Below are 71,365 nucleotides of genomic sequence, written 5' to 3' on the forward strand. Positions count from 1 at the left end.
TGTAAACTGGTCCACGACCAACTGCTTTTCTTCATTTTAGGATGTCTTTGAATTCTGCTTTGCAAAGATGCCAGACGAGCCTCCGGCACCACCGAGCTCATCGTCCTCCTCGTCCTCGTCCTCTTCCTCATCTGAGAGTGAGCCCAGCAGTGAGAGTGAGGAGAGCGAGAGCAGCCCGAGCTCTGACTCTGAGGAGGAGAGGGCCAACCGGCTGGCGGAGCTGCAAGAGCAGGTTTGTACTTGACTCTAGGCCAGAGCAGGAAAACCGGAAGTCATAAAGTTTTAATTTGGCAAGACCCTTATTATGAACCTGTCTGTCTCTCTTCAGCTGAAAGCCGTGCACGAGCAGCTCACTGCACTCTCCCAGGGCCCCATCGTCAAACCTAAGAAAAAGAAAGACAAGAAAGACAAGAAGAAAAAGAAGAAGACTGTAGAAAAGGAGAAGCATCGGAGGATAGAGGAGGAAGAGCTGCCGCCGGTAAGGCCTCCAAAAACACCCAAAATTACCAAAACCCCAAAATCGAAGAGCAAAAGCGCTGTGGCCGTACCTGTTATACCGATCAAGAAGGCCCCGAGCAAGAAAAACAACAAGAGCAAGTGAGTACTGACACCGAGTGGACAAAGTTGGAACTGATAGCAAATGTTGCAAGTTGGATCAGGTTTTCTCAGGAGCTTTGTTCATGAGGAAACTGAAGAGAGACTGAATCCAGATTGAAATAGTCATCCCTGTTCAAAATTTGCACTTATTTAAAAGGATATTATATAATGTTATATTGGCATTTTTGGATTCTCGTCTTATAACCGACTCTCTATCTTTCTCCACCTCTCCTGACGTCCACTAGAGCCAAGAAGAGCCGCATGATGTTTAACTTGCCTCAGCCGGTCCATGAACCCATAGTGAGTCACTTTGACTCTGACGAGGAGGAGGAGACGGCGCCCATGTCGTATGATGAGAAGCGTCAACTCAGCCTGGACATCAACAAGCTGCCTGGCGAGAAGCTGGGCCGCGTGGTTTACATCATCCAGTCCCGAGAGCCTTCACTCAGAGACACCAACCCCGAGGAGATCGAGATCGACTTCGAGACGCTGAAGCCCTCAACGCTGCGGGAGCTGGAGAGATATGTCATGACGTGTCTGAGGAAGAAACCTCGAAAGCCATATGGTGAGTAGCACAAGCGCCGATATCATATGTTTCGCCTTTTTGATTATAATGTTTAGATGCTGGCGTGTGTTAAAGTGCACTTAGGTTGATGTAAAATACAGATTCTTTGAAAATGTAACACACATTTTAAGCCTTGGCGTTGGAGCTGTACATCTTTGAAAATGTGCGCTCGTCTTATTGATACTATACTTTTCTATTTGCATGTAGCAAGTAAACAGAACATGGCTGGCAAGTCCCGGGAAGAGCTCACTCTGGAGAAGCAGCAGGAGCTGGAGAGAAGGTTGATGGACGTCAGCGGGCAGCTGAACTCTGGAAAGAAACCTCCCAAGAGCAAACGTGAGTGATGCAGCTCATTAGAACACAAACCTCCACCAAGACACAACAGTCAAACTGCTCTGAGCTGCTCACACTCACAGATATCAGGCCTCTGCATGTGTCTACGTGCAGCATGTTTTCAATGTGCTGATATTATATGTTGACCTAACAAATCTTTATCTGATGATTATTTTCATTTGAAATGGCAGTAGACTCTTGAGTGTTCATCACATGTTCTTGACCGTTTGTGTGATTCTTTCCCCAGCAGAGAAACCTGCGACAGACACCAACACCCAGCCGGCACGCCTCAGCGCCAGCAGCTCGTCCTCGGACTCCTCTTCATCATCCTCTTCCTCCTCATCCTCAGACACAAGCGAATCCGACTCCGGCTGAGAAGCGGCAGGTGTTCCACGTCACAGGGGTCACGTGAAGGACCCTTAATGTCTCGATTACAAACCGAGTGGACTGAGCTGTAGTAGATCCACCGATGATGGAGCCGCAGGGCGGTTCGGACGGAACCGGCAGGAGACAGAACTGGTCCAACTCCTCAACGAGTGTCCAACCTAGACGGAGAGGGGCGGGGCTCTCACTGCGCTCGGCTCATTCATCCAGACCTGGACAGCAAACTTTGAGGGTTGATGAATGGATGGATCGTAGGAGACTCTTAGAAACGTCCTGCCGCTCTCTGGAGAACCGGCCTCGTCGTGCAGAGGGAGAAATGTCCTGCGAACAAAGGAGAAGAGCGGTGGATGCTTTGGAGGGATAAAGGTGCTAGAGCCAGAATCTGTCTTATTTCTGGCGATAATTTTCCTTCTTACCGAGCTCCCTGTCCTAATGCTGTATAGACGAGATGTACAGTTATATAAAAATCTATTTTTCTTTTATAAAGAAGCATTTTAATGAGCTAATTTATTCCCTCATTCTGGGAAAGATGTTCTGGCGTGGGGCGGAGTTGTGGTTTGTTTAGTTTTTTGGGGGGTTAACAAAGAGGGGAAGTGTGTGTGTGTGAGAGAGAGAGAGAATGAGTCATGTATGTGTTTGCATGCACATGCGTGAGTGTGTGACCCGGCACCACGAGTGCAGCCTTGTGAAATCCCTCGTAGTTTTGACGCAGGCGTTGAAAACCGGTCTGCACGCAGAAGCACCTTGGTTCAGCAGAAAACAGAATGCATGCAATACAGAGGAGCTGGCAACACCTGCATACTTATGTACTACTTTACTGCATCCTAGTGTACTCATGTTCTCGTTTAAAGGGTTGGCCACTGTACAGAAATGTGACATAACGCATCAGTTTGTATGTTAATATTTCTGTTCTCATGTTGGCTGTTTTTTTTTTCATCCCCTTTTTCAATTTCTCTGTAAACGTTTTGCTTTTTCTCTCTCTGTGACCAATCTGCTAATAAATGGTGAGGACGTGTCTTGTCCACTCACCCGTTCCGAAATAACATCCTGGTTCTTCTGATTTCTTCTGCAGTTTGATTTTGCCAAGACTTCAGTTCCAACAAGTAGGAGGAAAAAGCTTTTACTTTTATGTTTTTTTGATATTTTAATCATTAGTTTAAGCGTTAAGGTTCTGGATTGATTTTCATGAGCCGCCTGTTCTCAATGCTGCGGTGTCGCTAAAGTAAAAGTGCTTCTCAAACAACTCAAAGATCAACGGCAGCTCCTGAATGAGCAGAGTTTCATTAAAGAGTCATTTTACTGATTGGTGTGATTTGAAATCGCAGTAAAAGACGTTTTTTACCAAGATGTGGAGAGATTCCTTTCTTCTCCAGATGATAAACAACATAAAGAAAGTAAAGTTGCTGGCGGAAACATGAAAGTGTGTTCTATTAATTATAGGATCGTAGGTAAAAAAAGTTGTTTTCATGTGAGTAATAAAGATGCACTGTTGGTTTTGGTGGAAATACTAAAAAGTGATTTAGGTTATGGGGTTTTTTCCTTTTCTTTTAACATTGTCTGAATTGAGTTTAGATGATTGTGTTTGATTATTTATTTGAACAGATTCGTTTTTCTTTTCATAATTCTGAAAGTTATCAAAAGCTTTTAAGTTAAAGTCTGAAATGTGAAACAAGTCAGTTAAACTTTGGGGATTGTAGAAGTGTAAATATTTTACAGTCTCATATCTATAAGCATGTTTTTCTTTCCTCTTCAGTAACTTAGTTCAGAGTTTTTTCTTTGGTTTCTCTTCTGAGACTAGAATACTCCAGTTGTCAGTTTCATTCTTTTGCAGTTTGTCAGCAAGCTTTGTGTCTCTGTCATTTCATCTGAACATCTGTACAGAAATAAACTGAGACGTTTGTCTTTACACCGACTGCCAAGACATTTTATTCAAGTTTATAACAGGGAAGAGTGAGTTTGAAGAAACATCGAAGAAAAAGATAATTTTTTATTCTTCAGCACTGATAATATTTCTGCTATAAATGAGGAGTCTGTCAGGGCCATGAAACTTGTCTATGCTGCTTTTTTAGTGTCAACATTTATAGTTTTGACAGAATTTTGTATCCTTGATTTGACTTCAGTGGAGAGAGTTTAGTTTAACTTAGTCAATTTTACAATATTATTATTTAATTTAAATTGTATATACTTATATCCATCAAATGAAAGACAAAAAGAAAACAGAAGCTTAATGACGATGAAGAAATGTAACAAATAATTTGTGATGAATTAATCTCCCTCTTGTGGACAAAGTGCGTCACTACAACTAAACGGTACAGAAACTAGTCTTATTTTTTAGTGCTTCCCGGGAGTAGTTGTATTCTGTTGTTTTAACTTGATCAATGATGTGCAATTCATTCACTGTAAATATCCTCACGCTGCATATATTTCTTATCTATTTACTCTGTTTATAGCTGTTTAATTACATTCATATATTTCTATATATATATTTTATATTCCTTACACTTAAGTATTGCATGTTACTTACTACTATTTAAGATTATCTTATTTTATTTTATTATGAACCTTTAATCTGTTGTGACCAGTTTTTAAGTATTTTTTGTCACTTTAAAGTTATTCGCTATTCAGACGGACAATAGTTTTATTTTGTAAAGTGCTCACCGGAACAGTGGTATTCTGTTATTTCAACTTGATCAATAAAATCTCCCTCTGGTGGTCACAGTGCGTCACTACAACTGCACTGTTCAGACATGAGTGTAAATTCGTCGGTGGGTCTTTCTGCCCTCTAGCGGCGACAATGAGGAATTACACTACTAGTGTCAAGTTAGATATACTTCAATAAAGAAAATATTTCCGATAAGTGATTTCAGAACAAAAGAGGAACGACAGACGAAAGTGAGATGACGGTGTGTGATTCTCGGTAAACGGAGCCTCAGTAAACTGGAGATGATTCGTGAGAGTTAATTTCCACAGTTTAGATCCAGCAGCTTCATGTTTATAAACTTTTAACGATTCGTGATTCATTAACGGAACCGGAAATGAAACCAAACACTCGGTGTTTTGGTGCCCTCAAGTGGACAACCCTGAAACTACAACAACACGAGAGGACTCCATCATGGCGGCCGCTGTGAGGTGTGAGACTCTTGTCGAGGCTGACTCTGGTGATTCATTAACAGAACTAGAAATAAAACCATTCACTGGGTGTTTTGACTTTTGGTTTCAGGAAGTTAAATTGTCCTGATTCATTATCCTTATATTTTAAATGAGATCATTTTAACTTAACGAGACGAATCAAGGCTGAAAAACTGAAAGTTAAGTGAAGTAAAAGCCGCAGACTTCTGATCTTTTTAACTTTTAATAAAAAACCTTTCTTTAATTTAAACTAATAGCATCCAATGAAAGACAAAATATTACACTCAAACTGTTTTATACACTGAAAGTAAAATTAAAATACTTTTCAGAAATAACACCCCAAATAAAACGGTTTTTATTGTGTGTTAATCACAGTAAAGGTGCAGTGAATAGACCAAAACCTGTATTGAGAATAATCTTTACTGTGAGTTAAACATTATCCTGATGATAATTTGCTCTAAAAATAATAAATAAATAATAAAAAAATCTGTTTAAGCAAATTATATCTCGGCTGTGCAATATTCACTTTGCTGTATTCATCTGTCTGTGCAATATAAACGGTTCATGTGCAATTCATTCACGGAAAATATCCTCATACTGCATATATTTCTTCTTTATTTGCTGTGTTTATAATAGTTTAATTACATTCATATATTTCTATATATATTTTTATATTCCTTACACTTAAGTATTGCATGTTACTTATAACTTGCTGATGTCTTTTTGAATCTTGCTGCTGTAAAACAGCAAATTTCCCCATTGTGAGACTAATAATGATTAACTTATCTTATTTTCTTATGCACCTTTAATCTGTTGTTATCTGACTCGTTAAAATGTACTGGTTGATAAACCTTTAAACCTTTAAAAAGTATACATGAGTATTTTCAACTTGGGTGAAGTATTTATGACTGTGTGTGCCGGAAGAAGTTGTATTCTGTTATTTGAACTTGATCAATAATCTCCCTCTGGTGGTCATAGTGCGTCACTACAATTGAACTGTTCAGACACTTGTTTTATTTTTTAAAGTGTTTACCGGAAGTAGTTGTATTCTGTTATTTGAACTTGATCAATAATCGTCCTCTGGTGGTCATAGTGCGTCACTACAGCTACTGTTCAGACATGAGTTTAAATGTGACGTTGGGGCTTTCTGCCCTCTAGCGGCGACAATGAGGAACTACACGACCAGTGTCAAGTTAGATATACTGCAGGAAAATATTTCCGATAAGTGATTTCAGAACAAAAGAGGAACGACAGATGGAAGTGAGATGACGCTGAGTGAATATCGGTAAACGGAGCCTCAGTAAACTGGAGATGATTCGTGACGGTTCATTTCCACAGTTTAGATCCAGCAGCTTCATGTTTAAAAACTTTAAACGACTCGTGATTCGTTAACGGAACCGGAAATGAAACCAAACACTCGGTGTTTTGGTGCCCTCAAGTGGACAACCCTGAAACTACAACAACACGACAGGACTCCATCATGGCGGCCGCTGTGAGACTCGTGTCGAGGCTGACTCTGGTCACCGGTACATTTAGACTTTAACACACTTTCTAATGTTTTTAGACGAATATACAGAGAACATGTGTCGATGTCCTGACGTGTTTTCAATCTTTTTATTTACATCAACTTGACCAGTTCAACCGAGTTTAAATGAGCCTGAGGTTTTGTTGTGGAACTTTGCTGCAGTTGGTTTAGTTTTAGTTTGTGAACTTTCTTACAGGAAGTTAAATCTTCCTGATTCATTATCATTATATTTTATATAAGTTCAGTTTTAACTTAACGAGACGAATCAAGGCTGAAAAACGGAAAGTTAACTGAAGTAAAAGCCGCAGATTTCTGATCTTTGTAACTTTTAATAAAAAACCTTTCTTTAATTTAAACTAATAGCATCCAATGAAAGACAAAAAGAAAACAGAGGTTTAATGAACATGAAGAAATCAGAAATATAACATAAGTATTACACTTCAATCTGTTTTATACACTGAAAGTAAAATTAAAATACTTTTCAGAAGTAACACCACAAATAAAATGTTTTTAATTGTGTGTTAATCACAGTAAAGGTGCAGTGAATAGCACAAAACCTGTCATGAGAATAATCTTTACTGTGAGTTTTATAGAAAGCTTAACATTATCCTGATGATAATTTTCTCTAAAACTAATAAATAAATAATAAAAAAATCTGTTTAAGTAAATTAAATCTCAGCTGTGCAATACTCACTTTGCTGTATTCATCTGTCTGTGCAATATAAACGGTTCATGTGCAATTCATTCACTGAAAATATCCTCACACTGCATATATTTCTTTTTTATTTGCTCTGTTTATAATAGTTTAATTACATTCATATATTTCTATATATATTTTTATATTCCTTACACTTAAGTATTGCATGCAGGGCCGGGTCTAGACAGGCATGTATGAGGGGGCAGCCACAAATCTTGAGGGGGCATTGTGCTTTATTATATTATTATTATTATAAATTGGGATTTAGTTTGAGGGGGCACAACATTTATTTGAGGGGGCCAGGCCTCCTCTTGCCCCTGCCTAGACCCGGCCCTGATTGCATGTTACTTATAACTTGCTGATGTCTTTTTGAATCTTGCTGCTGTAAAACAGCAAATTTCCCCATTGTGAGACTAATAATGATTAACTTATCTTATTTTCTTATGCACCTTTAATCTGTTGTTATCTGACTCGTTAAAATGTACTAGTTGATAAACCTTTAAACCTTTAAAAAGTATAAATTAGTATTTTCAACTTGGGTGAAGTATTTATGACTGTGTGAACCGGAAGAAGTTGTATTGTGTTATTTGAACTTGATCAATAGTCTCCCTCTGGTGGTCACAGTGCGTCACTACAACTGAACTGTTCAGACACTTGTTTTATTTTTTAAAGTGTTTACCGGAAGTAGTTGTATTCTGTTATTTGAACTTGATCAATAATCGCCCTCTGGTGGTCATAGTGCGTCACTACAGCTACTGTTCAGACATGAGTTTAAAAGTGACGGTGGGGCTTTCTGCCCTCTAGCGGCGACAATGAGGAACTACACGACCAGTGTCAAGTTAGATATACTGCAGGAAAATATTTCCGATAAGGGATTTCAGAACAAAAGAGGAACGACAGACGGAAGTGAGATGACAGTGTGTGATTCTTGGTAAACGGAGCCTCAGTAAACTGGAGATGAGTCGTGACGGTTCATTTCCACAGTTTAGATCCAGCAGCTTCATGTTTATAAACTTTAAACGACTCGTGATTCGTTAACGGACCCGGAAATTAAACCTATCACTCGGTGTTTTGGTGCCCTCAAGTGGACAACCCTGATACTACAACAACACGACAGGACTCCATCATGGCGGCCGCTGTGAGACTCGTGTCGAGGCTGACTCTGGTCACCGGTACATTTAGACTTTAACACACTTTCTAATGTTTTTAGACGAATATACAGAGAACACGTGTCGATGTCCTGTTTCTGTTTGAATGACGTGTTTTCAATCTTTTTATTTACCAACTTGACCAGTTCAACCGAGTTTAAATGACCTCTGAGGTTTTGTTGTGGAACTTTGCTGCAGTTGGTTTAGTTTTAGTTTGTGAACTTTCTTTCAGGAAGTTAAATTGTCCTGATTCATTATCATTATATTTTATATGAGATCAGTTTAAACTTAACGACACGAATCAAGGCTGGAAAACTGGAAATGAAGGGAAGTAAAAACAGCAGAATTAACCTTAATAATAATCAAAGCTGCAACTTGTCCTAACAAAGTACTTTTTTAAATAGCTGTTTGTACTGTGGTTTTATTTGGTTTGTCGTTTTAGCTGATATAATAATGTATGAAGATTATAATTATAGTAATAATTCTCTCAAATCACTTTTTAAAACGGTAGCCTACCGTTACAATGAGGACAAATTAAAAACAAGAAAACCAAACTTTAAAGATAACACACAAAGTCGTACATTGTGATTTAATACGAAAGACGGAAAATGATTTAAATACAAAATGAAAAGTCAAAGACAACAGATCAGTCTCATAAAGATGATGTAGAAATATTCTCTGAGAAATCAAGGAAAATGTCGATGAAACGCCTCAAATCTCATCATGTTAAAGAACGTGCTGTGCTCCTCTCACCCAGGCGGAGGCAGCGGGATCGGACGCGCGGTGTGCCAGCGCTTGGCGTCTGAAGGCGCCTCCGTGGTGGTCGCTGACATCAGTGAGGAGTCGGCCAATGAGACGCTGGGCAGCCTGCAGAGAGACCTCAGAGGGCAAGGTCACATGGCGTCTGTGGTGGACGTCTCGTCGAAAGAGAGCGTGACCAAGCTGATCACTAGTATACAGGTGTGTGTGTGTGTGTGTGTGTGTGTGTGTGTGTGTGTGTGTGTGTGTGTGTGTGTGTGTGTGTGTGTGTGTGTGTGTGTGTGTGTGTGTGTGTGTGTGTGTGTGTGTGTGTGTGTGTGTGTGTGTGTGTGTGTGTGTGTGTGTGTAACATTTTCACAGAAGCACATGACATCTCGCTTGATTTCCTTCTTTCTCTCTGTCCTGCTCTTGCTCTGCAGACTCGTTTCTTCCAGCCTCCCTCGGTGTGTGTGAACGCAGCCGGCATCACCCAGGACGACTTCCTGCTCAACATGACGGAGGAGCAGTTCGACAAAGTCATCCAGGTCAACCTGAAGGTGCGTTTCTGTGACTGCTCTGTGATCCATCGAGGACGAGAACAGGCTCGACAACAAAAGTGTTTGATTCTGTAAAGTCAGAGGATTCAGAGAAAATGATTAAAAGCTGTTTCCTGACAGAACCGGTTGAAGTGACCTTTGCTCTCCCGTCTCTCAGGGTTCCTTCCTGGTCACGCAGGCCGTGGCTCAGGCCCTGGTGGCCTGTGGAGCAACCAAAGGATCCTTGGTGACTGTCGGCAGCATCGTGGGGAAGGTGAGACTCCAGCAGGCCTCATCCTCACCTTCTCACATCTCAATAATCATCTGAAACTTAGAGGCTTTTGTGCAGAAAAGCTGAAATATAAACTGACATTTTTCAAACTGTCAAAAGATGAAGTTTGTTGTGTTTTGTATTTTCCTTTTTAGGTGGGAAACATTGGACAGGCAAATTATGCCGCCTCTAAATCCGGAGTGGAAGGTTTAACCAGAACTGCAGCCAAAGAGCTGAGCAGGTGAGAAGACGACAGGTCGACTCACACGCAGCAGACGGGCTCATTTCAACCTGCTCTCTCGTCTGCAGGTTCGGGATCCGGTGTAACTGTGTGCTGCCGGGGTTCATATCCACGCCCATGACGGATAAGGTTCCGGAGAGAGTTATCACCAAGGTACACGATACACACAGGGTCAGAACTACCTCATCTACCAGAGAAAACTCAGTGTTATACAGTTAAACAGTTAAATAGCTCTAAAGTTATAATAAGGTTTAACTGTTTTAAATTCACAGTAGAAAACAGTAGAATGTCCCTGAGCTCAAACCTTTTAAAGTCTGACAAATCTACAAATTCGTCATATGGACTTTGCTCTAAACGATTGTTCATATAAACTCTTGATTCTCGACTGAATCCACATTGTCTCAGCTCCACGCTGGTGCTGGATTCAGCTGAGTCGCTCTAATTGTTACTGAAGAGCTCCTGAAGAGAATCACACACGTCTGAGTCTGTGTGAAGTCTCTGTTCTCTGTGACTCTGCAGTGACGTCCTGTGTTTCAGATGAAGTCTCTGGTGCCGATGGGACGAATGGGAGAACCTGCAGGTCGGTGAAGTTCTGCTCGTTGATTCCTTTCATCTCTTTGTTAAGATGTTTAAAATCAGTTTCCATTGAACAACACTTTTAACACGAGTTTTATCTTCAGTATGTTTTATTATGAGTTTCTGTCCCGGCTTGTATTTGGTGTGAAGGTGTTTATGTGTCGGTGCTAGTGACATCTAGTGGTGACACCTGGCAATGACACCTATGCTTTTGTTCTCCAATTATTTACCACCAGGAATCCTTTCAAGAATAAAAACTAACTAAATATACATCGTACAAGATATTTACGGTTCTATGGTCCCAACGAACTTTAAAACCAGGATTTAAAAAAAGATGAACCAGCTCAAATAATTTCTTAGTGGACATAAAACCCTTTGAAGTATAAGTGGAAGGTTATAAATTCCTCCCTCTTCACTCCATGATGCTCCTCCTCTTCCTCTTCCTCCACCTCCGTCCTCTCCGCTGAGTAAAGAAAAACCTTGTGGATTGTCCCTGTTGATCTGAAATGCTCCGTTTCCGTCCTCACTCGTCTTTGCTCTCCTGTCTCCAGAGGTCGCTGATGTTTGTGCGTTTCTCGCCTCCGACGACTCCCGTTACATCACGGGCGCGAGCATCGAAGTCACAGGTGAGTGTCCGAGCTGCTCCTGTAGAAACACACGAGCACTTTGCATCTCTCTTGAGTAGAAGTTACACATATGTCGACTTTTTATTCAAGCGACAAACGCTTAAATATGCAAATAATGTTCAACACATTTTTAAAAGTTAGGTGATAAAACTCAACTCATGTCTGTCTCTGTGTCAGGTGGACTTTTCATTGGCTGAATCAAACGTCCGTCACGCTGCTGAAGACCAATGGGAGGAGAGCTCCTTCGTAGTTCATTTAATTATTAAAGGGAAGAGATTCTGCTGTTTGTGGCTCTTTGATCACCGTTGACTGTGTTTTACAAATCATGCACTTAAGTGTAAAGATTGTTTTTGTGATAATAAATACCTGATGTTTGTGTAGAGGAAGTCGTGTTGTGTTTTTAATTTGAATCTGTAAAGTTAATCACCGTCTCCGGCTCAGAGAAACTGATCAGAAATCCCCTGGAGGAGAAGCTGAAAGTGGCCACAAGAGGTCGCTGTTGTAATGGCTGGTGTGAAGCCAGTAGAAACACTGATCTCACAACCAAACCACGATTCAATGAAAACACTGCAAATAAAAATAAAAGTTGGAAATCTGCAAATGTAAAGACATTTTTTTGGTGTTGAGTTACTGTTGTAAACTATCATGTGGATAAAATAAATAATCCTGAAAAAGATTTTAGGTAAAATCGTCTAAAATCACCTCAAAACAAAGATTTGATTCGTGAGCATCTCTACAGTGACACAGCTGGAGGCTAACATGCTAACCACACGCTAACAGTGTCTTTTATAAGTTTGGCACAAACAGTTTTTTTATAATAGAGGAACAACAGAAAAATTAATAGCTAACGATTAAACAATAAAATAAAATCCTGGATCCACATCCTGTCCAAAGGAGAAACAGCGCAGCCTTGTGGCCATCTGCAGTAAGACAACATTCTGACGAGAAGAAAAACAAGAGTCAAGCAGCTCTTTTTAAAAAGATTATATATTACAGAAACAGGAATTTTGAAAAAAAATTACTTACACACATTTCAAAATAATACTTTTTCCCTTTTCAGCACCATTTTCATTTAATGTTGTTTGTCCTCAACACAATAAAAACAAAAAAGAGTCGAGGTCGTTCTCTCCGGAGAATCTTGAGGACAGATTTCTTTATTTTTAAGCTTTGGCCAACCCCCCCCCCCCCCCCCCATTTCCCTGTTATACTTCATAAACAAACACATTAAAAAACCAAATAAATCCAGACCCTTAGTATGATATCGCCCCTCAGCCACTTTATTCTTAAAAACAATAATCTGATTCAGGTTTAATCCCGCGGTGCTGACAGAGTTGCCCCCCCCCCCCCCCCCCCCCCTCCCTCTCACAACCTTTCTCCTTCTCGCTGTGGTCTCACACAGAAACTTCAGGATCAATTAATTAATTAAGGACTAATCAAACTGTATCTGCCTATTAAAGCTCGGCGAAGCAAGAACCTGAACCCGAAGCCAAGAAACAAACAAAGGTCAAGTAGCAACGACAAGGAAGTGTGACAGAACTGGAGAGTCACCATTTAATCATTACAGTGGAAGCAAAATTGAACAGCACAGTACAGTTGATGAAAACACTAAAAAAGGGATATTACAATAAAATATGGCCACAGATTGTTTGGTTGTACACATTGAGTTTGGACAGGGCGAGAACAGAAGCACCGTGACTCCGGCTGCAGCGAGTTCCACATGTTGCATCACTTGACCTCACTTGACCTTCAAGCGTCAGCTACAGGAAATAAATACAAATGAAATATACCAGATTTGACTGGAATATCTGGAGGTTCTTGTTTCTTTTTTAAATCTCAAAGCACCCTGTTTGTTTTAAATAAATACAATAGAATATCACTATTTCTGTACAAATGGAATGTAATGCACATTTTCCCCAGTAAGAAGCTTCATGAAATCTTAAAAGAGACTAAAGAGGATGGAGGACTCGTAGTGAATTCTCAAACTTTGGTATAATTAGCTCCTTGCCACACAGTTTCTTTCAGTAAAGCTTGTATTTTATTCACTGCTGCAGGTAAATAAAAGAGAGAAGGAGGGAACGTTCAAATCCCGGTGACATGTTTTAACCCTGATGATGTTCTGTGCTGCAAAAGTGAGAAAATGTCCTTGGATGTTAAAACAATCATCAAAATGTCCAGACGGTGAAGAATCAGCTCATTGAAGAAGACAACACTAACAGGCAAGTACAACAGCGTCAAGTTTATAAAAACGATGGCTTTAAAATTCACTGATCTTTAGGTATCGACACATCTGAACACGGATGTAAACAAATTCAGTTCCTGCTGCTCTCAGGGCCGAGGACAGAGGTTAATTCAGTTGACCTCAAAGCATCACGGCAGAAAGATTCCTCTTCACTCGAATCATCTGTGAATCACATTTATAATCAAACTGAATAGAAAACAGCAACAGATTCACTCGGTGGCAGTTTAAACAAAGACAGAAGCAGCTGGTTCCCTCTTTTCACTCTGAGTGGAAACTGGTGGATTTAATTCTTTGGTTCATTTTGTGGTGAGAGCGTAAAAGCTGAGAGTCACAATGTGAGCAGCGTGATTGACAGGTCACTGCAGGACGAGACGGCCGGAGACCTTGTCCCGTCAGAGGGTTTCAGATCTGATGCTTGCTTCACGAGCAGAAGGTTCCGGTTTGCAAAGGCAAAGAAGTTGATTTCGAAAAAAACTTTCAATTCTCAGCATGAACAGAATAAACGACAAAACCAGGAACCAGGAAAACAAAGAGAGCGACCGTCAAACCCGCTGCTCGCAGGGTGGATGTGTTTGTACAAAAATCAAAATGATGTCTAAACGTGACCCTTTTTGTGGCAGGGGGGGGAGGAGGAGGGGGGAGGTAGAGCAGGTGAGGTGAGTGGGGGGGCGAAAAAAAAAAGAGAGAGACAGCGGGAAGGAGAGACGAGTGAGAGGGCGATCGGAGACGAGGTGCCGACCCCCGGCGCTGCTGGGAAAGAAAACACTGTTTTACTCTCTCCGGGTTTTTCTTCCTTCTCGCGGACGTGAGGATCATCTCCTCTTCACAAGTTTTTTATTTTATTTCTCTCCTCTTTACTTTTTACTTTGACGTCCATTATTTGTTGGGAGGATGTTGATCTCCCCAGGCACGTACGTGAGTGTGTCTCACAACAGCATCTGTGTGTGTGTGTGTGTGTGTGTGTCTGTGTCTGTGTGTGTTTCATATCATTTACAAGTTAATTTACAAATTACTGGGCGTGTGTGTTTTTATATATAACTGTGTCTCTAAGTGCATGTGTGTGTGTGTGTGTGTGTTTGTGTGTGTGTATGTGTGCTTTTAGCCTTGGAAACAAACAGGTCCCACTTCAAATCCAAACTGCTGGTTGCTCTCCCCAAAGTCTGACACCTTGATGTCCAGCAGAGGGAGATGCTCCACCTGAGGTGTGTTGACCTCCAGGACTGTCCTGTCGAAGCCCTTACGATACTGCAGGGGGCGACAAAGAGACGAGACACACGTCAGAATCAGAATGTGAACAGAGGATTTTACTTTGACTTTTTAGTTTGGTTTATGTCACATGAAGGAGGCTCGGTTAATGACCTATACTGCAGCCAGCCACCAGGGGGAGGTAGAGGTTTTGGCTTCACTTTTAGTGTGTAAGTTTGTGTGTGTGTGTGTGTGTGTGTGTGTGTGTGAGAACTCACAGAGCAGCCGTCGACCAAGGCTTTGATGTAGGGGTTGGTCTCGTAGCTCAGCTCCTCCTCGTTGGCGCCCTTCAGGTGCAGCGCCCGGTCGTAGCTGTTGCCGGCGCTCTGGTCGGCCCAGGCCACGGAGCGGTGGCAGTGGTAGGTGACGTTCTGACGGGCCTGGACACTCAGGAGACGCAGGAAGCCCAGCTGGACCACGCCCACGCCCTCGCCGTTAGAGTCCACGTAGGAGAACTGCGAGGAAAGAGCGGGAGGAAGAATATGCAGAATAAACATAAAGTGAGAAAATATTTAAGTGCAATGGATTTAAAATAAAATCAAAGTGTCGGGGGCTCTAACCTTAGCACCAGTGGAGAACTGACTGAACCAGGATCCTGGAGTCTCCTTGTCCCACGAGCTCATCTTCACCTGCAAACACAAATGTCCAAGTCACATGGGTTTAGTTTGATATGTGGAGTTTTGCACCAATAACTAAAAACAACTTGTTTGAGAAAAGGCATTTTATAAAAGCCTGGATCATTTTCTGAACCAACATCTCATCAGGTTATGATCTCGGCCAAGGAGGTTATGTTTTCACCCCAGGGCGAGGGATGGGATGTGGAAACGAATCAGATTTGATAAAAAAAACAGCACATTTAAGGGACTGGTATCTGTGTGTGTGTGTGATGAGCTCTAATGAGTGAAATCCTCATCGTCAAAGTGTGAAATCAGAAGCTGCAACACAATTCAGTTATCCAGGTCTAACCCTGAAACGTTAGATTTAATAGATCTATTTTGCTGCTGATGTTGGACTGACCGTGTTGATGGTCCTGCTGGGATACAGACACGTCTCTGCTCCGTTGGTGAAATTACAGAAGACCTTGAAGGAGTCTCTGGAGCAGCCCTGGTTGGGGTCGATCCAGTACTCGCCTGCAGAGGGAGACAGAGACAAAGCAAGGTGGGAACATTAGGTTTTATTGAAATGTTTAATATCCCCTTTTTATGTATTGGTTCTTTCAGTTGATGTTCTTGGTTGTTGTCTGTAATTTGCATGAATCAATGAAGGGATCATCCTCATCGTCATGACGGTAGATGTCTGAGTTGAGTCTGTTACCGTCTCTGAGGTCTGGCTGGCTGAGGTGCAGGTCCTGGCAGGTGCGGGCGGGGCTGTCCTGGGTGCCCAGAGGGAAACGCATGGTCTCGATCTCCTGGCGAAGTGAGTTGAGCGAGCCGAAGATCTCCTCCATGCCTTCACTGCCCATCAGGAACTCGGTGCCAGCGGTGTCAGACGCAGGCATGTCAGGGTCGGACTCGGGGAGCAGCTGGCTGGCGTCGATGGAGCGCTTGGACTTGGGACTCCTCTGGATGGGCAGCGGCTGGATGACCTCGCCTGGTGGGCCCTGGCAAGCAAGTTTACAATGGAATCATCAATGAGGTGCAAGAGTGAGCGAAGAGGAATTCAAATGATAGATCCTGACAAAACAGAGAATCACTCACAGGAGCTCCAGTAGGTCCCTGTACACCCTTTTCTCCCTTTGGACCAGCTCCTCCCTGGAAGAAAAGCATTATGGCATCAAATCAAAGTCGATGAATTATTCATGAACAATGTCAATCACATTGTGGCTTTTGAAATATACTCACAGAAGAACCCTTAGCTCCCTTGATACCTTGAGGACCCTGGAAAAGATACAAGGCTTTAGTTGTATTTCAATGGTGATCATCCTCCATTGTTTTAACATTTTAAATATTTAGTATAAAGCTGAAAAACATGATGGGATCCAGAGGAAGAGGGAAGTGGGGCAGTGTGTGGAAGTTAACTCACAGGCAGACCAGGAGGACCAGCAGGGCCGAGGGGTCCGGAGCCTCCGGACATTCCCTAGAACAACATATGAGACATGACATGAAGATACACAGGAATCTCTCCATGAATGTGAGTGACAGCGGACGAGTCTGACATGTGACCGGCTGCAGGACTCACAGTCTCTCCTTTGGTTCCCGAGGATCCCTGAGGCCCGGAGTGACCTCGGTCGCCCTTCTCTCCCTGCTCGCCTGGGGGTCCGATGAGGCCGATGAGACCTGGGTGTCCCTTCTCTCCCTTTGCACCGGGGTCTCCACGCAGACCTGGCAAACCAGGAGGTCCCTGCAGGAGGAGGAGGAGAAGAGAAGGGAGAGAAGAAGAAGATGTGAACATGTGGAGAGAGATGGAGGAGGATTGATAAGGGAGCAGGAGGAATAAGCTGCTGAGTAAAAGAATAAATGAAACATGAAAGGTGATGTTATCTCACCAGGGGTCCTGATGGACCTTTCTGTCCAGCAAGTCCTGGAGATCCTTGTTCCCCCTGAAACACAGATTCATCAATGACGCCATCAATCACACAAGCTGAATATTGTATTATTTATCTGCTGCATTAACAAATAGAAAGATAATTCAAAAGCTTTGTGTTACTCCTCTTCACTCTTGTGTCACATATGTCTGTCACCTAATCTGATTTTGACTCTTGGTTTTATTTTAAGTATTCATGTGTTGATGTGTATTATTATGTCTATAAAGGCACCATGAAATGAAATGCATAATTATTTTACCACTGATCCTGGGAGTCCTCGGAGACCTTCTGTTCCTGGTTTTCCTGCCGGCCCCTGGGGGCCAACAGGGCCGGTTTTCCCTGGTGGACCCACAGCACCTGAGTCTCCCTGTGAAGCACGAGGAGGAGAAACAGGATAACAATGTTTTTGATGAATTATGTAATAAAGTTTTACAATTTGCCACTGACAGAAACATAAACTCAGATTATAGAGAATAAAAGGAGTTTGTACTGTAAAGTAATGGAAATTATTAATTTCTACAATAATCCTCACGATCTGAGTGCAGGGTTCCTGCAGGTTGTGCAGACTTTTTAAGACCAATTTATAAAATGTAAGATTTATGTTATGTGACAGAAATAAATATCAGAGTCCTAAAGTTCCTTTCACTTCCTCATGAATAGAACACGAACATTACCTCTCAGATTACAGAGAAAAAATCAAAGTGTTTCAAACAGACAAGCCGAGTGATCGGAGTGCTTGTGGACGACCAGTTATCAGTTGCATGTTGTTCTTGTTTGTATTTGTATTACTGCGTATTAATATCTGTAGCATTGAGAAAGAACTACAACACATTACAATCCGCCACAATATTTATCTTAAAAAGACAGAAATAGCGTTAAATGAACATTAAGACCAACCTAAATGTGTTCAAGACCTATAATTTGACATCTTCAAGACTTTTCAAGATCTAAAATTCAGATTATTAAATTTTTAGATTCCTTAAGACCCCACAGAAATCATGAAGTATTGGTTGAACAGTCTGCTTTAAGTTTAGAGCTAAAAAAACCTCACCTTGGTTCCCTTATCTCCCTGACGTCCCTCTGGTCCTCTCGTTCCAGCAGGACCCTGTGAAGTGAAGTGAGAAGAATCAGGTCAGAGCATTATGTCGGAACAACAATTATCCAAAACAGGAAATCCGAACTTAAAATAACGTCACTGTCTGCACTTCTGATTGAATACCTCCTGAATAACTGCTGCAGTGATGATGCAAAAACAAATATTTGTCAAATAAAACATTTCCTCTCATTTCACCTGCCAGAGTAAAAAACAACAGGTTTTACGCTGCAACATTCAGCTTGATTTGATCTACTATGCTGCAGAGAACAAGCTAAACTGGAGGATGCATTTAGACGGCCGATGTGACGTTTATGTGGAAGAAGTGTCAGATGAGGACGTGACCTTACCCTCTTTCCCAGGGGGCCGGTAGATCCGTTCTCACCAGGAGGTCCAGGGGAGCCCTGCAGTAAGAGGCAGAGAGAATGAATCAGGCTTTTTTAAATACTTCATTCACATGTCTGCATCACTGTGTCTTTGACTTACAGATTCTCCAGCTTCGCCATCTTCTCCTCTCTCTCCCTTGGCGCCATCTTGACCCTGAAGTAAATCAGAGCAGAGTTAAGGATTTAGAGACGACATGTGCAGCCACAGAAAACATGACTTAGATATGATGAAAAAAACAATACTCACTCTGGGTCCCAGCTCACCAGGTGGTCCGGGATCACCAGGGAAACCAACAGGACCCTGAGGTTAAAGAGAAAGAGATAATTTAAAGAGGAATTCAGATGTTCGTTCTGAAGAGAAGTCAACAGTCATCGATCTGTGAACCGATGTCACTGTGTGTGTGTTTGTTGCTGCTCGTCTCTTGTCTTACCGGGTTGCCTTTGGGTCCGTCGTCTCCAGGTCGTCCTCGTCCTCCAGCAGGTCCAGCAGTTCCAGATTGTCCGGCCTCTCCCTTCTCTCCGCGCTCTCCACGAGGACCCTGCAGCAGGAGGACATGTTATCAGATGCTCCTGAAGGTCAGTGAGGGTTCAGACTCCTGATCTAAAGACACACTCACCTTCTTTCCAGGTTCTCCGCCAATTCCAGGTGGTCCAGACTCACCAGACTCTCCCTGCAGAACAAACAGAGGTTCTATTAGTTCACGAGACAAGTTGATTGAATTCAGTTCTTTTATTTCCATGCTGAAATATCACTTTAATCTCCGAACCTTCTCTCCAATGGCTCCAGGGTTACCCAAACCACCAGGTGGACCTTGAGGACCCTGAAAAACACATATAAAGACATTTTAAACCCAAACAACTTTGGTCATGTCTGTCAGAACAGATATCACCAGAAAAATAGCTATATTACTTTTTGACTTATGTAATCTACAAGTCTAGCTGCATACATTTGACTTGATTCAATCTCAAAAAGAAACCACAGCAATGTTGTGGGATTTCGTACAGAGTTTCACTCGTTTAGTCGCATTTAAAACGTTACCACTCACAGTCGATGTTGCATCAGTGCACAAACAGTTCTACAGAAACACTCACATCAGCACCGCTGGGTCCAGCAGGGCCGCGGGGTCCTGGAGGGCCTGGAGGACCCTGGAAAAACAAACAGGTTTGTGATCTTTTATCATCATTTATGAATTTTATCAGTGTACAAAGGAGTCACTGAACTGGGCGTCATGGTAACAATGTATTTCTGAAACTCACCAGAGGTCCAACGTCTCCCGTCTCTCCCTTCTCACCTGATGGTCCCGGTAATCCCTGCAGGACAAAGGCAACAGTTACACACAGAACCAGTTTGATTTAGCAGCTTAGCACAGGTGCTCAAAAAAGTCATTAAAATATTCAATAGAATAAGAATAAACTTTATTTTTTATGGCACATGTCATTCAGAAGATGCAGCAAAAAGTGTTTCACATAAAAGCAGCATTAAAATGAAAATTAAATATAAACAGCAGGTAAAGACAATATTAAAAGCTGTAGTTTGATTAAACAGAATCAAGATGTTGAGAAGAAACTAAACAACCATGAGGTCAAAACACGTCAGGAGAGGCTGGTGGTAAGAAAATTATGTGTGTAATAATTTAATAAAGATATTTTTACCTGCAGTCCGATGGGTCCTGGGGCTCCTGGGAATCCTCTGGATCCTTCGTCACCTTTGGCTCCAAAAGGCCCCTGCTGGCCCCGGGGTCCCAGCTCTCCATCAGCTCCCTGCAGCACAGAGAGTTAATCAGAAATAAATACATGGTGATGTTGAGTTTGTTGAAACTCAAAGCCAGTGATGACATCTTTGATGTCTGAACTGTCATGTTTGCAGGACTGCTCTGTGAAGTATCTTTACGAGAACATTTCCCTATTTATTAAGGTCTTCATCAGGTTTTTAGTGCCGTACACAACCAGCAACAAACAAGTGGTTCTGCAAACTGTCTGTCAAAGAGTTGAACTCACAGCAGGACCAGGCTGACCGACGGGACCCATGGGCCCAGGGGGACCAGGAGGACCCTGCCAAAGAAAAAAAAAGTGAGCAAACCAGCAACTTCTTTCACAAATTTAATTCAGATTATTTCCAGTGGAAATATGTCTGACAGTTTGATTATTGTTACTCACGTGTTCTCCCTTTCCTCCCTTGGCGCCCTTCTGACCATGCTCTCCGACCTCACCCTGAAACGACAAGGAATCATCCACATCACTGCAGAGTCTGAAACAAAGCACTGATACTGACAGGATGAGCCCCACCGGACCAAAGAACACTTTGAGAGGGATGGCTGCTTCTTCGAGGTTACTGACCTTGTCTCCGTCCTCTCCGGGTACTCCAGGTGTTCCTGCGGGGCCAGGCAGACCCACGGGGCCCTGCACGCCGTCACGACCTGCCGATCCAATAGGTCCTTTCTCGCCCTTAACAGGAGAAAGAGCAGAATTAAGAGTTGATGTTATCTTTTCTTAAGCTGGATTGAGAAAGGGAAAAATCTCCAGAGTACTCACAGGAACTCCCTTCTCTCCGGAGGGTCCAGGTGGCCCCTGAGGGCCTGGTCTGCCAGGAGGTCCGACGGGTCCAGCAGTACCAGCTTGTCCCCTCTCACCAGGAGACCCCTGCAAAGGCACAGCATCACAAAGACAGATGTTGATAATGATTCGTATTACAGAAGTACAGAGTCAAACTGTTACTGTGAAATGATTTGATCATTAAATATTCAAACATTTGAATTTTTAGGCAGAAACCAACACAGATGTTGATGCTGATCCAAGTCGGATATAACTACTTGTGTGTCTGTGTTTTGAGATATTTATGTTTTCACCCCTGTCCGTTTGTTACGATTACGCAAAAACTACAGAACAGATTTCCATGAAACGTGGATGTGACATGGGCCAGAAAGAACTTGTAAAAACAGGCAGATCTAGGAATCACGTAAGAACTCTACTGAGTGATGTTCTAATTTTGAGAATGAATCGTTCATTGGGTTTGAGACGTACAGCAGGTCCAGGAGGTCCGGCAGGTCCTTCACTTCCCTTCAGTCCTCCACCTCCCTGCAAAAAAAGACCAAAATGTGTCAGGCAAAGGTCAAATTATTGATCTTATCTTAAGTATCAGCCTGATAATCGACGCCGTGTTTACTTTTGTTTAGGTCATACTCACAGGGGTTCCAGGAAGTCCTCTCTCACCAGGGAAGCCTCTCAGTCCCGAGGGCCCATCTTTTCCGGGGCCTCCTGGGGGTCCAGAGTCTCCCTTGGTGCCCTCCTTTCCTGAGGGACCAGAAAGTCCCTGCTCTCCAGGTGGACCCGAGGGTCCGGGGTGGCCGCGCTCGCCCATGGGGCCGGTCTCTCCTGATGGACCCTGGGAGGACGGAGAAACAGATGGAGATGGAGAGAAAGAGAGGAGACGAGGATGTTGGCAGAGGAAAGAGGAAACAAAAAGAGGAACAGGTTGTGGTGTTGTTTTGAAAACCAGCTGATTTGTCGTATTACAAACTTGTGAACTGAGTTTTGAAACTCACCTGAGGTCCAACGACTCCAGGAGGCCCAGGTGGACCCATCTTACCTTGGAAACCCTGCAGGAGATAAACTCAGTTAACTGATAATCACTCCTACTGACGAGATAAAGAGAAACAAATGTGAATAACGTGTGTTGCTGCTGACTCATATCTCCTCATCACATGATCATGTTCATCATCAACGTTTTTAGAGATTACTGTGATGTGAAGTCATTGCTTGGATTAGATATAAGGAAAGTGTGTCTGGTGCATATTTATTTCCCCCTGATTTCTCTTCAAACCAACCTGCCTCATTTTCTTATCAAAATGTCTGCAAATGGAAGTAAAAAGTAAAACACAATAAATATACTTTTGTGTTTTATGTGTTAAGAAATTGTAGAGGGAATATATGATGTCAACATTGGACAGAAATCTATCATATGGATTAATTGTATATCCTTCTGCCTTGTACACCTTATGGGATCCTTATTTATCTTTTCTATTATTTTTTCATCTGTTTAAAAGGAAAAATAAATTGTATAAATTGTTTGAACATGTGAATAATTGATCAATAAAAAGACAATAAACCATAAATATTAAAAATAAAGATATTAAACGTACAACTTCTCCTCTCTGCCCAGGGTGTCCAGGCAGTCCATCCTTTCCTGGTGGTCCCTGTGAGGAAACATCAAATATCAATTAATGATGATCTCTACTCTTAGACAGTTTTCCCTATAAACACGAATAATTAACAGCCAAGTGATTCCACATCAAACGGATACAGTCAATAAAATATAACTGGAGTTAGAGGGTTTTCTTACGGGAGGTCCCTTTGGTCCGGGGAAACCGTTGGCTCCCTGGGGCCCGGGCAATCCCTGGTGAGACAACAACACACGATATAATCACAACATGTAATGTCATCAAACAGTCTTATGAACATGTTATATATGATGCCCACAACACAAACAGGAAATGATCCCAGGGAGTGAAAATGAAGAGCTTACCCTCTCTCCGAGAGGACCTGATGGGCCATCGCTTCCTGATGTTCCCTAGGAAATAAAAAATGAACATGATATTTAATAAACAGAACGTATAATAACTAATTTCTACATCTAAAAATATAGAAAATCATTTTCTAAAGATAATAATTTTCTGTGAAATTATCAGATTTTTAAATTAAATTAAATAACGAAAGGTGTGGACAAACCTTTGCTCCTGATTTCCCAGTGGAGCCCCTCGGCCCTCTCTGCCCTCTGGGGCCCTGGTGGTCACAAGCAGAGAAAAGCCTTCGTCAGTCAGGATCAATTCAATGTGTCACTACAGTTTATTAGCTCATCATGGACTGTAAATCAAATGTATGACACACCCCTATTTCCTCCTACTATCCAGAAATTAAGACAAAATATCTCGGATAAGAACACTGATGACATCATTTGGAGCCTGAGCAGTAGAGATCAGCATCTTCACCCTTTTCTGTTAAATAACTAATTATGAACTCAAACACTTGAAGATAAGTGTGATAAGAACGACCTAAAAAGAAAAGAAACCATCGACGGGAAATTATATTTTTGTTGAGTCCACGTCCCAGCTGCTAACATGGAGGAGGCAGGGTTTGGACCTGTGCTGTAGCAAACCACCAGGGGGCGATCAAAGCACTTTGCTTTTTCACACATGTTTTTCTACAGACTTTGAGTCACATCAAATCAGATCAGAAACAAAACGTTCAAAGGTTCAAAGAGTGAAACTTACCGTTGGTCCTCTTTGTCCTCTTGGTCCTGCTTTGCCAGAAAGACCCTGGAAAATACAACAAGATTAATAACAGGCTCAAGACTTCAGTCTAGATGAAGAGTCTGTATCACTGTGAGAACTTTCATGGCTTTAATCAAAAACTGCCGACTCACCCTTGTTCCCTTCTCGCCGTTTGAACCAGGGAAACCTGGGAATCCGAGGGATCCCTAAACAAACCAAATCAACATCAGCACAGTTTTACACCACGACGAGGACGGAGATGCAGACAGTGAATCAACGAGCCGGGGGGGGGTCTCTCTCACCTTAGGTCCTTGTCTTCCAGGATATCCAGGGAGTCCAGGTACACCAAGTTTACCCTGGAGTCACATGATCACATCATTAATAACCTGAATCACACAGATTGTTTCCACAGAAGTTTGTATTAAGAACTGCAAATAATGATGATTATATTCTGTAATATGAGATGATATTTTATTACAATCACATTAAAATACAATGAACACTGAGTTTAAGACAGCCGTGGACATTCTTCATTCAGATATACTTTTGGTACAATCTTAAAATCGGTTTCACCAAATGTGCAAACAACCACAAGAGGGCAGCACGATGACATTTCCTTTCCAAACGAATTATAAAAAAGAGGACTTCCCTTGATTTAAAGGAAATTATACATTTCTTAAGAAAGTAGTGGATATCATGTTAATTTGCAGTTTAAACATCAAGCGAAGCTGCTCAGAACACCAGGATCTGATCTCATGTTGCAAAGAGCCGTTCATGTTATCTCGTCCGTGCTCAACGTGTCGTACCTTCTCTCCAACAAGTCCGAGTGGTCCGAGCTCACCAGGGGGTCCGACGCGACCCTTTGGCCCCTCTGGACCGTCCTCTCCTCTGGGTCCTGGTACTCCGAGCTCTCCCTGTCAGCAGCACACACAACAAAAGCTCAGCCGTCAGAAATAATCAACACAACATAGCAAGAGTAACATCTAAAGATCAATTCATCGTTTCATGAACGAACCAATGAACCAATCGGCTCCTCCATCTTACCCTCTCTCCCTTGGAGCCAAAATCTCCTTTAACTCCAGGGAAACCATCTTCTCCCTAGAATCACAAATAACCGTAACAAAAAATATATAAACATGCAGCAAAAGAAAATATGAACCTTGTTATTGAAAGGAACATTTTTCTACTGTGCATCAATCGTCATTGAAGGGACTTTATTTCCAAAGTGAGAGACGTGTATTTTTGGTAATTTATATTTTTTCATTTTGAAAGGCATCACTTACCTTCTCTCCCTTGTGTCCCTTCAGGCCACGGATTCCCTGTCCTCCCTGCAATCAAAGGATGAAATAATCAGGACAATGGTACTCCAAAGAATTTCTAAGTCTGGTGTTTGCAAAGTCGTTTTGTATTCGCTCTCTGTAAAGATGAACTGCACCAACCTTGATGCCACGAGGGCCGGGATAGCCGATACCACCCTGAGGACCGTTGGGACCCTGGAAAGGACAAAAGAAGACGGAACAGTGAACAACACAATAAGTATTTTGCAAATTAGAAACAACCCAATTTAAGTTAAAGTATGGATATGCATTTGAATATATTTATTTCGGTTATAGTATATTTTCAAATGTAATCATTGAATTGTGTTTGTCAGATGGAGGCGACGTGCTGTGATGGTGTTATGATTGACACCCACATGATTTCCTTTGGTGCCAGCAGGCCCCTCCTTCCCTGGGTGACCCTGAGAAGAGATGACAGAAAGCTTCATAAAGACGTCCTGCGCTGGTGGATTCAACTTAATTCATAGATTTATATTTATTTAAAAGATAAAGGGAGAGACAAACGTACAGGAGGTCCATCAGCACCGGGCATTCCTGGCAGACCTGGTTTTCCTGTGGGACCCTGATGGACAGGAAGACACGGTGAGTGACATCATTCAGTGGACAGAAGAAGCCATGAACGATATCTACTTCAAATGTCTGATATCTGGATAAAGTTTGTTCGCTGATCAGAAATCCAGATGTATCTCAGAAAGCTCTACTGCACATCCAGACGGTGGCTTCTACAAGTATCAACAACAAATGGACGATAATGTCTCTCGTCCACTGAGCATGTTCACATTAACTTCCTGTATCTTTTAAGGACAGAACGAGTTTCTTACTTTCTCTCCTGGAGGTCCGAGGGCTCCCTGAGGTCCTGCCATTCCCTGCAAAAGAAAAAAAAAGAATTAATTAAACATTAAAATCATGAATGGAATAAATCCACATGTTTATTATGACAGTTTCCTTTGTGTGAGCACGTCTTTGCTCTTTGTCACACAGCTCAGTGGTGAAAGAGTCACATGAATTTGATAGTGACGACCATTCCTCTGTCTCACCTGAGTTCCTGAAGTTCCCTGCTGACCTGGAGGTCCTGGTTCTCCTTGGGGACCCTGAAGATCACAGAGAAGGAGACATGAGGAAGAGAGAATCACAGATTTGGTGTCATCATAGCAAGTTATGCTACGAATTCTCTTCCGATTCAAAAGCTTAATAATAAGGTTGAGAGTGTAACTAGAAGTGACACTGACCAAGTTTCCTTTGGGACCGTAGGGCCCGTCGTTTCCTCGCACACCCTGAGAGGAAGAGAGGACGAATAAAGACAACGTCAACAAAGAGAAAACAAAAACACAAGGTTGAAAACCCTGATATCTAAATGTGTATCTTTAGATCTCCTCAAAGAGCAACCCTATTTATACAGATTCATGTCTGTGATGCATGTCACCCTATTTATACAGATTCATGTCTGTGATGCATGTCACATATTGTCTTAATTTTTATACATTTAATGTATTTTATAGTTTCTTTTCCACTTTTTTCTCTTGTACATATGAATTTTGCTTTATTTTCTGCCTGTATTTTTCTACTTACTATCTTCCTAATGCACCAAACACCAGAGCAAATTCCTTGTAGGTTGAAAATCTACTTAGGACTCAATTTGATTCAGATTTTGAAGGTTCACAAATTTTGTGAAAGACAAACATTGAGAGACAAAAGAGCTCTACCACTCTACATGTAAATATAATGTGTGGATGTCAAAAGGATCCTGTGGATTTGGCTGCTTGAGTCCTGGGTGATTCTTGGTGTTTTGAGGCGACTGTTGGAACGTTTCATGATCGTTTTTACATTTCTGGACATCCCCGTCTTTCAGTGTTGTTTCGGGAGGTGCTGTGTGTGTTCAGCGGTTAAACAGCGCTGCCAAAACAACAGTGGAACAATGGAGTTTGAACATTATGGCACTCACAGGAGGTCCAGAGATTCCAGGAGGACCTTTGGGTCCGAGCAAACCACGAGGTCCCTACAAACACACACACACACAAGGACGCGTTAGTGAAGAAACACACACATATTTTCCCAGATGTCAAGATAAGTTGCTTGGAAAAAATAGACAATAAGGAGAAATTTCAAATCAGCAGAGTTGTCATGGAAACACTCACTGGTTCACCTGGGAGACCACTGGGTCCAACTTCTCCGTCATCTCCCTGGAAACCACACACAAACACAACAGGTCAATGGTGGAAAGATGCTGATTATAAAGAGACACCGAGTGACACACGGTGCCGCTGGAGTCAAGTCAGATTCTTTTCTCATAACACGTCATACCCTTTCTCCGTCCTCTCCTTGAGATCCTGCGGGTCCCAGGGATCCGGTGTCACCCTGTGGAGAGGAACGATTTGTGGAGTGAGGGATCAGAAAAGTCTTCACTGCTGCTTACGAACAGATTATTCAAGTATTCACATTCTTATACATGTTCAAAGACAATGTCGTTGCTTTGTTCTGACGGGTCACACTGTCGTCTGTGTATGTGGAGTTGTGATGCTCACCCTGTGTCCTTTGTCACCGGGCAAACCAGGAAGACCATCGAAGCCACGGTCACCCTGAGAGAGACACACACACAAGTGAGGAATTATCACTGTAAAGCAGGAGGTAGAAACACAGCTGATTGCCAGTTGAAGCTGTGACTCTCAGTCAGTTCTTCTCCCAGGAGATGGAACCCACTCACCAGAGTTACAGAGAACAGACGTTCAGGGAGTGAAGGAGGAAACTTTCTCCTTGTTCACACTCACTGAAACATCAGACTCTAATCAAGCAGCTTTAAGGTCAAAATGGTTCAATGTGTTACTTTAATACTGAGAATATGTAGAAGACATCCAAAGACAAATGTATATATTTAAATTCAAGTACAAGTTTGTATGAATTGACACATTTAATTTTTCATGAATGGAGATCTGTCCCATGCAGGACTTTTTTGTCTGTTAATCTGGTGACGTCCATTAGTGAATGACACCAGAGACGTTACCTTGGAACCCGACTCTCCGGGCATTCCTCTGGCACCATCGGCTCCAGCCCGGCCCTGTCAGGACACGAGCAGAGGAACGATATGATCACACGTTAAGTGTTTACTCCTGAGTTAATGACTTCAAATTTATAATCTTTACATTGAAAAAACGAAATAAAGAGACTTGAATGTTTATTTTTTATACTTACTCTTCTTCCTGATTTGCCTTGAGGACCCATCAAACCATTGGGTCCCCTGGGGCCCTGACAAATGAATCAGATAACTGTGTTAAATGTCTTTCATATGGTAATACTGTATATATATCTATATATATGTATATATAAGTTTAATAATAACATACACAATAGTGACATTTGAAAAAGAGGGTTAATAACACACAATTTGGTGTGAAATAATTATTTGAATGATTTGATTGTTGATGTGAAGTGACAGTTCAGGTTGAGTTTTTACCTGAGGACCAGGATCCCCACCCTCTCCCTTCAGGCCAGGACTTCCAGGGTCCCCCTGAAACAGAAACCATCATCATCATCATCATCATCATCATCATCATCATCATCATCATCATCATCATCATCATCATCATCATCATCATCATCATCATCATCATCATCATCATCATCATCATCATCATCATCATCATCATCATCATCATCATCATCATCATCATCATCATCATCATCATCATCATCATCAAAATTCTTCATCCTTAGAAGGTGCATTCAAGAAATAATAACAAAAAACACGTAATAATAAACCATTTACATGATTAAAATCTAAAACCATAAGTCAAAGTGATAGTTCATATGTGACTGGTAACATACCAGGGGTCCGGAGCGTCCAGTGAATCCCATTGGTCCAGATGGTCCTTTCAGAGCCATCTGCAGACAACACGTCACAATCAATGATCATAGAGGCACATGGCTGCTTGAGGAAAATCTCCTTTCACACACAAGTTAAATAATACTTCAGCTCAAATTTGGGAAAATACTCAAGAACACCAAGTCGTAACAACCACTCAGAACTTATTAACCAATTAACATAATTTTACGATCAGCTTTGAATAGTAGCTTTTAATGTGAAGACTCATAAGCCCCTGATACAACTTTTTCACAAACATTTTTAAGATTAACATGCTCGTTTTAGAACATGTATCTGTCTGTTACACCTGATATCGACAGTGGAAAAGTAAAAGTGACGACTGACCCTGGCCTGAGACAAGATGGCCGCTGCCTGAGCCTCCTGGGCGGAAACAGCGGGACCCTTATCTCCTCCACTCTGACCAAAACGGAACTGAACAGAGGAAAGGGAAAAAGTCAAAGGAATATTTGAATTTAATGTATTAACAATAAAATAATCTAATGAACAATTACCTCTACAAAGAGAAAGGACAGATTTTTAAAATGTGCAGCAGGTAGACCTGTGGTCGGCACCAGTGTGGCCAGTTTTCATGATTTAATTTTAAAAAAACAGCAAACCATCAAATCTGAATTTCAAGGTGACTCACAGGCAACATGACAGATGTTCCAGGAGGTCCAGGGACTCCGTCAGCACCAGGCAGACCAGCTCTACCAGGAAGACCCTGGGGAGTGGAGAGAAGGGGCAGCCAACTTGACGGGTGGTGGTGATGGGATGCAGTTCATTTTATTTTTTCAAAGTTCATGTTCAATGACCAACAACGTTTCGGATTTGTCTGTGCACTGAATTTTCAGATAAAGAAACACTCACCCTCTCGCCAGGGTCGCCAAGAGAACCAGGAGGTCCAGAGGAGCCAGGGGGGCCGCTCGGACCCTGAAAGAAGAGGATTAAAAAAGAATTCAGACTTTCAACTCACACTCCAGAAATAATGTCAAAGTTCTGTTAAACTGTAAACAGGCAAATTACTCTAATTCTATAAATAAGAGCGAAGGAAATGACCTAGAAGAGATTGCATCTAATATAAGGGCATAAGTAAAAAAACAAGGGAACAACTTACAGCAGGTCCCTCAGGTCCTGGAGGTCCTTCAATCAACATACCCTGCAAAAATCAAAAAGTTACACATATAATGCAGGATCAACAAGTACACACAAGTACACACACTGCAGAACACATCCTTCTGGAGACACCTGCAGCTGACATATGATGAGGGGGGGTTACACTCTGGACAGGTCGCCAGCATATCACAGAGTTTACATAAACTTTTAATGAATGTTTTTATTGTAACTTACAGGCTCCAAGACAGCGGGTTCTCCTTTCTCTCCTTTATGGCCTCTGACAGCAGCCTGAGGAAAACACACATGTAGCCAACAACACGGCACAGTCAGTACAGATAGTCACACACATTGTAAAACTCAAACGATTACATTACACTCTATTACAGCAGTGTAGCAAACAGAATGATAACCTGCTTCCTCCAAAAAGCGATGATTTAATGGTTCTCATTACTTGCAGAACATTGTCTGCGTGGATACAGAGAATCGTCTGGGCTTAGCAGCTCTACATGAAGCTATACACTGACATAAATGGTATTCAGAACTAAAGATGCAGCAAGCAGAGTGTTGCTGCACTTCATAATGCCTCTTTATGCAGTGTACATAACATTCAAGGTATCCTTTATGTTCATTAGGATCCCAAATAGCCGATAGCGTCGTAATAGCTATTCTTCCTCGGGTCCTGTAATAAAACCCTTTTCAACCAACATGTGAGGACTCGTTTTGGTCTATAAAGTATTTATATTTAAATGTATTCAAATTCAAGATTCTGTGATTGGTTGAGTTTGCCAAGTATGAAACGAAATGTAAATAGACTTTACATTGTGACCATTTTGAATTTATAAGCGTCACTTTGGGTCGTAAACTAAAGAAGTTGTTCACAGCCGATCATAGATTGTGAATCAAAATGGACGTAGACTCTAAGTGAAGCCAGTGCAGAAGTGCCTGAAAGCTGAGTTCTCTGGAATGACCAGCAGAGGGCGACTCCACTGGTAGTTTCTATAGAAGTCTATCAAAAAATGACCCTAATTGTCAGTTGCTTTATAACGTCAGTAAACATTTTCCTCAGGAGTTTATGTCTCAATCTCTAGTTTAAGTGGTAATTATGGTTATATTCTCCCTCCCAGTCTTTCAGGTAGTCACCATGAATAAGAGGGTCAATTTGTCTCAGCGATAAATAAATAACATATGGCTCCATAATGGCTTTTGAATGACGGCAAACTCAAACAAGCTATTTGACATTTTGGCAAAGATTGGGATTCAGAGTTGGTTGAAATGGATTTTTTTTTTTTTGCCTCTGAAGCAAAACTACTTACGCCTCCCTCGTCTGTCACAGCGGACAGGGCGGGGCCCATGTTGGCATCGGCCTCTCCATTCTCCACTAACGGCTCATTGTAGTCCCTGTAGGAATAGTCGTATTCCTTAAGGCCCACGTCCCCAGTCACATACTCCTCAGTGAAGACGTCTTCGCCCACACCGCCTGCCTTGGTGGCATCCTCCTCTCCCACCAGCGTCGGCTCCACCTGGGGCTGGTTTGGGGTTTATCGAAAGCCGCGATGGGATAGGTGGAGGGGTTACGAGAGGATGAATCAAGAAGAAGAGGAATGGACAGTGGATGGAGGAGGAGTTAAGTATGATGGGAAAGTGTTAGTGCAGGGAAGAGAAATACAGGATCAGAGTGGAAGAGAGGGGCATATATAGAAAAACGTGAGTCTTACCTTCTGCAAATGAACAGTGACAGTAAACAAAAAGACATCGGACAGACTCTATCAGTCCGGCGTCCCATTTTCTCATCTGAATTCCGGAATAGCGTTTTCATCCTGCGATCTTACATCTTCTATTAAACGTCTTCTATAGAGCTTATAATAGTCGGTGTTTCCATCAAAGTATATCATCATCAGCATGTGTGTGATCACCTGTCGCCCAATGATTTCTCTGATATTATAAAAGTTTGGCTTAATGTTGTGCTTGTACGACACAGATCTGATGTGAAACACTTTGTGAAAACAAGCTGCTGCTACGAGCTAAGCTATGCAAAGCAAAACACTACGTTACAGACTATTTTACTTACCACTGCAAAATAAACAAAAATGAATCCAGTGGAATTAAGCTGTGCAGTTATTTCATGTGAGATATGAATACAAAATATGAAAACGTAGAACAAATAATCGTGAATGATGTGTATATTTGTTACTAAGATATACCGATAACACATCTCTAAACACAACAGCAGCAAAAACATTCTTGGAAACTAAAACAGAGTCATCAAAGTCAGCTAATATTGATAAAATGATAATAATGATGAAGACAATATTGGTTATTGTCAAAATTAGCAAACTGCTAGAAACAAATCAGAAACCTGTTCTGAGTTTCTCGGGGGTTAGGTTTCAAACGAGAATGCATTATATTCATCTGCCGTTGTTGCTTTGCTTATCAAATATTCCCACGTGAATCCCCTTTTCACAAGACTTTTGTTCTTACGACAAGATCTCACACGGATCAACCAGGCGTCTCGAAATGAGAACAAATCAGGCGTCTTGTTGTTAGGCAAAAGGGGCGTCACATAGCAATGTTTGATGACGTGTTCAGATGAATGTGGTGCATTGTCCTTTGAGAGAGGTTTTCTCTTGTGTCTTGTCACGTGGCGTCGGCGCCAACAAAACAGTGATGTGTGGTTAGAAGAGACGCAGGACTACGGTTAAACTACAAGGACTGGGCTCACCACCACACCTGTGTGACACCGTTGACTCCTTTAGGCGATGGAAGTCTCTTGCGTTGAGGTGATGGTTTATTTGCGGTTTTGCAACCGTCTGCTAAATGTAAACTTCTGAGATTTGATGTTCAAATCAAGAAAGATGTGGTGTTTAAGCTACCTGTGTGTTCTGTATTTGGTTTATGTTCTCTAGTCGCTCTTCTTTGACTGTTTCATGCCGTGTGTACTTTTCTTTTTACCTGCACAGGGGTCTCTTCATGTCCAGTCACCTCACCCTCTGGCTGTGGGACCATCTCCTCATAGTAATAATCAGTCTCTGTAGCGGTGTGGCCAGCCTCGCTGTATTCAGTGTCTACATCCTGATTGGTCAAGGTGACCGGAAGTGGGGAGCAGGGAGGAAGTAAGCAGATTTGATTGGAAGAGCTTGGTTAGTTCAAAGTCTGCTTATTGGTAATGACGAGTTAAAAGATGAAAATGGAACACATTGTAAAATTGTGGTCGCCAGACGCAAACAAATGTTCGCTGGCAACTCACATTTTCAAAGTTGTAAAGATCCATTTTTTAAAAAGAAATTTCAGCATCTCAGAGACTATAAATATTTGCCATATGCAAGATTTAGGGAGTCGCTGAGATTGTGTTGCTGAGATTTATTTTCATTGGATTGTGGAACCATTTTGGATTTTTAGGTGAGATTCATGAGAGGATGAGTCAACTCTTAATGGAGGAAGGACTGAGAGCCTCTTTCCATCCCGTCAAGTGAAACCATCACAACGTGATGCTTTGGGATGTCTAGTTTCACCCAAGACCAGAAAACAGGAAACAACCAGCAGCCTCACAAAACAGGATTCTGTTAATTCAATAAAACGTGTGAACGGAAAGCAGCTGTAAAACCTGCTTTGTAGTTTCTGTGAGGCTGATTTATTCATATTTAGAAAGAAATATGATCAGAGACAGGGAGACAGGTGTCAGAGAGGAAACAGGTACTTCAAACAACAACAGAAACACAAAGTTAGAGAACGACAGGGTGACAGAGGAGAGTCGTTGTGTTGCATGTGTGTAGAGTGTGACAGTATTTGTGTTTTTTCAGGTGTAGTGTCTGTGCCATTGCAATCCATGCTCATTCATTTGACTGGTTTTCCCCCGAAAAAGAAAGATGGAGAGCGACGGAGTGTATTCAGGTTTCTGAGATCCAGCCTCAGCAGCTTGAAGGTGGGAGTATGAAGTGAAGTAAAGGACAGTCAAACTGTACAAGTAGCCATGCTTCATTGTGCACCGCTGTATGATATCATATGCAGCAGTCGGGCCGATCTTGAAGATCATATGATATATAAACAGAGGAGAAGTCGTCCAGCTCGGTATGAACCAGCTTCCACTCTGAAGACCAGATTGTCCACCATGAAGGATTCACAGCAAAATTCACATCATCATCCACCAACTGAGAGACCCTCACCCCTCACATGGGGAAAAAATCATACGTGTGAATTTAGTTGCAGACCCTGGATGATGGAAAGAGCTGGAAACCAGACGGGAGAGATGGGACATAACGGGTCTGGACAATCCGACCCATCTTGAGCCCTCCTGTTGTACCTGTTGATAACCGCTGGTACTTTTCTTCGCTTGGACGACGGTTCCACTCAGCGCGGTCTTGCCAAAGGGAGGGAAGGGTTTGTGCAGGGATTTAACATTGATGTCCAACACCATCTTGGATTTCGTGGGTCTGGGGGGAGTGGGCCGGACCGGGGCGGGTGTCGTGGCCGCCTTCTTTGGGATGGAAACCTTTTCCACCACAGTCTTCACGACTTTGCTCGTGCTTGCGGTTGATTTGACCAGAGGGACCTTGGTGACCGCAGTTTTAACTTTGGTGACCTCTTTGACCTCGGCCTTCACTTGGGTTTTGGCTGCTTGAGCCTTGGTCGCCACAGCCTTCGCCGCTTTTGTAGGTTCAGGTTTAGATGCTTTTGTAGGTTCAGGTTTAGATGCCTTTGTGGGTTTAGGTGCTTTGGTGGCTTCGACTTTAGCAGCTGGTTTAGCTGCACTGACCACAATCTTCTCTATTTTTTCTACTTTAACAACTTTCTCAGTCTTTGCCTTTGTAGTGGTTTCAGTTTTTGCCAGAACTGCAGCACCGTTACTCATGACCTTCTTTTCTACCACAGTGATAACTTTCCCGTTAGCCTTCGCCTCGCCGTTGACTTTGTTCTCAGCTTTGCTTTTAACTTGGACTTTAACCTCTTTAACTTCAATGGTGGTTTTGCCATTTCCATTGGCTTTTTTCTCTGCTGTGGCTTTGCCGTTGACCTTTGACACAACAGTAACCTTTCCATTTCCGTTGACTTTCTTTTCTGCAGATGGTTTACCGTTACCATTGACCTTCTTCTCTGTTACCACCTTGCCATTTCCGTTGCCGTTCACCTTGGCCTGAGCTGTAGGTTTAGCTTCGGCGGCTACAGCTTTGCCGTTGCCATTAGCCTTTGCTACAGCTGGTTTGCCATTGCCATTGGCTTTGGCTGCACCATTGGCTTTCTTCTCAGCAGCTGCTTTACCGTTGCCGTTCTTAGCCGGAGCAGCCGTGGGCTTGGATTTAGCTGGTGCGGTTGGTTTGATCTTAGACAAGAGGATCTCTACTCCAGTGGGCTTTGCTTTGGTCGTCTTGGCTGTGGCGGGCTTGGGAGCTTTGGCGGGCATCGGTGGCTTAACCACGAGTTTCAATGATCCAGTCTTGACCGGCTTCGGGCTGGGTTTGGCTTTGACAGGGGTGGTTTTAGTGGGGGCTGCTTTTCCATTGGGCGCCTTCTTCTAATATCCGAGATTATTGTTTTGTTGACATGTTGTTTAGTATGTACAAGTGCATATTCACAAAGAGGGAGTGAGGGAGTGGAGGAGGACAGAGATACACGGAGGGGTTGGGAGGGGGAGGAAAAGCACAAACAAGGGATGGACAGAAGGAGAGAGAAAGACAAGAGTGGATGTTTTGAGAAACAATGACATAAAGATGGCTAAGGCTTGGATGATTTACTGAGACTGTACAGGCATTACTGGATACAGCAGAGGACTATTACAAGTTTAATAAATACAACTGAATAAGTACTAGTACAAGTAGAAATACAAATCAAATCCACACACATATATATCTAGCAAATCTTTGACCCAAGTTATTTGAATGGCTGGATTGCCAAAGTGATTTTTTGCTGATCTCTCCAGTAATGCCATTCCCAATGTTAAACGACAAAGCAGCATCTTTGTGCTAATAAGAACTGAGCCTGTGGTTTGGCAGAGGCACTGAGGGTGTGACTGGTCAGGTGAAGCTGGTGCTGAACTCACACACACTGCACAAACACACACACACACACACACACACAGCATGACCTGCTGTCCTCATACACACACACACACACACACACATTTCAAATGCAAGACAGACAAGCTCGCTGCTATTTAGCCGTGCAAATGAAGCAGAACAGAGTCCAGGTTTTCATGCAAGTACATGTTAGTCACATAAACCACAAAATGAAAATGACTGTGGATGATTAATTATTACTTCTCGTGCTGCTACGATAAAAATACATGCAAAGTAACACTGTAAACAAATATCACCCATATAGTGTGAAGGGAAAACAGGGCATCACTGTGAATATGAACTCATCAAATATGCAATAAGAACAGGAACAGACTGAGAGGAGACAGACATGTGGCATACGTGTGTGTCATGTATGATGTACAACCACAAACACATTTACCAACACATAAACATGTGCATTAATATTCCAGTGTGGAAACCGATGATGCAGACGTTCAGTAGGTGCATGCGCTGACTTCCTGTCATGCAACTAACAAGACAACTCAGACACATGCTCTGCTCAGAGAGAATGCAAATCCGTCTGTAGGTTTTTTGTCTGTGAAACCAGCTGAGTGGAGTTTGTCATAAACGACCATGCAATGATCGTGTTTGAGACAGAGGCTGAAAAGAGGAGCTGCAGCTATGGACACTTTGAGGAAAGTGATGTTTTCTCAACATTAGAGGATGTGAACCTTTTCAAGTAAACACAAATTCAAATTATAAATATGAGCAGGATATGTCTCCGGAACAGGATTTGAGATATAAGAAGTAAATATTGGAAACATTTGTGGAGAAGAATGGTGGTGGGATTGCACATGTGTGAATAACAACACAGCTGCACCTACACCACCCTAGTGCCCCCACATGCCTACATCTGGACACATATACATTTGAAAACATGTAAATGACACGAGGACAAGATAAAATCACAAGGAGCAAAGTGAATCCTGTGTGACGGAGATGAGATGTGGGAGAGTTCAATGTGGATTCAAGAAAAGGTGAGACATGATTAAAACGAGGGAGGTATGGAGTGATGAGGGATGAGAGAGGCATATATTGGGCTGAGAGTTAGAATGCAGGATTTCACACAAATATTTTGGAGAAACTTAATTTAAAAAATGTAGTTGACATTGAAATATTTGACAAGCTACTCCGATATTATGAATCAAGCCTCCGTTGTTGCTGTAACACCTTTCTCTCTCATTCTTCGTCCCTTCCACAAACCCAGCTCGTGTTTTCCCTCTCTCTTGCTCCCTCTTTACCTGTAGATCGGGGGCCCCAGGTCGGGGAGAGGGGGACGCAGAGGAGGAGGGAACGCCAGTTGTTTCCTCATAATAATAGGGGTATTCATGGTCATCCTGCTCCTCATCAAAGTACTGAGAGAGGTGGAGGCATGGAAGGATTGAAAGATGGGCAGGATGGAGGAAGACGTAGTTTGGCAGGGGATGGGAGAGGGGGGGGGGAGGTGCATGAAAGTGAGATGGACAGAAGGAGAGGAATTCACAAAGAGGGGGACAGCGGTGGTGATGAGGGATCACAGAGGCCACAGAGGGATAAATATAGATGTAGAAGTAGAAGAGAGGGAAAAATAAAACATGGTGATAGACAGCAAGAGAACAAATGCAAAGCTTTCAGTTTTTTCATTCACTCGAGTCTGTGCTGCTCGTCAGAAGGTGTTGATAATTAAAAATGTCCGAGCACAGACGACCTCGACGAATGAAAAAACAGCAAAAACAATTAAGCAAAGGGAGAAGCCGATGAATAAAACCAGAGTGATTTATATTCATCCAGCTCCACAGCATCAACGTGACAGGGTCTGGGACGTGTCTCTGTTCAGCGTCTGACATTCTGATTGAAGTTCTGGCATGCAAATACTTAAAGCAGAGATCATGTACTTTGGATGAATGAATGCACATGAAAATCACTGCTGCTGGTGTCGGGAAACGGTCAGCTTCAAAATATCAGACTGTTACTGAGAGGACTGAGGGAGAGCTTGCAAAGCTTATAATAATACTAAAAATATTATTAATACTAAATATACTACTACTACTAATAATAATAATATACATGTAGTGTGCACAAACCAGTCTCAGTAAGTAAGAGGCTCCACCTTAAGCCATCTTCATGCCAAATCCTTTGATTTCTCAATTTAAGCAGAAAACCAATCAGAATTTAAGTTTTATGCACTGAACAAATTCTCTGTCTCAAGCCAAGAAGAAGAATTGGGGAGAACACTGACGTTGGCTTGTATCATCCTCTTTCCCCTACCTCTCTGTGTTCCACTGCTTCAACTAATCCACTGCTGTAACAAACGCTGCGTATGAAATGATCTGTACAGGCCTCTGCTTTTCTTAAGTTACCTGAGGGACACACAGACTGAGGAGGAAAGCGGATGGATACAAACTGTTGCCGCTGACGGAGAAGCGCGAGGAAGACAGAGAGGAAGAGCAGCACTTTGATGACACGATCAGATGACTTTTCTTTTAGCTGGTTTCTTCACTGTGACCCTGAGTCGTGTAGCTTTCCTAAAACGAGTCCTATCTGACACATGAAGCCTCTCCAGCTTTCCTTTCCTTTAGTGGGTAACACAGGTTTCTACCTCCACCACGGAGGAAGTGTTTTCATCTGCTTTTGGTTATTTTTAGCAGGATTACTCAAAAACTGCTGAACTGATTTCTATGAAGTTTTGTGGAGGGGTGAGACATGGTCCAATGAGGAACACATTCCATCTGAGGAACTGGACCCCGTGTGACTTATAAAGGCTGCATGTTGTATTTGATCAGTCACTTTTGCAGGGGGGAGCAGGTTGTTGATTTCACACTGTGTATGAACTCATGTTGTGTTGGTGTTACTCACGTATGTGTTGGGGTCCTGAGCCTGGGTCTTGGGCAGAGGGGAGTCACAGTCGGGGCTGTAGTGCTCACAGTAGTCGTAGGCAGCCTGGGGGTTGGAGGCGATCAGCAGCTGCTGGATGTCTCCCTGTGGAGAGTAACAAAATAATACAGATTAATAAAACCATGTGCAGCTGCATCATCATACCATCAAACCACAGCATTAACAATGTTCACATCGTATTTACAGTCAGTGAATCAGTTATCTGTCACCAATAACTGCAGAGTCTGACCCTGATCAGCTGTTTGTCAACCCCCTAGAAAATACACAACACTGGGACTACTGGACACACAGCGTTCATCTAGAATATCATTTTCATATTAACTTCAATGTTGGGTTCAATCTTTGCAATGGAATTATTTCACATGTATGCCTCTTATTGTGAAATTCGCCTATTTACATATATTTATATACCAATTGTATTCATATCATGATATAGCTAAACATATAGCTCACACACCCTCATGCAATGATCATGTGCCACTGCATTTTACTCAAGTACATTTCTCTAATGTTTCCATCCGAAGCGAAAAGTAATACAATTATGTCCATATTGTCTGTATTATCATTAAGTGTTCTTTTCTGTTGAATTGCCTATTTAATTGTATTTTATATTTCCATGTGTTCCCTTGTCTTCCTGATTTTGACTATGTGCTGCTGTAACAGTAAAACTTGCCTGAGCTGGGATCCATAAAGTTTATCAATGTCTTTATTTTGTATTTTTTTTATTTTAACTTCTCGTTACACTTATCTTTACTCTTCATGTCACACTCACTCATTCTGTCACACATGCCACAACTGTCACAGGAGGAGTCAGGGATCGAACCACCGGCCGTCTGGTCAGTAGATAACCCGCTCTACCTCCTGAACCACAGCTTCCCACTTCAGACAACTGCACACTCTACAAGCTGATGAAGAACTAAAGTACTTAGACGTACTAATGTATTTAAAATACAGCAAATATTCAGTAATACAAATCATACATGAAAACACCTTTTAAACACTTTTTCTGAGTCATTCATTTATTTTTTTCAAGTGTGTGTTTGGGTGCAAATAAACCAACAGCTCTTTTCTGTGTGAGCGTCCTCACCTGGAAAACCTCCTCATCGAGCAGTCGGGCTCCGAACACGGTGATGCCGTTGGTGTCCACCTCGGCGTGGTTGCCCCGGGGCAGAGCGCGGGTCATCTTCTTCTTGCAGTCCAGCAGCAGAGTCACGTTCTTCTTGGAAACAGAGATAGCGATGCGATGCCACCTGGAGACAAGGAGGAGGAACCGAAGGCGAATAAATGTGTCATGTGAGCACAGGCCTAATTATAAAGATGTCTGGAGATACATACACATCACACACACACACCACAGCCAATCACAACCACACAACCCCAACTGTGTCATCTCAACCAGTCACAAACTGGTTGTCGCTGGTTACTGACTTGCCATCAGCCAGGTTGACGCCTCTGAACAGTGGGTAGTCCTCTGGGGCCGGTTTGCCGTTCTGGTCCTCGTACAGGAAAACAGGCGAGCGTCCCAGTTCGATTCCCAGCTGCTGGATGCCCTGCTCGCTGTAGATGGAGAGGAGGAAGGCCTGGAGACCAGACTGGGCCTTAACCAGAGCCATGATGGAGAAGTTCTCCGGGAAACGACCTACGCATGAGGGAGGGATGGGAGAAGAGGAAAGAAGGAAGGGTTTAAAAGATGTGGCCCTGGAGAACGGAGACGAACAAAAAGATCAGCAGGTAAACAGTGGGAGGGGGTGAGACCTGGACCTGGAGAAGGGAGCAGGAGATGGAGGGTTAGGAAAGAAAGGAAAGAGATAGCTCTCAAACAGGAAGGTGAACAAGTGGAGGATATGATAATGGGATTATCTTTAAGTTTCTAAAGTCAGAGATCTGAGTCAGGATGAACTGACTTTGATAGAAAGTCCCACGTGAAGCTGGATCAGAGGAAACGTAATAACAGGTGTTAACAGCTGGAGAACGAAGACTAAACCTCAGGAAATGAGTCAAAATCAGCTTTGACTTTTCAGGATTTCTTCACAACCACATAAGTGGCACCTTGTCATCTCTCTCCTCACTCCAGGGTGTCAGACTGTACTCTTGAGTTAATTTGTTATGGCTCTCCCACACAGTTTAACTCAGCTCCTGATTACACAGTCTATCCAGGAGTGAGGCAGTGAAGCAACAACCTCAGTAAACTCCTCACAGCTCAGTTGGAATAACATCTAAACATGAAGAGAATCCTGTAAAATGATGATTACAGGTTTATCCACTCTGGAATTCATCTTAAATATTAAGCCCTGCTGTAATTAAACGTTCTCCACAGGGACGTTCATTTCTTCAAAGTGTTTCCTCTTTCCTGAGCAAACTCTCCTGTTAGAGATAATTCATCTTCCTGTAGGTTCATAATATTAAAGACAATAATATGCTGTACTAGTACATTTGGTGGAGTTATGTTCAAGCTTTTAATCAATTTAATTAATTTAAGTGATGTTGATTATATTTAATGCCAAAAGTAAAGTTTTTTTATTTCAATGCAATAATGATTTAGCAGTTTCCTCTTTGCAGTAAAACAAATATGGAAGCCAGATCTCAATATCTGAGCTTGTGGGAGTTTGAACTCGGCCTACCTGAGAAGAGCTGCTTGGTGGGAGCAGAGATCTGAGCCTTCTTGGTGATGCGGTAAGCATGGTCGGGGGTGCCGGAGCGACGGGACGTGCAGAAGCCGGGGACTTTCTTCACGCCCTCAGGGAGCGACGGGACCTGCAGAGCCCGAAGCACGTCCACCGGGTCTGTGGGACAAGAGGAGAGACGGGTCAGAATATACAAACAATCAGTTATAAACAGAAGAAACCCACAGGAACAGTTTCCCTGTTCCAGACACAGTGTCAGAGCATTTGCAAACAGCTTTTCTGAAGTTTTATCTTCTTTTATTTACAGAAAATTAAAAGAATATCTAAAAAGTTCTTTTGATACTAATGTGATATAGAAGCAGGTGTGTGTCCACAGTGGCCAACACTGTACACGTAGGTCTAATGTAAAGAGGAGGCTCTGTGCCAGGGCGAGCGGGCGAGCGGCCAAACCACACGAGCCACAGCAGGTACAGTGAAGCTCAGATTCATCCAGGGCAGAGACAGTGGCTGCGTTTCTCCTCACATTTATCAACTGAAACAAGTGGCTGTTGACATGATGGAGCTGAGTCAAGTGAAGGTTTCAGGACACGCCATCATTTCACAGTTTAACCTGACACGCACACAGACACACAGACACACACAGTCTCACATCCTGTCTCCAGCTTCACACGCTGAGGTCAAACAGTCTGTTCCTCCAGCCTCAGTCTGTGCTGTGGTTTGACTCTCTGGCTTCCTCACATTGCTCAAAGGCACTGGGTCAGGCTGTGCATGTAAAGACGTAGCTCAAACTCATTCAGGGTGGCTGCTCGTGACCAAGTTCTTTGTGTTTGGATTCATTTTCCTTAACAAATTAAACATTTTCTGAAAATTAAGAATAACAATAAAACAGATCGCTTTGTGTGTGCTCCAAGTTTTATACATTTTTTATAGTTTTTGAATAAATGTGACATCAAGATGGTGCGGAAGACATTGGACTTTTTAACTCTGTCTGTTACTTTAAAATAATGGTTGTTCAGCTTCTCTTTAGTGAAAAGTTAAGTTTTAGTAAATCATGCCTGCTTCAAATTGTAACTTCCTCAAAGAAGTGGAGATGTTGTGTCTCATTCCAGACGGATTAACGCAGGTTTAAAAACAGAAAGCTTGTAAAAAGTGTTCGGTCTGAGAACCCAGGAAATCAAATGTAATTATAAAGTCGACCATTGAAAATTACAACATCTCGATGGGTCCCAGTGACACATGTCTTCAGCTACACCCAGTTTTCCTCACTTCTCCTGTTCCTGTCCTGAGTTTGAGGTTCACCAGGAGCTAAGTTTGCTGTTAACAGCCAATTAGATCCACTCACAGTCATCGGCCTGCTGTGGCACTTCTCTCAGTAAACCTACAGTGACGCGTTGCTCGGGTCAAAACAACCGCTCCGATGAAAAGATGAAAACCTGACACGTCCTCTGATGCTAAGAAGTTACACGTCTATTTTCATTTTTCATCAACACGTCATATTTAAGAGGAAATTATGTAATCTCAGTCACCGCAGCATGTTAGAAACGCTCAGCTGAGCGTGGACCAGGCCCAAAATGGTGTGTGAAGGAGCCCATCATCCCCAGCTCCTCCAGTCTGCATTCTGTCTCAGGGCAAGAAAAATCCCAGACAGACCCACAGTCAACAGCTCGTATCCCTTAATAATAAAATCATCTCTATGTGCTAATCAGACGGTGTTGGATATTTGCCGCTCATGTGAAGTTTCCTTGTGCTTTTCCTAAATTCACAGCGGTGCTTTTGTTTAGGTGACACCCAGTGGTCTCAGAATCACCAGTTTGTCACACAGGCTCACAGATGGTCTTATTTATTCACACAGAGCAAACGGTGCGTTGCTGTTTCCTCACAGTGTCTCCACCACAGGCCGCTAACGTCTGTCTGCAGCAGAGTGAAGAGGAGGAGGAGGAGGAGGAGGAGGGAGAGGTGGAGTGAGCGAAGGAGGAAGAAGGAGTAAAGACGATATGCTCTGTGAGCAGGAGCGTTTAAAGGGACCTAGAGGGGCCCTAAATTCAAATTAACTAAATTATGAAGCTTTTGGCAGAAAGTTAGTGGGATCGTGCCTTGTTAGGTTCGGAATAAACTGTCTGTTAACTACACGTTAGCAAGATGGCTGCTTCGCGTATCCTGCATCTGCTTGGTGCGTAGGTTGTGAACATCTTCAGGAAGAAGAGTCAGTGAGCACAACATCAGCGACAGAGACGGTGGAGAGTTTCGACGACAAGCTGCGTGACCAGGTCCGTAATTACCCATATTTATATGACTCTGTAAGGAGGGGGGGAAGTGAGGTGTAGATTGAGAGGCGCTGTGATGCTACATCAACTCTCCAAAACAGAAACGACCAAAAGAAGAGAAGTTAGAGGAAGCTGAAACAAAAAGAAATTTAGAAAAAAAAACATGCATGAAAGAAATTCTAAAAAGATTTAAAGATTGCAATAAACATTGGGAGAGATGAAAACAGAAATGTATGGGTCCTTCTTTAAGTTTTCAACAAGATTTCCATAACATAACATAACACGATATAATATTCAAAATCAACAGAAAGGAGGTCTCGTGTTTTTCCAGATTTGTGGGTCTCAGAGGTGTTGGATTTATTTTCCCATAGTTTTCAAGAGTTTACTAAATCTGCACAGGAATCCTGGGAATGAGAAAGAGGAAGAGGAAGGGGGGGTTCAGGTAAAGGTGGAGCGTGTGTGTGTGTGTGTGTGTGTGTGTGTGTGTGTGTGTGTGTGTGTTTGGGGGGGTCAGGCAGTGACAGTAGACAGCCTGGTTCTGTGATGGCAGGATATTGGATCAGATTGCAGCCGAGCTCCCCCGGTACGACCAGCACAATGTGCCGCTCTGTTCTCCGCTGCCTGACCAGCTCACATCTGCAGCCGGGGCCCTTCCTGCCTGGAGGACCACAATCACGACAAAAACACACCCACAAAAATAACACACACACACACACACATGGCCCAGGCCGAGAGAAGTGCAGCCACACACCTCACGAGACGAGGAACTGCAAATATGAAACTAGACAAGGTATGAAAACAAACTGCAGCGAGGCACAAACTCTCTTTCTTCTCGTACTTTCTCTCTCGCTCCATCGGTCTCTCTCAACATAAACGCTCACAGATGGCTGCAGCCTTTTGAAGTGAACGCTGCCCAATTACACTTCTGTCGTTAGGACAGGAAACGGCTCTCAGGCCCGTGAGGGAGGTTCCAGCCTCGTGCTGTAGGTGAAGATTACAGTAGCACGTACAGTTATATCACTGACAGCTGCACTGGAGAAGAACCAGTGACCCTAACACTCGTCCACCTTACACTGATGTGAGTAGGCATAAATTGTAGAGAAACAGTGTCAGATTAGGAATGTGATAAATTCACAGTAATTCAGAATGCACAGGATAACTTTATTTTCTTTAAGGGTCTCAGAGGACCTTTGATTTGTAAAGTTTTCAAATGTAATAAACATCAAGAGAAGACGAGGAGACTATAGTAAACATGCAATACAAGCAATAAGTAATAATAATCTCCTTTATTAAACCTCATTTAAATATGTGTGATTGACCGAATATCTATAAAATAAAAGAAGACACAGATTGAAATATAAGAAAAGAGTCAAATTAATTAAAATGCTACGATGTGGATAAGAACAACTTAAAGACACTGAAAAGCCTGAGACAACACGAGGTTCTTCAGTCTAGTTTCAGGATATTTTTTGACATTTTCACTGATTTTCCCAGAGAGTAATTCATGGATCTTGATGAAAAAACCCCATCAGGCATCTTTAGTGAACTGATATCCGTGAGTGTGAGAAATGCAGCTGCAGTATTGTCCCTTGGCAGAGGTCAGTGGGTTTCATTGAGAAGTTCTTTCACTGCTTTGAAGCTGTGACCAGAAAGTGGCAGCACAGAACAAGTTGGATACTCAATCAAATCTGAGATAACTTCTTATTTGCTTTATTCTACTTCCCTTCAGCCCAGTTGTTGAATCCTTCGATCGCACATCACCACGAGAAACACACATCCTAACTATACGCTGTGAGATGGAGAATGAAGCTCTGTACTATGTGTGGATGTATTTTGTTTTCCCGAGGCCTGAAACAGTCCTGTCACTGTTTCACTCTCAAACCCACAAGTGAGCAAACACACAGAAAACCAGCACATTACAACCTGATGGGAAACACATGTGATGCTCAGGTGAGCTGCTACTAACTGATGGAGTTAGTTCGGTTCCTCTCAGCCGCCACTAGATGGAGCCACAGCAGATTTAATTAACTTGGTGACACACACACACACATACACACGACTCTATAGTTACCTCTTTCTGCCTCTAATGCCCTGTGTAACAATAAATATGTGCGTGTGTGTGTGTGTGTGTGTGTATGTGTGTGTGTGTGCATGTGTGTGTGTGTGTGTGTGTCTGTGCCCTTTCCTCCTTTGGTGCAGCTGTGTCAAATACCAGACACACACTCCAGCTGACACGTTGACCCCTCACCTCTCACCTTTACACAACGACCACGTTGTCAGACTTGGAGAGAGAGAGAGAGGGACGTGCAATGTTGACCGCAGAGAAACACACACACACACACACACACACACAGCTCTATGTCTCAGTATTTCTTTCCAAAAAATCATAAATCACAAAAAGTCAAATATCAAACGAATTTGAAAACTGACCATAAACTGAGCTGCAGTGGTTCCAGCTGCCGCGGCGTCTCGGAGTGTGAGCACAGCCCGGCTGCAGGTTATAATTTCCAACCTGGACCTCTATAGTTAGGATTTATTTATAATACCTTGTGTGCACAGACAGAAAATACATTCTGTGCCCATGCTGTAAAAAGGGATCAGTGGTATTCACATTATTTGTACAACATAAAATGATGTTTATAGTTATTTAAGTTATTTGAAAAGCAGATTTATGATAACAACGAAAGATAAAATCCGACTGTGCTGGAACTTATCTCTTTCCAAAACAAAACAACGATGAGGCAGTTTGATCAATGATGAGAATTAAAACTTGATTTGTCTTTGGGCGTACGCTTGTGCTGTGAGGAGAAATGCAGATGAGAAAACTGTTGTTTGATCCCTGAGATATTCCTTTGTGATGTGTGATGTGATCCCTCTAGGTTGTCTCTTTACTTTACTTTACTGTGTTCTTGTGTCTATTTAGCTAATTTAAATTGGATCTATAATTTTCAGCTCAGGTTATTTTTACATTTCTAAGCTGAAGGTCTGGAGGCAATGAACGACGAGCCTGCTATCGTCTCCCTCACCTGAAGAACTGCATCATAATCCTCCTAATGTGGCCAAACAGTCTTAATATGAAGTGAATTATTCATATTGAAGTGAATGGCTACTATTAACAGTGTTTAACTTGAGCCCTTCATCTGTTGTTTTTAGATTTCACAGTCCATTCATTATATGTGTGGCTGCAGCTCAGCACCAACGTTTACTGCAGCGCAGCCTAGTGTGGTTTCTGGGTAACAATCCCTATATACTGCTCAGGTCCTCCATGTCCTTTGTGCACCATCGTGTGGTGTGTGTCAGCACCGACGCAGCTGCCAACGTGTATCGTGCTGCAGCTTCATGCGGTCCAGGGGCCGGCCACAGTCTCAGTTTGGATCCAGGGTGGATCCTCACACCGCAGGAGGCAGGAGACAGTCAGAGAATCACAGACGGTGAGCAAGGGAACAAATTAGAAACCTGCTGGATCTCTAACCTCCAGACTTCACAGCTCAGCTCTGACAGGACATAACTAACAAACCTGACTAACCCCAAAAACAAAGTCTGAGAATCACACTGAAGGAAAAGCTCTCGTTGAACAATTACACAGAAAAAGCCAGAGTTACTGCCACAACTCACAGACAATTTTACACAAGACCTACAACAAAACAGTGCAAGAAATACTTGTATTATTACTTCTACTACAATCTGATGCAGAATAAAAACTATTTTTTCCTGAAACTTGTAGATAGTATATTTACTGCATTAAATCATCATACATCCATCTCAGTTTTTTCTAATCCTGACATTTAAATGAACTTTAAACAGATTGTTATTAGTGTACAGCCAAAATATTTATACTGAATTAAGTTAGACATATTTAATAACAGTTATTGGTGGTGCCTGAATCCTCTTCACACCACAGTCTAGCCAAGTCAGACTTATAATGAAGACAAGTGTCACAGCAGTGGGCTCAGGATTATATTTATAATCATCATCACTGTTTATAGCAAAGAGCTTTTGGCTGTGGAAATCCCCACATCAGAATCTACCCTGCATTCTGTGGATCTTCACAGCTGTAATTTACCTGTAAAAACACGTGTGAGGAGGCAGGTGACTGTGATGAGACTGGAACGCTCGCTCAGAGGCGTTTCTCCAACAGGACTCATAGGTCTCAGTTCATTAAACACTCCCGAACAGTTCCAGATAGATTCAAGATCAAATGACTGAAAACTATATGGTGCAATGAATAAAAAACACTGGTATTAAATACTAGAAAGCATGTGGTGCATAACTGCAATAACACAAGGGCACATTGGTTGCATTTGATAATCAAAATGCAGGTTAAGAGCTCTGTGCATTGTGGATGCAAGTAGGTCGGGGATTTCCATATCTGTTGCATAAATTTAAATCAGTAGAATTAGAATTTGTGAGGTTTATTCAATGTTTTCTATATTTTAAAACTTCCTCTTGATCTTTCCAGTCAACCCAGTCAGAGCCCAACAACATTTAAAACTATTTTCCAATGGATGGACTGAACCGATGTCTGGAAAAGAGATGTACATTAACATTATATGTAAAATCACACAGCTGCTCTCCACACCCTCCTGCACCGACTTCCTAGAAGCAGCAAAATAACAGTGACTAGGAATAGCATCCTATACAGACAGCCTGTCATTATAGAGCTGGCAAACTCTCCTGCCGTCCTTGTTCATCTCCTGCTAAAACAGAACGTCTCCGAGGATAGACGCCAAACCGCGCTCACACACAAACCACAAAATCATCACGTACCAAACCGAGAGAAAGCAGAGGAGCTATCTTCTGCTCTCGCTGTTCCCTTCGGGCTGCAGAGCTGATGTGGTTCAGCCTGAGAACGACTTTCACAAGTTCACAGTTTGAAGAGACGTTCTGGTTTCGAGGCCTCAGACGTGTTTACTATTTGTGGGTCTAAGCTTTGACTGTGTGTGTGTTTCTCTTTCAACCACCGCCCGCCTCTTATCTGTCGGTGCAAGTGAAGAGATTTTGCTTCAGTGGTTGAGGTCGGTGAGAAAGTGAATACGAGAACATTAAAGAAAAGTTTCCTACGTGTCTCAACCGTTCTGAGTAGCGGCTCAGAAAACGAGAAGTAAAAGCAACACTGTGTAACTTTGACTGAGCAGCAGCGCCCCCTGCAGCCACATGTGGAAACTAATGCTGTTGTGCGATGAAGTGGTTTTCGGGTAGAGAAGAAAAAACAAACAATCATCTGACTGAATGCTGGATATTACCCATGATCCTCTGCTTCCTGAACCTGAAGAGCAACTGCTGTAACAAATCCACCAAAACTTATTCTTCATATTTCAACAGTTTACTGCTGAATCTTGGAGATAAACTCTGGTTTTTAAATAACTTCTGAGACAGTTTGTGACTCTCAGTCACGGATGAATCACGTCACTAAGAGTTAGTTAAAACAGTCCAGGGAGAAATTGGGGATTTTGCCCTGAGCTCAGCCTGCCAGGCAACTTGTCCTGCGAAGACTTTAATTCAGCAGGAGAGCAGCAGCCTTACATTACTCAGGCTTAAGTGTAGGGTTCAGCTGCTTGTTAACAAAGAAGGAGGAATCTGGGAGCAGATAAGAGTCTGTCTGTCTGTCTGAGAGAATCAGCTCAGGTCTCATCACAAACTGTAAGCAACTAATGCACTTGGCGCTTAACAAGGTTTTTCTGTACCAACAAAGTCTAATGTTGCAGAAGAGATGCATATGAAAAAGAAGTAAAATCTTGTTGGTAAATGTGTAAAATTAGCATTTTTTGGATTTTTACAATTGAATACATGCAGATGTGACAGAGGGACAGAGGGACAGAGGGACAGAGGGACAGAGGGACAGAGGGACAGAGGGACAGAGGGAAAATGATGACGAGTCAGAGGAAAGATCGAGAGGACAAGTTAAAGCTTCCAGACATGTGATCAGCAGGAGCCTGAAATACCACACACTTCCATACAGTCACAGAGTGAGCTGTCAAAGGCCCGAGCTCTGCCACCACGTATAGTAGCTCCATTCACCAAGGGAGGGAGAGAGAGAGAGAGAGAGACAGGGAGGGAGAGAGAGAGAGAGAGAGAGAGAGAGAGAGAGAGAGAGAGAGAGAGATAGAGAGAGAGAGAGAGAGAGGGACCATGGGTTATGTTATGTTTAGCCACACGGAGACAGACTGGCCTTTGAGGAGCTCGGCTGTGAAATGAGTTTGGGGAACATCCATGTCAAGAAAACATTGCCCAGTGATTTTCTCCTGATTTGAACAAAACTCGTCTTTCATGCGTCTGGAGGCCCACTGGCCTCTGAGCCTCATCCAACCATCCTTCCATCCATCCATCCATCCTTCCATCCATCCATCCATCCATCCATCTACTTATCCACTCATCCAGCCATCCATCCATCATCCATCCATCCATCCACTCATCCAGGAGGATGAGTGGATGGCCCACTGGCCTCTGAGCCTCATCCATCCATCCATCCATCCATCCACTCATCCATCCATCCATCCATCAAACCATCCACTCATCCATCCATCTATCCAACCACTCATCCATCCATCCATCAAACCATCCACACATCCATCCATCTAATCATCCATCAAACCATCCATCCACTCATCCATCCATCCATCCATCCTTCCATCCATCCATCCATCCATCCATCCATCCATCCATCCATCAAACCATCCACTCATCCATCCATCTATCCAACCACTCATCCATCCATCCATCCATCAAACCATCCACACATCCATCCATCAAACCATCCATCCACTCATCCATCCATCCATCAAACCATCCATCCGTCCATCCTTCCATCAATCCATACATCCATCTACTTATCCACTAATCCATCCATTTATCCATCCATCCATCCATCCATCAACTCATCCACTAATCCATCCATCTCATCCATCCACTCATCCATCCATCCATCCACTCATCCATCCATCAAACCATCCATCCGTCCATCCTTCCATTAATCCATCCATCCATCTACTTATCCACTCATCCATCCATTTATCCATCCATCCATCCATCCATCCATCCATCCATCCATCCATCCATCCATCCATCCATCCATCCATCCATCCATCCACTCATCCACTCATCCATCCATCAAACCATCCATCCACCCTTCCACTCATTCACTCATCCATCCATCCATCCACTCATCCATCCATCCACTCGTCCATCCATCCTGCTCCTCCTCCCTTCATGCTCTCAGTGAAGAAGGGAGGACAGATGTGAAGGCTTCCGACCTCTCTTCTCTCAATCGGTCTTCTGGCCAGGGACGCGACGTGCACAGAAAGGCATGAACACGTGCTTCCAGGTGAAGGAGGGTTTCACTTCCGTCCCCCTGACACGATCCAGGTCACATGATCAGAAGAAGGTGAACTCTAGGAGCAGCAGCTCTGAGAGCCTCAGATGAGCAGGCTGCAGGAGCTGCTGCACACAGAGGCACATTCACACTGGACTAGGTTTCCACACCCTGAGCTGCACAGACGCAGATACACAAACACAACTGTACAAAGCACACATTAACGCGGACACACTAACCGCTTTCACTCCCAAACCCCTGCGACCGAGCTGCTCCGCCGCATAATCACCTATTCATAGAAAGCAAGAAATGTCTCAGGCTTCAACCTCCAAAACACACACGGGAGACGACGGGCCGGTGCAGCCGCCTCTTGGATCTGGATCTGGATCTGGATCTGGATTTGGGGCCAAAGAACACACACCGGAGGGCCGGTGAGGTCCAGAAGCCCCAGTGGTCCCGGAGCTGCTCCAACTGCCCCACCAGCTCTGACGCACAGAAACCTCTAAAGTTAATTTAATTGAAGGTAAACTAAACCTACTTTGTAGTTTCTGTGAATTATACAATTACATAACGACAGAACTTTTAATATTTAATTACCAACAAGCTTCAGACTCATCTCAGAAGGTTCATCAAATAATTAGATCAATTAAAGCCTGAAAACATGTACAATTTTAACATTACAATTTTAATCACAAGTTTTATCTTTACGTTAATATCTGCCCACGGTGGTGCCGCGTGTCACTGCGCGTAAAAGTCTCAGATGTGAACTGATCTGGAATCAGGTGAATCAATGGATTCTCTGTGTTTAAAAATAACTGCAGACCCCTGGTGGTTTGTCAGGGAACTGCAGCGCATTACAGATCATTCTTCTTAGGCCATCTACTCTCCAGAAGTGCAAGTGGGGTTGACACACAAATGTGTACCCTGCAAATTCTTTTTTTAAGATTAAACTTAGATTAAAAAAAACAAGCCTGTTTTATCTTCTCAGGACAAATGCAAAATCAAGCTTCAGTTCAATATTCCCAGTGGGATGCAGATGTTCCTCCTCCCAGTGGAACCAGGGGCAGTGACGGATGCACAGGCTGAACTGGTAAACACCTCACTCTCTATCCACAGCTCACTTCACTCACAGCAGACATTTGCAATGGAGACATTTATCTGACAAACTCCCCCCATGAGAGACTGGAGCAGCTCTTTGCACCATCTTACCCCATGAACCCCTCCGGATGGGGAGGGGGGGGCGCAGACGTGACTACCATAAGCTAATAAACTCAACCCTGTCTGAATACATCTCTGTGTAATAATGGAATTGAGTTTATTCATAAGCAAAGTCAACATGAGGCAAACTTGACCACAAATGACCAAGGAAGCCTCTGGATGTTTGAGATGTTTGAGCATCGTGGGGAGATGACACCTGTCAGCACGATGCACACACACACACACACACACACACACACACACACACACACACACACACACACACACACGGAGGGAGATACAGGAGGAGGAATGATGACAAAACAACTCTTATTTGAAACCTCACAATGTGTTGACATGTTTTCTTTTCAGCAAAAAGTGAAGTAAATCAATTTTCTAACGTCTCTCTGGTCTTAGATTGATATTGACAGTGCGTAACATCCATTATCGGACACGGTCAAGGATGACAGGATTCCCGCAGAGAAAAACTGTTTTTTAAAATCAACAATAAACAACAAATGACTCTCGTGTCATTATATTCTTTGTTTGGTTTTCATCACTTTTCTTTTCTCAATAAGGATCTGTCAAAATTACCAGGAAAAAGACAAAACGTCTCCCAACTCCAAGTGTAGAAAGTAGAAAACCTCTAAACATGCGAGTTACTATTTAACAAATCCACTTCAGAGAGGATGACTCTGTGGAGCAGCTGTTATTGAAGCAGTGGGAATCAGGTGCGCACTGGATGAGATGTGCCTTTACGCACACGCTTCATCTGAGTGAGAAGAGGACAGAACACTGAAGGTGTTTTTGATCCGAAGTCTCATTTTAAATCATCAGATCTGAGTTCTTACCTGCCCGCACCACGGTCGTTTGGCACACAACGAGCGCCACGGTCACCAGGGCGAAGGATGAGAAGTCCATGCGCCATGGTCTCCGTTTCTTCCGTAAGGGACAAGCTCCAATATCCATAGTGCTGCAGTGGTTGTCCGGCCTGGTTGAGCTGTAGGTGCAGGATGTGCTGGAGGTTATCCTCTCACAGAAAGTCAGCCGACCAGAGGGACCCGACTGAACCTTCTGCGAGGCGACGGACAAAGAGGCGCGTCTCTGCCTCTGCTCTCCTTAATGAGTTTCCTCTGTCTGTCTACGTTAGTGCACGAAACCTACAAAAGGGGTTTCGGGGTGAATAAATATCTTTTATTTTAACGTGTAACCCCTTAGTGCTAAAGCCCCATTGAGTCAGATTGGGTACGAGAACCCAAAGTGGAGAGAGCCGCAGAGAGAGACCTGGAATCACGCTCTCTCTCCCTTCTCTCTCTTTCCCTCTCCCCTTCTTTACTTTCTCCCACGTAGAGCGAGAGCGTGTGTGTATGTGTGTGTGCGTGGAGAGAGAGAGAGAGAGAGAGTGAATGAGTGGCAAAAGGGGAGAGAGAGAACGGCAAAATGGGGGCGTGCGTAATTGCGCGCAGATCTACGTTGTGGAGGGGCGTGTAGGAGCGTGCACTGTTTTAATGATAAGCTCCTACAAATATCACACACACACACACACACACACACACACACACACACACACACACACACACACACACACACACACACACACACACACACACACACACACACACACAGCTCACTCCCTGAAAAGCTGATGAAGGATGATTATAGATTATTTCTCTTTATCTTCTCCACTTCCACCTTTCACGTGTTTGTGGATTTATAAACCACAATGAAAGTTAGACAGCAGACACACGCACGGATGAGCTGAGCAGCAGCAGGAGAGTGCGCGTTCAGCCAATCACGCTGCTGTCCGCTCCACTAACCACGCCCCTTTCAGCCACCAAGCCATCGTTGCTCTCCTCCGGCTCTCATTGGTCAGTCCCACGTGGCCTTGTTTTGCAGCATCAGCTCAGGTGCACGTGGAGAGAGAGAGAGAATAAGAGAGAGAGAGAGAGAGAGAGAGAGAGAGAGAGAGAGAGAGAGAGAGAGAGAGAGAGAGAGAGAGAGAGAGAGAGAGAAATACAAAAGATAAAGGAATCACTGTGAACTTGAAATCAAATTCTACCTTCTACCTGTGAAAGTCTGACACTTGGAAACAAACAGTGACCTAATGTGATGGATCCTGATTGACGGGGATCACACCATCAATCATAAAATGTATAATTATAAAAAATGTATAATTACAGGGAGGAAAACCAAACACACATTTTTGGTGAGTTCCATAAATTTCACTTGTTTTGGGGGAAAATGTACACAATGCAATTAAATACATTCCAGGATTTCAAATACTTAAGAAAAGTAAAGTTACGTATCTGGGTAAAGATAAATCATAAACACATAAGTAAAACAGATCATGAAAGAACCAGCAAGAGGTTAATAACAAGCAACTAGTGCAAGACTGAAGTTTAAACTGTGGAAAAATGACCTAAATGAAGAAATGGATGATTTATGACACAGTGATAAATGCATGTGTTTTGTAAACAGGTGTTTTTTAAATTCTGTATTTTGAGAACCGTGAAATAAGTCGTGGTCATGAATCCTTTTCGTGGGAAAAAAAAACAGACACTATATTTTCTGCCCAATAAAGTTTAGTCTAAGTTTTCAAGCCCCTGGTTATATTGGGTGCTTGGTACGAGACATCAACTGTAAAGCTACTTTAGTCGTAATCTCAAAGAGACATTCCTTTCATCATTTCAAAGTCTCTTTCTTTTCCCCACCTGTCATAAACACTTAGCAGCATCAGACCTGTGCCCAGCCGTCTGCCTGCTGAACGTCTGTGCACTCACAGCCACGGTTACTCACTTTCTTTGAACGCAGACTTCACATAAGTCACAAAGCAGTAATTAACCGTAATCATCCCTCCATGCTCTCTCTCTCTCTCTCACTCCCTCTTTCATTTCCATTCTCTAAGGGGAAATAATGGGATGTGTTAGCATTCTGTGGCATTTCTCCCTCTCTATCATTCTTTGTAAGGGTTTCATAGCAACAGGGAAAAATACACAAGTACAGGTGAATAAAATATTCATAAATGTGACATAACAAAAAGCAGCGTTAATGTAGCAGCTTTAATCCAATTGACTGAATAGATTCACTGTATATTAGTCAAGATTCATCATAAGATGAGGATACAATAAGACATAACATAACAAGGAGATACGAGAAGAAGAAAGAATATGATATTAAACATTATAAAGATACAATACAATTAGAAGATATAATACGAAGATAGAATAAGTTACAATATGATACAAGATATGAAGATATGATACAATACAGAGGTTTTTCAATTCAAGTAGAACTAATGTACTGTATCATAAAGCATGGTTCCAGGTTTGTGATCGTGCCGATGCTTCTTTTGACTCGTTTTGTAATTTTAAAATAGTTTTAAGGCTAATTAAAGATGTCTGACTCCAACATCTCCCTCTTCAGAGAACCATGTCTCCATGATGCTAAATTCCAGACGAGGAAAAAAGGGAAACGCCTCAGTTCTGATGGACATGTTTCAGGTTTTGTTCGGCTGTAACACGCAAACTATTTCTATGTGATAAACTGTAAGTTTTCATCCGAGGCGGCCAGAAGGAAAAAATGGTCCTGAGCTCTCAGAAGAAACTCCAGCGGTGAGCTGAGATGTGAACAGAATGAGAAGGAGCGGCCGCTGAGTGATCATCAAGTGAAACCAGCATCTGAAGTGCATCCAGCAAAACCAGGGGACGGTAGTTTCTATAGCTATATATATATATGTACTATATGTGCTATATAGAAAACCAAAAGGAAATTATATAGAATGTTATGTTCTCGGAATTTAGAAGGAGTAAAAATAAACAGAAGTTAGATTGAGGGGTTCGACAGAAAAGCTGAAAAGATCAGAAAACAGAGAGCAACACAAATATTGGTGCATTTAATGTTATAAAATGGAGAATAAACACTATAAAGCAGAATTAAAAAGCTCAGCTGTGAGTTCTTTTCCTCTGTTTGCAGGTTTGTACACAGTCTCCTCACAGATCTGCTATTTTCTCTTTGGTACTAAATCAGAAAGTCCAGGAAACGCTGCCTCAGTGCTTCAGCTCTGGTTTTCATGTTTCTGTCTGGACACACTGGATGATGTTTGTTTCTTTTTGAGGACAGGCTGTTTGGTTTCTAATCTGAAAGTAGATGCCACAGGCTGTAAAAAGAGACACCCCACGAGACATCTGTGGTATGTGTGTCTGCGAGTTATATTCACGCAAACGCCTACATTTAAAGATCGTAATCTCCACCTTTGATGTGTCCATGGTTTCATCCTACACACAACAGAAGGTGATGCACCAGTCTATGACTTTTTATTTTTATGCATATATTTATCATTGTTATCAATATTTTTGTGTTGATTTCTTGATAGTGGGAGGAAGTGGAGACGTATCGTCCATCTTTATTTACAGTCTGGGGTCTCTACCAAAAATCAGGCGTCTCCAAACTAGACAAAACTCCACTGGCAGGTTTTTAACCCAGAACCAAGAGACGAGATCACACCACTTCAGTTTAGCCTCTTTACACTGGCTCTTAATTTGCTCTAGAATTGATGTTAAGATTTTGCTGATTGCCTTTTAGACACTTCAAGGCCTCTTCCTGTTACATATCTGACATTTTAGTGACAAAAGCACCAGCGTGTAGCTTGAGATCCTCGAGCCGGGGTCTGATACCGGACTCAGACCCCAGGCTGAGAGCTGAAGGTGACAGTCAGGGTCCGAGGCTCTGGAACCAGGAAATACAAGAAGAAGAAATGAGATAGATTGAAGCAGTAACTTATTTAATGTCCCCCAAGAATCTTTTATCTGAGTCTTATATCTTTTCGGTTCTGGAACATTCATAACTAGTCTCTTTAATCGGACAATTGTATAACTTTTTTGGTTTAACTGCTGCGTGAGTCATCGAATCAAAAATGTGCACGTCCACATATTTTGTTAGAATATGTCGTCTCTGATTATTTCCCTTTGGTAACAGGTCAGAAAGAATTTAGATTTAACATCTTGTCAAGTGGAGTTTTAATGTCTTTACACACATTAATGAAAATGCAGCATCAAACGTCGCTGCCATAGCAACACTAAAATCCACACAATCTGCTGACCACATTGTTGAGGCACCACAAAGTCCAGAGAGCAGGAGCTCCCACTGACCATGACCACCAGCAGCATGACTTCATCATCCTATGAATCAGACTCAGCTCGTCCCAGTGACCAGTTGGAGGTGAGGCCGCTAACGTGTGATTAGCAGGTAAAATAATCAGACACCAACACACAGGTGCTCATGTCTCGTCCAGAACGTTGTGAACCCTCCAATTACACTCTTCAGTTTCAATGTCGGCCAGGTTTGAATTAATAAAAGCTTTTAATTCACTGGGCAGTAATTTCAGGGTTGTGAGAACCCAGAGACCACAAGGTTTCCCTGTGGAGAAGCTGCATCAGACACGGCCACCCACCACACAGAGCTCCGACTCCCAGTCCAGTCTGACAGCACAGGAATCTGTACTGGCTGTCGAGTCAAAGGGTGACTAGTAACCAGCTGATAGCGCCGTCTGCTGTGGAACATCTGGGGCAATGCCAACATCTGGGGCAATGCAAGCAAGTGAGTCCACGCCGAGGGAGGTGGCACCAGCTCTTGGAGACGGACTCAGCTGGTGCCTGTGGGCAGCAGCTCGCTCTGCGTGCCATTTCCAAAAGAAGAACCTTGTAATTACAATAAAGCGGCCATATTATATTGCTGACTTCCTTGAAAAGTCTGTATTTTACTGGGCAGGGCCGCAAACGCACACACACCCTGTTAGCCACAACACACTGAAATAGATCAGAGCGAGGGATCGCCTCGGAGGAAATGGAAAAGAGAGAGCACTGATCCTCTCAGGACTAACAATGGGGTCAAAGTGCGTGTGTCCATGCGTGGTGAAGACACAATCTGCGTGGTGGAGCTGCTGGAGGTGTAAAGACCCCAGGTAGAAAGAATTAGACAGTAAATGGGTCTGTGATTTTGAATCTGGCCACCGAACACACCCAGTTAACCACATATCTTGAAATAGGCAGGAGAGGAGGAGGAGGAGGAGGAGGAGGAGGAGGAGGAGAAGGGAGGACAAGGGGTGACGAAGGGGCAGGGTGAGGGAGGGGGGAGGTACAGCCAGGGTACACAGGGGTGGGTGTGTTTTTCTGTGTGGGGTGAGTGTTCACGAGCTCTGAAGTGTGCGTGCCAACTGATGTATAACAGCGTTTCTATATGAGCAGACAGTATCGTTCTGCCAAAGTACACACGTCTTTTGATATTTGATCAACTAACCAGAGAGTGTGTGTGTGTGTGTGTGTGTGTGTGTGTGTGTGTGTGTGTGTGTGTGTGTGTGTGTGTTCCCCTCTCTCTCATTCTCAGCATTTCTCTTGTGCACACGTGTTCTATTACCAACTTTCAACACTAAGCAATTCTTACTTCGGGACCTGGAAAGCAGCTTCTTTACCTCTTGATGTTAAATATGGGAATGGGTGAGCTGCAAGATTTGCTCAATTTAGCACAATTACTCACAGTTGGGAGGTAATTTGGTTCATAATGGCTGTAATAATAAAAGGCTATTAGAGAGACTGGAGATATAGCATGAACCAGAAAGAGGTTATTCTGAGCCACGAAGTAAAAATATACGAGGAGCAGATTTTATAAACATTTATAAAAATTCACTACATTAAAAACCTCCTTTGTGTTAAACAGCAGAAAAGATTAACATCCAAACAACAATTAAATACCTGGAATTGTGATAAATGTGCCGACATTTTTTTCTTATAAACAAATTTTGCCAAAGCTTGAAATAACCACATCTGGACCGAGATGTAAATACCAAAACTCCCCAAAAAGAAACCCAGTCAAAGATGGAGGCCAGAGATAGGTCTGGTACGCACAGCGGTCTGAGGAAACGGCTGCATGGGGGGGTGGGGGGGGGGGGGAGGGGGGGGTGAGGGCCGTGGAAAGGTACAGGCAAAAAAACAACCAAAAAAAAAAAATTACAGGAATGAATAGAGAGGAGAGGAGAAGAGGGAGGATGGGTGGGTAAGGAGCTGGTGGTGGGGGCCACATAGGCATGCAGAGGGTGAGAGGGAATGAATGAGAGCCATTGATAAAAGAAGGAGAGCGGACGGAGGTGAGGGGAGTCAGAGAGAGAGGGAGAGAGCCGGAGGGAGGGAGGAGGGATCAAAAGGTATTTACACATGGAGACTCCAGAAGAGAAACCTGTGGTGGGGGGGGAGAAGGTGGACCCATGGACGGAGGGATGGATGGATGGAGGGATGGACGGAGGGATGGACGGAGGGATGGACGGAGGGATGGAGGGATGGACGGAGGGATGGATGAAGGGATGGATGGAGAGAGGCATCTGTAAGTGACCTACTGACTACAACACAGGCTGGGACCTCAGTGGCTGTGACACAGTCACAGGTTTGTGTCGTTAGAGCTGCAGGTTTTTCCACAAGTCACCTGAACAGAAAAGGTTACAGCAGTTTAAATGTCCCAGGCTACACTGTTCCTATTTATATATAAATATATATATATATATATATATATAAATAAATATATACACGTGTGTGTGTTTGGGAAACTGACCTTTTGTCCCAATTTCCTAATGTGACCTTAAATTTGTAAGATGTTAAAGCTGTAAACTAAATGCTATGACTGTTCTTAGAGAGGTTCACATCTTCTCATCAATTCACTACGGTTGGAGATGAAGCAAATAAAAGACGACAAATATGAAATTAATAAAGCTGTGGATTTCTCTGGGTTTGAACATTTTAATGAAGAATTCTTACATATTATATCTTTCAAGATTTAAAACTTGATGCCTACACCACTGAAGCTTCTCAGTACAAGCTACACCTCCATGAGAATATGGGAAAATCATCAAGAATCAAAGGTTTTATGCTTCTGCATCACACCGGTGGAAAAAAACTCCCCCAGCTTTTCTAGAGAGAGACGACTGTGAATGAACCTCAGTCCTGTGGCTGTTTTCATTGTGTGGGGGGGGGGAATGAAAGAGGAGAAGCAACAAGTATGTGAAGCATCAAAAGTATTCGGCTGGTTGGGCGGTGAAGGGACAGAGGCCCGGCTGTGACCCGACTGGTCAGGTGGGCCCGCTGAGGTCGAGGCGAAGGTCAGGTGGGCCCGCTGAGGTCGAGGCGAAGGTCAGGTGGGCCCGCTGAGGTCGAGGCGAAGGTCAGGTGGGCCCGCTGAGGTCGAGGCGAAGGTCAGGTGGGTCACTTCCCATCACAGTGACACGATGCTGGACCTCCAGCAGCTGACCACTACAAAGAACTGTGGAGGAACCAGAGGAGCGGTGAGGAGCAACACGTGTAGGAAACCACTGTGAACAAAGATAACAACAGGACAGCTCCTCTTCTTGATTGACCCCTGGTGGCTGGCTGCAGTATAGGTCATCACCCTGTCTCCTCTGTGGACCCAAGATGATCTAAAGTTGATGATTTATGGTTTTCCACACAGATTAATCTACCTTAATCTTTCCAATTGTATTTGTATTAAAAGCTCAGACTCCAGTCACCCAACTATAAATGTAATGTGAACTTCTGGAGCACTCAATAAAACCCCCATCGTTTGAATCCTTGAAGGTCTTGCTCCATCACTCGCTCTCTCTCCACCTCCTCCCAGGTGTCTCCTCTGCCCTCCGTCTTCCTCCCTCCATCGCATCTCTCTCATTTCCCAGGTTTCTCTCTGCTCCACTACTGTACCCGGAGAGAGGGCCCTGGTCTCAGCAGCTTCCTGTCTCACAAAAGACCCCTCTGTTTCCCCCCTCTGTGTTTCCTCCGCTGCCACCCCACCCCCTTCCTCAACACCCCTGTGGTACATTCCCTCCCTCTCCCGGGTGCATTCCTCTCTGACCCCGGCCAGCTGAGGAGTTCCTCTGTCCGCGGCCTCGGTGAGAGCTGAGTCGTCCCCGAGCCGTGGAAACAGCTTTCAGGACGAGTTCACTTGCAGCACAGGTTGTTGGGATCGTGCTGGCTGAGGTCAGAGTGTCACAGGACAGAATACTATCGTCATTCAGCAGAGCTCATACCTGCAGCAAGTCAAATTCAATCCTGCTGCACCAAATTCAACAGATATTAGTCCTCTAAACCTGCCAGATGTTTTTCATCAATACCCATGAATTATTGTCTGTGACGTGTGAAAAGGTAAAACAAAATCCTATCATATAAAGACAAGGCAGTGATTTTGGTGGGTTGTGGTCAAATGCTGAGTTCAGCATTACGATAGATTTGTCAGACGTCCCGTGCTACACACAGGTAACATCTGGGAGAACATCTGGTGTGAAAAAGACCTTTTCCCAGGTAACATCTGGGTGGAGAAAGAGAAAGATCAGCCTTTGCCATCATGACCAATAAGATGCTCTTTCCAAAACGTGTTAACCATCGTTGGGAAGTTTCCATGGGTGAAGGTGAAAGAAAAACATAATTGAATTAAACATAATGTCAAACTACAACCTATTCAAGAGGATGGGAGAAGATGAGGTGATTCAGATGACACACGGCAGTGGAAGGATTGAGGAGGAGAACGAGTCCCAGGGATGAAGTCAGAAAAGATCAAACACACAAACCCCAGCGGCTGAACGTAGCAGCTAATGGAGCTTGGACACAGCAGCCAGTTAATAAGGTCAGAAAAGAAACAGCAATAAAAACAATCTGAGCTGGTTACGACCATCGCTCCAGCCTGTCGGTCCTCTGAGGAGCAACCAGAGAGAGACGCCCTCACTGGCGTCTCATCCGGGGCCGTTACCCCGAAGAACATGCACCACTGCTGAGGCTGCAGAATGAAAACCTCTCCCTCTTCTCTCCCTTCTTCCTCCTCAATCACCAGTTTCTTGTTGTTGACACTTTCGTTCCTCTCACGTTCGCTGCTGAAACAAAGACAAAGCTCGTTAGTTCCACACACAGAAAACACAGAACCCCCCCACTCACACACACACACACAACAAACACAAACACCCAGCCTCCATGACAGTGGAATTAAGAAGTGGAACTTTATTCAGTCATGCAGGCAGGAAGTCAGACAACTATCCAAGAACATCTGCTTTTCTACAATATCTTTTCCGTAATTTATTGGCATATATATATTTATTCAAGATATCAATGAGAAGCTGTAACATTAAAATGGTTTTAGTCTGAAGTTCAAACCAGGGACATTTATTGAATATTGCATGAAATGTGTTTGTCTCTGACCTTATGAGAAGATTTCTGATCCATCATTGTGTGAGCTGACATGTTTCTACATCAGGTGACCAACAGTTTCTTTGTCACTGAAGAAGTACAATGAAGTGTCCCATTGATATCTGTGTGGACGCTGGTGTGATGTTAATACTAAATTGTTTTAATTAAATATGATTACTAAAGTATTAGAGTATCAGCTGGTGAACAGATGGAAGAGTATGAGCAGAGGTATAATCTATGAGCAGGTCTGCTATGTAAGGTTAAAAACTACGTTATACTTTAGTCAGAAAACATTCTCAGGTACAATCAGGTCCTGGAAGAAACAAGTCAAATAGATGATGCTCTTCATATTCAAGCCTTTACACACAGAGTTCATCAGGGAATTCAAGTGAAGGTTCTGTGTTTTCCTGATGGAACACAGTGTTCATCATATTTCCACAGCGATGATGATGAAACGCTTCTTTTTCAGCAAATGCCTTCGTCGGACATATTTTTATCCTCCATGTTCCCTCTGATTAGAAAGCAAGACCAACCACTCCAGCTGTGGAATTATATACCTCTGAGCTGGACCCGTTCTCAGCTTCAGCCGCATTTAGCTCTGCTCAGGAGGCTGCTCGCCGTCGTCTGTAAGTACGGCCTGGCTCAGATTCGCTCTGTGTAGACCCAGCATGTCATTACAGCCCAAAGAACACGGGACAGCTGCTGACCAGTAATTTGGCTTTGCTAAATGTTGTCACTTGTCATTCCAGCGTTTCCTCCCAACTGTCTGGACCGGAGAGACCGAAAGAAACTCAGCACAAAGTTGTTTTTTTATGTCATAAAAAGATAAATGTGGCTAAAATTATACACTAATGTTAGTTTTTTTACTTTTACTGTCAACTGACATGATACTTTGATGTTTACATAGATATGTTGTCTTTGATAAGTCAGATTTAACAGCAAACTAAATCAGCGCTGTAGACCACACACACCTTCAAATATCTTTTTCTATCTGTGGAATTCTGATACACTGTATATACACTGTTTGCACTTTGCATGTTATTTTCTATTTTTCATATTTCCATGTGTATCTCCACCAAGGAGGTTATGTTTTCACCCCTGTCCGTTGATTTGGTTGAATGACAACTTGGATTTACCATGAAACTGGTGCGAATCCAGAATTTAATTTTCATAACATTGAGATTTAGGACGTTTTATTCAACATTTTCATTGATTTCTCAGATGATTTACGGGTCTGATATCCACAAAGTGTGAAATCTGGTGCAGCTTGACTTAATTTTTAAAGGACTTCAATGTTAAAATAAATTAAAAGTTCTTTATTGCAGAGAAAAAGACAAATATGCAACTCTGAAGTTCAGAGGGGGAATGAGGGTATTTATTTTACTGTGTAGGTCAAACCTAAGAGAACAGAAAACAACAGAGAGCAGCAAACACACCTGACATGTTGCCGTGCTGTTTGGTCCACAGGGTGAACACACAATGACGCTCTGTCTTCCTCAGGTGTGTGTGTGTGTGTGTTTGTGTGTGTGTGCGATGTGTGGGGTATTTCTAACACACAGGATCTTCCAAATCCCTCCTGGCAAGTGACTTCAAACACGGCTGATTATTCAGTGCACAGCGACAACATTCACCTGGCGAAAATGGACATTTTTCTCGAGGCAGAAATTAAGAGGAATTTGACCCCTGGTATAAAGGTGTCTTTCTGCAGTGCTGGAGGGGAGGGGGGCGGGGGGGTGAGAACCAGGAGGGCGGGAGGGAGACGAAGAATTGGAGCCAGAAGGAGACTGGGGAGAGAGGAGGGCAGGAACGAAAGGCCACTGAAAAGGAATGGAAAGCATGGAGTCAGAATGAGAGAGGGAGTAACGGAGAGGTGAGTGGGAGCACAGAGAGAGAAGGTGGTGATGAGGAAGAAGTGAAGGCAGGAAAAGAAAGAGGGGAAGAGGACAAACTGGCAAAGATGCTAAAGGGCCAGAGGAAGGACAGGAAGTCAGCATGAACAGTGTCGGTGGAAATCAAACTCGTTTTCAACTCATCCTGGTTCAACATCATCACATTTTCCTGATTCAACATGAGAAACTTACTTCTCTAAATAAGATGCTGCTGCTGACTCCTGAACAGAGGCCTCTTTGTGCCTGCCCTCTGCTGGCAGCTGCCGGTACTACAGCAGCAGCTCCCACAGTGGCACACTTGGCTCAGACGTCTGGAGAAGTGATGCTCGGCCTCCGTCTCATTTGTCTCATTTGTCTCCGTCGACTCGTCCTCAGTCAGGGAAACTTCCACCACAACGCCTGGGTGAATGTGTGAATGAATCCTAAACTCAATTAAACACTAAAGTAACGGATGCTGGAGGTTTTATAGCAAGGCCGACCACAAATGAAGCACAGAGGCAAAACTTAATAATACTTTAACTACAATCGAGTCTTCCACATGGTGGCACCACAACTGGGAAACCATTCAGAGGCATTTTCAATGGAGAAACCCTACTTTAATAAATGCTACTTTAGAATAAGAAAACACTTAGACCTCATGGGGTGGTTTTATCGATGGTGCCAATAAAAAATTTGTGAAAGTAACATCAATAAAACTGCCTTTGAGGCCTTTGAATACTCTGAGTTGCAGGAAAATGGATAACTGACCCAACAGGCTCTTAAACAGGGAGTGAAGCCACTTGAGGTCTGGAGGAAGAGTTGTGACTCTACAGCCTCTGGAGGAAGAGTTGTGACTCTACAGCCTCTGGAGGAAGAGGAGGGACACTGGACCAGGCTCTGGATGGGACAGTCGAGGGAGGAGACAGACTGATGGAGGTGGGACGAGAGACGGAGGTATTGAAAGCGAGTGAGAGACAAACTCACACACATATTTCTATCGGTGTCGACATTTAAATATGTGATGGAAGGAGTTGAGCCACCAGCACAGGGTGAACTGTACCAGTACACACGTTCTGATGGAGGTCCTGCTGCTCCCTTATTGGCCGAGGCATGAGAAGTAGGCGTGGAGGAACTACAGAGCAGTTTCCCCCCCTCCACCTCCACCAGCTCTGATCTGAAGATGACAAGAGGGAGGAGGTGGAGCACCAGCAGAGCACCACTGGAGAGAGATGGATGAGGACAAGAGGTCAGTGCTCCCTCTGGAGGTCGAGCGGGGGGAGTGCGGTGCCAGCAGCCGCCCGGGGCCCTGGGGTCCTGCTGGACTGAGGAGCGTACCATCATCTCTCCAGGACACCGCCCGAGTTGGGACGTTCCACTTCATGGAGAGAGAGAGTGGGTGTTGCCTGCAGTTGGTTTACTTCAGTTTAAAATCAGAGTATTTTTTTAAATAATAAACGAAACACACTTTTCATACAGTATTAAAACCTTTACTCAGACATGATACAACAAACAGAAACAAGATTCAGAATTAATGACTGAAAAACTTATTCAGATTTTTTTTTCTCTCTTTCAATCCCCAAAGCACACAATAGTCAATCAGCTCCACATGTATGAGGGAGTAGGATACAAACAGGACAGAGAACAGACACAAGAGAAAGAGAGAAAAATAAAAAAATAACAGTGACAGATTCCATTCTGATTCATCACTTCTCGAATTTGTTTAATACTTTGTAATAAACAAAAGATGAAGAGCGTAGTTGGAGAAGAGGGAGACAGGAAACAAGACAAAGAAACTGTGTGGATTTCAAAGATGAAGAGTAAACAATTAAGGAAGATTCTAGATCTACTGGAAAGTTGAATTCTTTCCCGTTTTACTTCAGTCGACAAATGATCCGAGTTCTCCGAGTCCCTGCCCTTCTTTCCCTCCCTCTCTCTGTCTCTCTCTCTACTTCCCTTCACGACTCCTCAAACCCTTAAAAACTTCATCCCTCCCATCAGAGGTGTTGCCTGCAGACCACACCAGTGGACGCTGCTGGGCTTCAAACAACCAGAGCCACAACTTCTTCCTCACAATCTGAAGCAGCCACAGAAAACACGTCAGGTTGCTCGTGCAGAAAATCCAACCGAAGAGCAGGTTTGGGATGAAAACCTTCCTTATTTGCATTTCACTCATAACACTATGTCCCTGTGTCTTGGTAACTATAGGTTCTCAGGCTGGGGGGGGGGGGGGGCCTGCAAAAAGCACCAATGCACAGCTTGAGCACCGTGAGAGGGTCCAACCCGGGGTCTCCTCCTCCCCTCTCCACACGAGCTGTCATTCCTTTCTTATCAGGGCCCTTCTTTAGTATGCACTACACAGGCCAAGGGTGGTGCACTGTAACGCACAATAATCACAACACACATGACAAAACAAGCAGTGGGGACTGAGTGGCCTGCATCTGAAACAGCCACATCCACAAACAGCTTGGCAGTGATAAACAAACCAGTGAGGGTGATGGTTTCAAGGCTGCTCATTGACCTTAATGGGAATCTGCCTCGGCTCCAGGGGGTGAAAACGCCTCCATGAGATCTGATCTATACACGATGATCATCTCTTCAGTCACAGCCTGCAATCCATTTAAAAAAAAGCATATTTAATTCATGTCTTTATTTTCAAAAAAGTGAGTAATTTCAAAATGTAACAAAGATGGCGACAACAATACTGCTACACAGTCAGAAGGTCACAGCATGCGTCTGCCTTGAGTGCACACGGTTGCAACGACAAACATGTTGTGGGCGGCGCGGTGCGATCCGGCGGTTTCCCACGGCGACCGCAGATCGATCGCTGCTCTGCCGTCAAGTAAAGTAAAGCAAAGAGGGACACACGGCACTGAATCCCTTCCTCACAGCTCTCCCACGCTTCCTCCACCTAAAAGCTTCACATCCTCGTCAAACAGTCCAAGAATCATAGTGTAATTGTACAAGACCATTCCAAAGCAAAGCCAGTAATACTGAGTGAAGAAGCGTTTAAAGTAAAGCAGTGGACAAAGTGAAGGAGAGGAGGAGGCTGGGTTGATTTGATAAAGCATCAGGTCAACAGTTACTCATCCCTCCAGCCTGGCTCCTTCTCCTCTGTGCATCCTTTCATCATTTTTGCCCAACAAATCAGTTTCTCCGGCTGCCAGCACATCACAGCCACAGCTACAGTATCTGCCGGTCAAAGAAGGCGTAGCTGCAGACAGATTCCAAACACATGTGCATGACAGCGTACACATGTGGCCACACATACCCCGTACAAATGCTAAAAAAGTTCCCAACCACTAGCTTCATCTTTTTACTGTATGTCTACCTTTCTCCAAATGACCTAAGCTCATAGCAAAATATAGAAAAGACGTAGCAAAACTCAAATGCACTGTTTCAACATGGAGGGAGGAGAATTCTCAATAATTTCACTGCCAATCAATGTGATCTCATGTATTTACAAATGCCAGAAACACAATGCACACATCGCATGACAACTGCTTAACCTAGTTACCACGAGACAAATATACAAGTTGCATATTTTTACTTTTTGATGGATTATCCACAAAGATGGCCTTTACTCAGTCAGATGTGTAGCGACTAGTCTTTTAATGTCAACTAGCAGATGCTCCAGCACTCGACTGGTTAGCGTTCTCATTCCCATCCCCCAGGAACAAACATTCAACAGAGGAAACTCCAGGAGAAAAGTCCTGCAGAGGAAGTCACTGAGACGTCAAACAAACTAAAGATGAGATGATTTAAAGTCGGCCTCCGCTCTTATAGACGAGCACTTCATCCCACAGCAAATTTCTCAGAGCGTAGATGAGCTCGAATTCAGATCATGAAGTCTGTGCCAGTTAAAGTTCGGCTGAACAAGCGACTGCAAATAAAGATCAACGACATGATGGCTTCATAAAGTGAAGCCAGTGTCTCGATCGCCCCCTGGTGGCTAGTTGCAGCATAGGTCATATTCCCAGCCTCATCCATGTCAGCAGATGGGACATGAACCAAAATACACATTAAATGTTTTCTTTCATTTTATGTAGTTTACGTCACATTGATGTATGTTCACGTTTCTGATCAGTTTGGTTTCCATCACAGAACAGCTGAGACTTCATGATTGACAGCTGAGTCAGGCTCGTGTTTTAGCTCAATCCCCCGATCGCTACTGAGCAGACTCCAGCTCCAAGACGGCAGCGTTCATATGAGGGATGCTTGGGCTTCATTTCTAGACAGTGGAAAGACGTGGAGGCCGATCTTTATTTGCAGTCTTTGCGAGTGTGGGACTGTGCTTACATATACAAATAAGTTTGATTTTAATTACTTGAGGATATAAAAACGGGGGGAAATTCAAGATCGACTGCTGAGACTGACTCCTGATCGGTGAGACTCCGATTGACGTCACCGCCACAGGATGACAGCATTCATCTCCAGGATATTTTGGCTTCATTTCTATTTCTGAATAGTGGGAGAAGGAGATGTGTCGTCCATCTTTATATAACGTGTATGATCTGAACCAACTCAAGCCATAAAGTGCTGAGACCAAATCCGTTACAGTAGAAGTTGCCTGGCACATCATTAGCTTGCCACCAGTTTGAAACGTTAGAATGCAGAAGCAGCTCTGACAAACCAGAGCCGGACCTTTCTCTGCATGTAGGAAATGAGTGGACATCTGGAGAATACTTTGTTGAGTTGGAAGCATGAACTCATTACATGGAGAAAAACTGAAACAACACCAAACTCTTAGGGTTAGACCAACGTTTTGACATGTCAAACAAAACCACCTGTTTCACAGGTCATCTAACTGCCAGCCTCCGGTCCACATCACATGGGGGAGACCGAGTGTCCTCTCTGAGAAGACGTTTTTGGACTAACTGCCGGGCAGGAAGCTCATCGCTCGTTCTGGTCAAGTAGCTGATAAAGCCCAACAATTCAACAGCCACTTTCATTGCCTCCACCAACCGAACTGCTCTCTAAAATACAAAAGGCTGTGTCTGTGTCTGGTAGAGGACAAACACTCATCAGCCACAGTCAAAATGTACAAGCACATAGCTGGTGTTCATTTTCCATAGCTTGGAGTCTGCAATAAAGTTCAGGGTCATAAAATAACAATGAGTGAACAATGTCTGATTTGTCTGTGTACTTGCATACTGTTTTGCATTGATGAAAATGTGCAAGTCTTAAAACTAAAAGACCATATGAGTTCTTTAGCACCTGGTAGAGGACAGCTGCACCTCATCCCTGTAGAAAGATTCTGCAAAAGTTTGTAATTTCTATTAAATGTGGTGACAAATAAGGCTCGATACACCTCAGAATGTCAACACTCTTTTAAATTCTTCACTAACAAAAACCTTTGATGAATCTACACGTGCAGATTGGTTGATTCATAGTTTGCTTCGTATCTCCTGACCATGCGTTAGCTGCGTTTCACTTCCTGCTGCAATGCTCAGATTCGGTTGCCCACAAAATTTAAATCACAATAAATGTCAAGTGCCATTGTCAATGAAATCCAGCCAATCAGTTGAAGAGGGCAACAGCAAACATTGGCAGCAGTCGGTGCAAAAACAGCAGCAAGGTGTGGTTTGGCCCTGGGCTCAAAAACAATAACATGGTGACGTCATCACACCGGACGTGAGTTTGACGGCAGAAAATAAAGATATTAAATCCGTCTGTTGGAGTCAGATAATCAACCTGACTCGAATGTGAGCAGGTCTTTGTTTCTGCAGGACTCCTGTGGTGGTGTTTGGTTTATTATTTACATCTACTGTACAAAAGTCGCAAGAACTGAGCAAATACACACTGAATAAAGTTTCCGAAGCTGCAGGTAGTACGTGTAGGATTTCCATTACATAGCGCTAATTCATTTCATTATTGCATTACAGTAACACGTCACATAAACAGGTTCTTTGTCTTTCCAACATTGGCTTTCGGGGCTGCGGAAGCACTGCATCGCAAATTAGACACTGAAACTTCCACTGTCAGATTATTTCAGCTGCTGTTTTTTAGTGTTGAACACAAATTCAGCTTTTCCCACCACAGAGAGGAAAGAGCACAGCATGTTCAATGTAAAGCAGCTCCTGTAAAACTGCTCTGGTATCTTGTACAAGGACACTTTAACTGCTGGGTCAGATGCAGCAAACACCAGAGCTGAGAAACAGGCCGACTGATAACAGGTGGAACTGTTCAGCGAGTAGAGAATATCATTTCTCTCTTCCATGGCCACCGGACAGTTGATGGAACAACCTATCGAGTCTGAAAAGTTCAAACCGGGTGCAGGATGTGGCCAAATATTTTTCCAAAGTCATAAAAATAGTCACGTCTGATTTGAAAATGATGCAATAATGAGAAAACCCTACACATAGTACCTTTAAGGTCGTCTTAGGTGTCTGAGAAAAGATGGAAACAGGAACATTTACACAGTTACAAGTCACAAAAGTGCATCAATGACCTCAAAGCAAAGGGAGGACTCTGGGGGGGGGGGGGGGGGGACAGGAGATTAAAGAGAAACAAATACTCTCATTCTGTCCTGC

The 71,365-nt window shown here is 43.2% G+C and overlaps 4 protein-coding genes across 9 annotated transcripts in view; 2 read left to right on the forward strand and 2 right to left on the reverse strand.

The window, feature by feature from the left end:
- The window catches only part of brd2a (bromodomain containing 2a), a 10,175-nt gene extending 7,253 nt beyond the window's left edge, over positions 1–2,922 (forward strand). For all 3 annotated transcript variants that reach the window (XM_061092287.1, XM_061092285.1, XM_061092286.1), the window contains exons 8-12: positions 41–232; positions 329–597; positions 843–1,162; positions 1,370–1,498; positions 1,743–2,922. In XM_061092287.1, the coding sequence (XP_060948270.1) occupies positions 41–232; positions 329–597; positions 843–1,162; positions 1,370–1,498; positions 1,743–1,870 (1,038 nt within the window). In that variant the 3' untranslated portion in view covers positions 1,871–2,922. The remainder of the gene's footprint in view (positions 1–40; positions 233–328; positions 598–842; positions 1,163–1,369; positions 1,499–1,742) is intronic.
- Positions 2,923–8,347: 5,425 nt separating this feature from the next.
- hsd17b8 (hydroxysteroid (17-beta) dehydrogenase 8) lies at positions 8,348–11,746 on the forward strand. The gene is made up of 9 exons (XM_061092376.1): positions 8,348–8,402; positions 9,136–9,338; positions 9,557–9,673; positions 9,831–9,926; positions 10,079–10,164; positions 10,233–10,317; positions 10,702–10,744; positions 11,292–11,366; positions 11,544–11,746. Exons 1-9 carry the CDS (start codon positions 8,357–8,359, stop codon positions 11,561–11,563), a joined length of 771 nt encoding a protein of 256 aa, XP_060948359.1. The 5' UTR covers positions 8,348–8,356; the 3' UTR covers positions 11,564–11,746.
- A 2,957-nt stretch (positions 11,747–14,703) lies between these two features.
- col11a2 (collagen, type XI, alpha 2) lies at positions 14,704–53,683 on the reverse strand. The gene is made up of 65 exons (XM_061092489.1): positions 53,614–53,683; positions 41,990–42,151; positions 40,797–41,007; positions 40,456–40,618; positions 39,330–39,452; positions 34,724–35,932; positions 33,382–33,495; positions 31,740–31,952; positions 30,661–30,714; positions 30,428–30,469; positions 30,181–30,243; positions 29,960–30,034; positions 29,659–29,745; positions 29,277–29,333; positions 28,906–28,959; positions 28,644–28,697; positions 28,456–28,509; positions 27,980–28,033; positions 27,759–27,812; positions 27,593–27,637; positions 27,400–27,453; positions 26,687–26,731; positions 26,495–26,548; positions 26,279–26,323; positions 25,966–26,019; positions 25,814–25,858; positions 25,560–25,613; positions 25,404–25,448; positions 25,165–25,218; positions 24,927–25,034; positions 24,423–24,476; positions 24,273–24,326; positions 24,121–24,165; positions 23,579–23,632; positions 23,376–23,420; positions 23,193–23,246; positions 22,993–23,046; positions 22,396–22,449; positions 22,038–22,235; positions 21,875–21,928; positions 21,386–21,493; positions 21,191–21,298; positions 21,011–21,064; positions 20,852–20,905; positions 20,507–20,614; positions 20,111–20,164; positions 19,946–19,999; positions 19,621–19,674; positions 19,471–19,524; positions 19,285–19,392; positions 19,101–19,154; positions 18,954–19,007; positions 18,818–18,871; positions 18,426–18,479; positions 17,634–17,741; positions 17,336–17,389; positions 17,029–17,190; positions 16,873–16,926; positions 16,692–16,727; positions 16,548–16,601; positions 16,165–16,450; positions 15,868–15,980; positions 15,411–15,479; positions 15,069–15,305; positions 14,704–14,850 (listed from the first exon to the last, which is right to left on the reverse strand). Exons 1-65 carry the CDS (start codon positions 53,681–53,683, stop codon positions 14,704–14,706), a joined length of 6,474 nt encoding a protein of 2,157 aa, XP_060948472.1.
- Positions 53,684–71,330: 17,647 nt separating this feature from the next.
- rxrba (retinoid x receptor, beta a) overlaps positions 71,331–71,365 on the reverse strand; it is a 15,178-nt gene continuing 15,143 nt past the window's right edge. For all 4 annotated transcript variants that reach the window (XM_061092322.1, XM_061092320.1, XM_061092321.1 and 1 more), the window contains one exon: positions 71,331–71,365. This exon is cut by the window's right edge and continues 1,166 nt beyond it. The gene's annotated coding sequence lies outside the window, so the exon portion shown is untranslated.

This window comes from Limanda limanda, chromosome 19, assembly GCF_963576545.1.
Source record: "Limanda limanda chromosome 19, fLimLim1.1, whole genome shotgun sequence".
NCBI lineage: Eukaryota > Metazoa > Chordata > Actinopteri > Pleuronectiformes > Pleuronectidae > Limanda > Limanda limanda.

Excerpts from the sequence above, each read along its gene's own strand:
- col11a2 (XM_061092489.1), bottom strand. The coding sequence starts at position 53,683 with ATGGACTTCTCATCCTTCGCCCTGGTGACCGTGGCGCTCGTTGTGTGC. Across the intron at positions 26,549-26,686 it reads ACGGTCCCAAAGGAAACTTG|GGTCCCCAAGGAGAACCAGG; the intron begins GTCAGTGTCACT and ends TGTGATCTTCAG. Across the intron at positions 15,480-15,867 it reads CCAGCAGGACCATCAACACG|GTGAAGATGAGCTCGTGGGA; the intron begins GTCAGTCCAACA and ends TTGTGTTTGCAG.
- hsd17b8 (XM_061092376.1), top strand. The coding sequence starts at position 8,357 with ATGGCGGCCGCTGTGAGACTCGTGTCGAGGCTGACTCTGGTCACCG. Across the intron at positions 10,745-11,291 it reads ACGAATGGGAGAACCTGCAG|AGGTCGCTGATGTTTGTGCG; the intron begins GTCGGTGAAGTT and ends TCCTGTCTCCAG. Across the intron at positions 11,367-11,543 it reads CGCGAGCATCGAAGTCACAG|GTGGACTTTTCATTGGCTGA; the intron begins GTGAGTGTCCGA and ends TCTCTGTGTCAG.